Source organism: Sorex fumeus, unplaced genomic scaffold (genome assembly GCF_029834395.1).
Source record: "Sorex fumeus unplaced genomic scaffold, SorFum_2.1 ptg000014l, whole genome shotgun sequence".
Taxonomy (NCBI): domain Eukaryota; kingdom Metazoa; phylum Chordata; class Mammalia; order Eulipotyphla; family Soricidae; genus Sorex; species Sorex fumeus.
Window position 1 is genome coordinate 36,803,729 of NW_026606071.1, and position 60,933 is coordinate 36,864,661.

The window sequence follows — 60,933 nt, forward strand, 5'->3', positions numbered from 1 at the left end:
GCATGAGCTATATATAAGACAGCGGGTAAGGTGTTTGCTTTGCAAGAAGCCAAAGGGATTCTACCCCCAGCACCCCATAGAATCCCCCAAGACCCGCTAAGAGTAATTCATGAATGCAAAGCCAAGGGTGAGCCCTGAGCACCCCTGGATGTGGTCAAAACAAGAATCCCATGCTCTGTGCTCTCCCGTTCACAAGTGGCGCCTAAGGAAACCGAGCAAGGGGCCTAGACACAGTGCAAAGGTTGAAGCCTGGGGCATTCTCCTCCACCAGAAAGAGAAGCCAGCCCCAGCTCCTGGGGTTAGGAGGTAACAGTGAGACACCCCCGCTTCCCCCCCCTCCACTCCAGCAAGCGTGTGCTAGAGGGCTCTCACCACTGCTGTTGAACCGGGAGAATCCCAACTTGTAGGTACCTACCAGGGGTCCCCAAATGCCCGCCCCCACCCCAGTCTGGCCCAGGGTCACCTCTTCCAAGGACATACTAATGACCCCTCTGCCCTCTCTGGCCAATGCTCAGGGTTGGGTCTAATTAATAGCAAATATTAAATAATAACCTCAGGGGTGGGTCTAATTCCCTGCCCAGACCCCTGAGGTCTGGATGACAGGTGAAGTGTGCCCATGGCCCTTTAAGAGAAGGAAGCTTGCTCCCTGTTGCCATGGAGACGGCTGGATACACAGCGGGGAGCTGCAGCCCCGCAGCATGTCCCAGAAACTCCAGTTCTCAGGTGGGAGAAGTCTACAGGGGCTTCGAGACTTTGAGAGGGGGCGAGGGGGCAGGGGGAGGGGGGCAGTCGGTGGGTGGCCTTTGAGGCTCTACTTCGTGGGGGGGTGGGGAAGCCCTGTGCTCCCCGGGCTCCTTCTCCCCCTGGGGTCCCAACTCAGCCTCTGCTCCTTCCATAGACTTCAAAACCAGCAGCCCAGAGGAGGAGCCTGACCGTGTGCAGCACCTCAAGGCCAATGCTGAAGCCATCCTCTTCCTCAGTTCCCTCCGTGAGCCTGGATGCCCGGGGAGGTGGGGGGGGGGTGCCAGTCTCGCAGCGAGACTCCTGGAGCACCGGCTTTTATTTATTTATTTATTTTCATAGCCCCATATGGGTAGCACTGTAGCACTATCCTCCCTTTGTTCATCAATTTGCTCCGGCGGGGCCCAGTAACGTCTCCATTGTGAGACTTGTTACTGTGTTTGGCATATCGAATACATCACGGGGAGTTTGCCAGGCTTTGCCTTGCTGGCGAGATACTCTCAGTATCTACTCTCAGTAGCTTGCCGGGCTCTCTGAGAGGGGCAGAGGCATCGAACCGGCTCTGCTGGGCCGTGCACAAGGCAAACGCCCTACCACACTGTGCTATCGCTCCATCCGCTCAGGATATGAAACCCATAACTCAGAATTATGAGACCCATCTGTGATGCAGAGTCTTCAAGGAAAGACTCCCATATAGGGGCTGGGGGTGGGGGTGGGGGTGGTAAGGGTATTTTTAGGGGAAGTTCTCATCTGTGGGGGGTGCACGAAGGCTGGGGCAGCTTGGGAGTGGGGATAAGAAGTGGCTCAAAAACAAAACAAAAAAGAAGGGGTAAGTGGAGGCTGGGGGCCCCCTGGAGCGCCAGGGCTCAGAATGGAGCCTGGGAAGAAAGGCGCTGCTCTGACTGTGCCCCCCCCCGCCCCCCAGAGGAGGAGGAGCTGCAGCTGCTGCTCTTCTCGGAGACTCTGGTCATGGTCTCGGACTCCGGGGAGCCGCAGGGAGAGCTGAGCATCCAAATGCAGAAAGGGAGCCACCAGGATGAGTTTGGGATCTTCACCCACTGCCTCTTCGTGCACGCGGCTAGCCAGGGCTTCGTCAACAAGACCGCGTGTGGCAACACACTCCAGGGTAGTGTGCATGCTCCTCGCTCCCCCGCGCCTCCTCCCCAGGTCCTCTGTTCCCCACTAGCCCTGTGACCTTCCCTTGGGAGTGGAATGAGGTGAAGGACTGGGGTATGGCTGGGTGAGGGTGACAGGGACATCGCAGCTAGAGAACCCGGGTATGAGCTGAGTGTGAGAGAACAGGAAACGGGCTGAGGCACGTGCCTTGCATGGGCTAACTTTTTTTTTTTTTTTTTTTTTTTTGCTCTTTGGGTCACACCCAGAGATGCTCAGGGATTACTTTGCACTCAGGCATTACTCCTAGCGGTGCTCAGGGGACCATATGGGATGCTGGGAATTGAACCCGGGTTGGCTGCTGCGTGCAAAGCAAAAGCCTTACCCGCTGTGCTATCACTCCAGCCCCGCATATGGCTAACTCTGGTCCTGTGTCATGCTTCCCCGAGCCTGGCCAGGAGCGATTCTTGAGCACAAGACCCTTTGAGCACCAAGAGCCATGACCCAACCCCACCTCAAAAATCAGGAGCCCAGGGGCTGGAGCGATAGCACAATGGGTAGGGTGTTTGCCTTGCACACGGTCCTACCCTGGTTCGATCCCCAGCATCCCATATGGTCCCCTGAGCACGGCCAGGAGGAATTCCTGAGTGCATGAGGCAGGAATAATTCCTGTGTGTCGCCAGGTGTGGCTCAAAAAGAAAAAAAAATCAGGAGCCCAGTGACCCTATCCTGTGACCCTGTTGTGCCACACCCCAGCCTCCTGCTCCCCTACTCTGGAGCCACCCACCAACCTCCCCTCCCCCCACCCCCCAGGGTATCTCACATGGAAAATGGAGGTCCTGGAAGAACAGAGTCAGGAATTCATCAAGGTACCTCTCTCCGGGAGCCTCCAGCTTGGCCCTCAATGATGGACGAGACAACAGACATCCTGGGAGGGATGGGGGGATGGTGAAAGGGAAGGAAGGGTCTTGGGGAAATGCACCCCAACCTCCTCCTCAACTACCCCGTGATTCCCATCACACTCAAGGCCCGATCGTTGCTGCTCTTTTTTTTTTTTCTTTTCATGGTTCTTGGGATCGAATCCGGGCTCTTGCGTACAATGCCTGTGTTCTTGAGCTATATCCCAGCTTCTTTATTGTTTGGGGGTGACAACCAGCAGTGCTCAGGGCTTTCTCCTGGCTCTGCATTCAGAAATCACTCGGGACCATATGGGAGGCCAAGGATAGAACCTGGGTCTGCCACATGCAAGAGCCCTCCCTGCTGTGCATTGCTCTGGCCCCAGAGGGTACTTCTTGCCGCCCTTCTCCTGAAACATAATCCCTGGCCCACCCTGGACCCCCTGGGGGATGATGTGTGCTGGCTTTTCCCAAAGGCCTGTCACCACCACGCCTTCAATTTCTGCGCTGAGTCCTTCAAACCCAGCCCCGTGACTTCATGAACTTTCGGAATACTTCACATCAGAAACAACACCCCCCACCCCTCCCGGGGCTGGAGAGAGAGCACTGCGGGTAGGGCGTTTGCCTTGCACGAGTTCGATTCCCAGCATCCCATATGGTCCCCTGAGCACCGCCAGGAGTAACTCCTGAGTGCAGAGCCGGGAGTAATCCCATGCATCACCGGGTGTGACCCAAAAAGAAAAAAAAAAAAAACCCCTAAGACCCTCCCCGCAGAAACCACGTCTGGCTCTGCAATTGCATTGCTTTGTCCTTTCCCTCCTTCCACTCCTTCTGCGTTTAGGTACAATTTCTTCCACAATTGGAGGGTGTGTATGTGCACACTTGGTCAACATGTTTGCACGTGTGTAATGGAACAAACACATGATACTTTGCTGTGGGCTGGATAGAGTCACACAGTTCGATGCTGGGCCCAAGATGCCAGGCCACAGAAACCTCTGGGATTGTGCTGCGACGAAATCTGGCTCATCACTGACCTCACACCTGCAAGGCAGGGGGTCATCCCCTGAGCTAGCTCTGGGTCCCAAGAACATTTGCTTCTTCGCTTTATATTACACCGTAATATGACTTGTATGCCCACACTTCACTACACTTGGGCGCTTTTATTTTGGGGGTGGTGGCACACCCAGCAATGTTCAGGGATTACACCTGACTCTTAACTCAGGAACCACTTTTGGCAGTGCTCGGGGGACCATGTGGGGTGCCGGGGATTGAACTCAGATCAGCCGCGGGCAAGGAAAATGCCCTCCCAGACACACCATCACTCTGGCCCAACATGGACACTTTTCTTTTTTTTATAAAAAAAAAATCTTCTAGGAATTCTAAAATTTTAATAATTAGGGTCTGAAGAAATCGCTGCAGCACCTTGCTCAAGTCTGAGATTTGTTTGTGTATCTCTGGATCATGGCCATGTGGGAGCTTAAGTGGCCGGTAGCCGGATGTGACATCATCTCAGAGTCCCATGGGGTGGAGGGAAGGAGAAGGGCCCACTCCTCCCCTGTCTCGTGAGACCTGGCGTTTGCTGCCACCAACACTCATACCTGGAGCTTGTCGCTGAGTTCCAGAAAATGGTGGCCGCTGGAGCTCCTAGAGGGCAGGGGGAGTGACAGCACCTGCCCCCGTCTGAAGCAGCCCAGTGGAAACGGACTGTTGCAAAGTCCCGGGCCATCTCTGCAACAAGTTGCTCGGGTCCAAAATTTGTTTGTTTCTACCCAAGCCTCCAGCCAGAGGAAATGGACAAGGTGATCTTTGTTTTTTGTTGTTGTTGTTGTTTCTTTTTGGGTCACAACCGGCGATGCACAGGGGATTACTCCTGGCTCTGCACTCAGGAGTTACTCCTGGTGGTGCTCAGGGGACCATATGGGATGCTGAGAATCGAACCCGGGTCGGCCACATGCAAGGCAAACGCCCTACCCGCTGTGTTATCGCTCCAGCCTCTGGACGAGGTGATCTTGAGTATGCCACCGGGTGGGTCCCCGATTCTCCCCTCCATGTCTGACCCTTAGTTACAAAACTTCCCCATGGAACGGAAGCTGAGCCTGGTGAGGAAGGATGACCAGCTGATTATAAACAGGCGTACCAAGGAGGGTGAGGTGAGGAGGGGAGGGGGGCTGGTGGGAACCGGATGCCACATCCTCTGGGGGGCCCCAGCAGAGGCACATCCTCGGGACCCCATCACGCCATCTGCCTCTCGCACCTGCCTGCCCACCCTCCCTCCCGCTTCCTGGCTCCCTGGCTCTGACCCAGACTACCCCGCCCCCCCCCCCCCACCTCGAGCAACAGGATGTGAAGAAGGAAAGGACTGCCAAGCCCAGCAGCTCACTCGAGGGCTTTATCTCCGAGGCTGCCAACTTGATGCTGCTGCGGGTGATGGCCTGGCGAAAGATGGTGCCCAGCAATGCCCGCTTCCTGGCCTTGGACACACAGGGCAAAATCTGCCATTCCACCTATGTGAGGAATCCCCCAGGGAGGGCAGGGACAGGTTGGGGGCCACTAGAAGAAACAGGGAGGTCTCACACCCGCTTTTCATTGATCTTGGTGAAAATTTCATAAGCAATATCTCATGGCGGCAAATTTCAAAGCCCCCTAGGACTCTGAATAGGCTGGGGTTATTTTTATTTGGGGGCTACACCGAACAGTGCTCAGGGCTTGCTCCTGGGTCTGTACTTAGGGATTACTACTGGCGTGGCATGGGGGTGGGAACCACATGGGGTTGCCAGAGATTGAACCTGGGTCCGCCATAGCAAGGCCAATGCCCTACTTGCTGTACCATCACTTGTACCATCACTCTGGCCCCTGAACATGCTGTTTCTCACGAGATGCTGTGGGAGCTGATTTGATCAACTTTGTAAAAGAGATGTGGTGGTGTGTTCCGTCCAAGTCAGGACAAAGAGGGCCGAGGATGTGTCTAGCATATCCCAGCACAAACACGACAAAAACTGTCACAAGCAGCAATGTGGGTTCGATCCCCAGCACCACATATAAACCCCCCTTCACCCTCCACACCTACCCCCGCCTAGGAGTGATCCCTGAGCACAGAACCAGGAGTAAACCCTGAGCACTTCAGGATGCAGTCATGTGGCCCCAGAGCTACTTCTCAGATCTTCACCGGTCTCTCTGCGTCCGCTCCATACTCTGCCCTGATTGGTTGATTTCAGAGGGCCTAGGGAGGGGTTGGAGCAGGAGTAGAACAGAGCTGGCCTTCTAGGAAGAGATTTCCCCTTATACCACCTAAACGTGAGGGTGCAACTCCAATCTGCAGCGCAGGGTCAAGGATGACTTGTCACTGGAGAACAAGGAAGGAGGTTGCAAGGAGAAAGGGTTAGTTTCAGGGGGAGACCCCGGTGGGCATCCACCTCACCTGTTGCCCTCCTTTCTGGGTGCATCCAGGAATCCCTGGGCTCCCAAATGATCCAGATCAACCAGCAGCAGGTGAAAGTGTTCATCGTGGAGCAGAATATCCACTCCCAGGAGGGCATCCCGTTATCTTGCCAGTTCTACCTGCTCTCCGATGGGTGAGCTACTGGGAGAGGGCTCCAGGGGGCAGTGTTGAGCTCGGTGCTGGAACGCAATGGGGCTAAGGCCTGGAGCCTGGGCCAGGAATAGATGTGGAGATCCTGCACACCTTGCTTTCGCCACATCACTCTACTTTTCTTCATTTCGTCCCTCTGATCCTCACAGAGCCTCTCACACCTTACCAAGGCGCCTTGAATAGCTAAGGTCGCCCATGCTGTGCCCATAGGCCCTAAGACAGGGCTAAAAGCAGCTGGGGCTGGGATGGGTGCTCATAATATCCACAACCACCAGTCACAGTCACTGTCACTGTCTTCCCATTGTTCATCGATTTGCTCGAACGGGCCCAGTAACGTCTCCATTGTGAGACTTGTTGTTACTGTGTCTGGCATATCGAATACGTCACGGGGAGCTTGCCAGGCTTTGCTGTTTCGGGCGAGATACTCTCGGTAGCTTTCTGGGCTCTCCGAGAGGGGTGGAGGAATTGAACCCAGGTCAATCGGGTCGGCTGCATGCAAGGCAAACGCCCTACCTGCTGTGCTATCGCTCCAGCCAGTATTGTATTATTATTTGGCGGGGGGGGGGGGGGGGGGAGGTAGGGGCCAGGTGGTGCTCAGGGCTTACTCCTAGCTCTGCATTCAGAGATCATTTTAAAATTATTATTTGGTTTTGCTTTTGTTTTAGGGCCACACCCCGCTATGCTCAGGGGTTAATTTCAACTTTGCCCTCAGGAGTTACTCCTGGCAGTGCTTGGGGGGGACCATATGGGATTCCGAGGATCAATGGTTCAGCTCAGCTGCATGCAAGGCAAACACCCTACCTGCTGTATTATCTCTCTAGTCCCCTCAGGGATCACTTCCAGTGGGGCTCAGGGGACTAAAGGTAGTGTTCAGGATGGAACTTGAGTCAGCTGTATGCAGGCAAGCACTTTGCCCACTGTCACTGTGCTAGCTCTCCAGCCCCGGCACTTTTTATCATTAATTTCACTTCCGGTGGTGCTCAGAGCATTATCATTATTCATTTCATTCCGGTGGTGATAAATGTAGTTTCAGAGAGTAAATAAAAGTCCGCTGCCTACAAATCACGTGCTTTCTTGCTTTTCTTTTTTTTTTTTTAATTAATGAATCACCAGGAGATACAGTTACAGACGTACAAACTTGAAATCACTGCTTTTATAGGGGCTGAAGTGATAGTACAGCAGGGAGGATGTTTGCCTTGCACCTGGTCGACCTGGGTTCAATTTCCAGCATCCCATATGATCCCCCGAGCACTGCCAGGAGTAACCCCTGAGCCGTCACCCCTGAGCATCACCAGGTGTGACCCAAGAAGCAAAAAAGAAAGAAAGAAAGAAAGAAAGAAAGAAAGAAAGAAAGAAAGAAAGCAAGCACGTAGGGGGCTGGAGCAATAGCACAGCGAGTAGGGCATTTGCCTTGCACGCGGCCAACCCGGGTTCGATTCCCAGCATCCCATATGGTCCCCTGAGCACCGCCAGGGGTAGTTCCTGAGCGCAGAGCCAGGAGGAACCCCTATGCATTGCTGGATGTGACCCAGAAAGAAAAAAAAAAGAAAGCACATGCTTTCACCCCTGTACTCTTTCAACCCCAGCCGCCACCAAACTTTAAACAACTTGGCATGTGGAAAAAATGAAGGGGCTGGAGCTGGAAGGAACATCACTGTGCACTGCCAGGCTGCCCCCAGCAAAGGGTTAACACCAAATTATGAGGAAATGAGGGAAGACAAGAAGAAGGGAGGACAAGAAGAGCTAGTTTCTCAAGTGTCCCAAGAGACCTAGGGGCTGGGGAGATAAAAGGGCAGGGCACTTGCCTTGCATTCAGCCCTCCTGGGTTTGATTCCCAGAGCCCCATATGGTTTGCTGAGCTTGTCATAAGTGATCCCTGAATGCAGAGCCAGGAGTAAGTCCAGAGCACTCCGGATGTGGTTCAAAAACCAAAAAAAAAATAATAAAAAATACAAAGGGGAAAATAAAAGTTAATCAGGAGACTGGAGGTACCCAGAGTCTTGTTGGCTTTCCTTATTCCATAATGAGGGTTGTTTCTTTTTTTTTCTTTTTTTTTTTTTGAGGGGGCAGGATCACACCTGTTGATGCTCAGGGGTTACTCCTGACTCTGCACTTGGGAATTACTTCTGGGGGTCATATGGGATGCCGGGGATTGAACCCGGGTCAGTTACATGCAAGGCAAACAAATGCCCTACCAGCTGTGTTATCCTTCTGGCCTTGGGAGAGTGTCATTTCTATTTGGAATGTCTCAGAGCGGGTGGCTTTTTTCATTTTAGTGCCCATACCTGTAGCAGGCTGGGTCCAGCCGTGTCCACTAACGTATATCGATACCCAGAGGCAATAGCAGTCCCAATCTAAAACACAGAGACACTGAGCAGGAGCGATTGCTGAAAGGCCTGAGTGCTGCCTGGCATGTGGGAGGCCCGCATCTAACTAACCTCAGTACCACGTGGTACCATGAGCACCACCAAAGCAGCCCAGAGTAGCCAGGGAGCACTGCCAGGGTTCAAGAGCCATTATCTGAGCATCTCAGATGAACTGGAGGTAGAAACTCAGACAGACAGGACGTAGCAGGCCAAGGAAGCCCAAAGGAGGTTCCGGAGGAAGCGAGATGTTTCCAGGAAGCCCCAACCTCACCCCTACCCGCTTCTCTGCTGTACCCAGGCACCTGGCCAAGAGGTTCCAGGTGGGCTCCCCGGGATGCTGTATGATCTTCAAGGTGCCCAACGTGAGGAAGGAGGGTGAGTGAAACCTCGGGCTGTGCAGAGAGGGAAGGGTGGGGCTGGGGGTAGAGGCAGGGCTGGACTTCGTACCCTGGGTGGGATTCCAGGGAGAGAGATGCCATGAAGCTTTACTCTCCAGCCTGACTCTGGGGGTGGGCGGTGTCTTTTCATTGCACTCCCCCATCAGATGATTTGGCCCAGGAAGGCTTGGTCTAGCCTGGGCATCTGGAGTCTGGTGGGCAACCTTGCTCCCTCTCCATCCAGATGAAATTGAGCCTCCCCCAGTATTTGGGAAGAAAGACCTGGTGTGGGAAGAAGACCCTGAGCTCTATTCCAAATTCACAGAACGGAAGGTGAGGAGGCTGCCGCCAGCCAGGCGTCCCCAACTGCATCCCCATACCTCCATACACTCACAGACATTGAAAAGTTGTTGGGTTTTTTTTTTAATTGAATCACTGTGAGATACAGTTACAAAGCTTTCATGTTTGAGTTTCAGTCATACAAGGATCAAACACCCATCCCTCCACATTTTCCACCACCAATGTCCCCAGAATACACACACACACACACACACACACACACACACACACACACACACACACACATCCCAACCCTCCCCCTGCCTCTGTGGCAGACAGTTTCTCCCATACTCTCTACTTTGGGGCATTATGGCTTGCAATACAGATACTGAGAGGCTATCACGTTTGGTCCTTTATCTACTTTCAGCACAGATCTTCCCATCCCCAACGATCCCTCCAACCATCATTGACTTAATGATCCCTTCTCTATTCCAGTTGCCTTCTCCCCCAGATGTTTTGTTTTATTTTGGGAGGGCCACACCTGGCAGTGCTCAAGGCTTCTTCCTGGCTCTGTGCTCACTCTTTGGTGGGGCTGGGGAGGGGGGGAAACCACTTGGGGTGGCGGGGGACCAAACTCAGGTCAGCATCGTGCAAGGCAAGGGCCCGCCCACGGTGCCATCTCCCTGAACACCGCTGCACGGTGAAGTTCTCCTGCGCTTTTTCCTGGTGCCTGGGAAATGCACACTCCGGGGAGCTGAGCGACCCGTGAGCCCCGACGTCCTCCCTGGAGTGCGGCAGGGAGGCGTCCTGGAGCTCAGGGCTCGCGTATCCATCGGTCTGCGAGGACACGAGGGGCTCGGGGTCTCTCTCCGCCCCCATTCCCAGGAGGAGCTTCGTCTCAGCCACAGAAGGTACCTGGGGCAGCACCCCGAGGCCAAAGCGCTCATCTCCGACTTCCTGCTCTTCGTGCTGCTGCGCCAGCCGGACGACGTGATCACCTTCGCAGCCGAGCACTTCGGCTCAGACTAGCCATTCGAGCCGCTGACCCTATCCTTGGACCCTTTCCACCAGCGGCTCGCGTTCTGCAAGCTGGAGCCCAAACGGAAAGAAACCGAGCGCGGAGGCGCGGGTCGCGCGTGCGCACTGGCGGCGTGGGCGGGACCAGGCCGGGTATGGGCGGGGCCTGATGGGACGTGGGCGGGGCATGGGCGGGGCATGGGCGAGGCGTAGGCGAGGTCGGGGCTGCAGCTCGGACCCGTCAGAAGCCCCGCAGCTTTTTTTTTTTTAATTTTTTTTTTTTTGGTTTGTGGATTTTTTTTAAAGGGGAATAAACGGGCTCTCCCCGTCTCTCGGCTGTGGGAACCACAACTTTACCCCGCCCCGCCCACGTGTGGTGTCTTTGGTTAAAAGTAGGGACCGAGGGGACTGAGCGATCGTCCAGCAGCAGGGAAGGGCGCTTACCTTGCACCCTAGGCAGACCGGTCTTCGACATCCCAAATGGTTCCCCGAGCACCGCAAGGAATGATCTCTGAGCTCAGAGCCAGGAGTAACCTCTGAGCATAGCCGGGTGTGGCCCGTTCCTCCCCTCACCCCCACCCCCCCAAAAAAAAAGTAGGGACCAAGGGACTGGGGCGATAATGCTGAGGGTCAGGGAGCTTGCCTGCATGTCGCTGAACTGGATTTATGGTTTCCCAGCACCATCCCAGGGGACATCCCTGGTGCATTCCAAGGTTATCGCGGAGATTCAGGTGCCCTTGGTAGCTCTTGTTCTCTGGTCTTAGCCTGTTTCAAAGGGGACAGGGGCCTATTTTCCTCATCAAAACAACGGAGGGCTTGGAGCGATAGTGCTTGCTTTGTACATGGGAGACCAGTGTTCGATCCTGGGCACCCTTTATGGTCCCCTAAGCTCTGCCAGGAGTGATTCCTGAGTGCAGAGCTAGGAATAACCCCTGAGCATCACCACGTGTGGCTCTCCCTCCAACCCCCTCCCCCAAATTCCCCTCGATGTTCAGGAAGCACTCCTGGTTCACTATTCTGAGGGTGAGGGAGGGTGTCTCTCCTAATGGTGCTCAGGGAACCATGTAGAACCAGGGATAGAGCCTTTCCTTGCCAAGTACATGCTCTCGACCATTCCAGCCATCCCTCCTGCTTAATTTCAATCCCAGTAGTTCCAGTGGCTCCCTGTCACACAGCCCAGCTCAAGCCTGTAAATGAGCTCAGCAAACAGAGCTTCCTTCCATATACCAGGATTGTTCTTGGCATCCGAACAGAGGCAGTGACAAGGCAAAGTGACTGTTCCCGTAACCCTTCCAGGAAGGATGGGGAATGAGAACATAAATACATGAGTTCCGTCCATATAGAACACCTCAGAGGTTTCTTGAGGAAAGACGGTGATGCCAAACTGGGGAATGGGAGATGGAGAAAGAGACTCAGGTTGAAGGGATGAAGACAAAGATCCCCCAGTGGATGTCTCTGGGGTCTCAGGGACCCCAATAAGGAGACGTTGGATCTGAAAGAGAAAATGGGAAAGCCCTGGGTGGATGGGAGGAGGGGAGGCTGGTGTTGCCAAAGAAGGCTAGACCAGTCACGGGCCTCAGACCTCCGTTCGATGGAGAATTGAAACCCATCCATGGAGAACTGACTCAGCTTTCTGGCCCAGAACATTCCCAGGGAGCTCCTGGGATCCGAGAGCCCTTTCACCCACATTCAGTGGGGAGAATGGGCCGGAAGTCCTTCTTTGGCTTCTCTTGGCCCTTCTGTCTCTGTCTCTCTGTCTCTGTCTCTTTTTTAATTTTTCCAGTGAGGCCATGCCTAGTGGTGCTCAGGTCTTACTCTTGGCTCTGTGCTCAGGGTTCACTCCTGATGGGGCTCTCAGGGGACCATATGGGCAGCCGGGAATCAAACCCATGTCAGTAGCTTGCATGGCAAATACCCTACTCACTGTACTATCACTCCGATACCTTGTTGTTTTGTTTTGTTTTGTGGCATACTGGTCAGGCTTACTCTTGGCTTACTCTTGCCTCTGATCTCAGGGATCACTCCCAGTGGGTTCAGGGACCATATGTGGTGCCAGGGACCACACCTGGGTCAGCTGTGTGCAAGGCAATTTCCTTGCCCGCCCTCCTGTTGCTCCTGTCCAAAGGTCAGGGCTTTTGGAAGCATGAAGTACTGAGCCAGGGTTGAGAGTTCTATGGAGACCAAGAGGCCCACAGTTTGCAGGCACCAGCCGAGAAGGGAGGAGACTCCTGTCAGTCCCCACCTGCCCCACTCCTAGCATCCCCCTGCAATGCAGGATGTGAAATATCATGTGGTGTTAGAGTGTTTTTTTTCTGGGCTGGGGAATGGGGTGTTTTTTGGGGAGGGGGGGCCACACCTGGCTTTGGGGCTATTCCTGGGTCAGTGCTCATGAGTGGCCCCTGGTGGTGCGTGAGGGACCAATCACAGAGCCAGGGATGGAATCAGGGTTGGCTGCATGCAGAGTTCCAGATCTCCTGCATTATTTCTCTTGCCTCGGTGTTAGCGGGTTTGCTGCAACGCTGACCTGGTCCAGGGAGCCCAGGGCGTCAGAGGACAATGAATAGGAATAAAAAGAACAACGTTCTTGGCACAGCTCTTCCAAGTCCATGCACCCCTGGTGTGATGCCCACTGCACCACTAGCAGGTGGTAACATCCCCATCTGACAGACGAGGAAAAGGTTAAGGCCAAGGGCACACCGCCGGTTAGGGGCAGAACCCAGTTTGAACACAGTGTGTCTGGTTCCACAGCTATGTCTGAGTCTACCCTTCTAAACCGATCAAGTTCACAGACAGCAAAGAAGCCCCTTTCTGCTTTGGGTACACCCAGAAAAAAAAATGATAATACCCTAGGCGAATGCAGATGGTCCCACCAATTATACGTCATTTGGTAACACTTGTCGGGTCCCTGAATCGGCCTTCTTTTTTTTTTTTTTTCTTTTTGGGTCACACCCGGCGATGCTCGAGGATTACTCCTGGCTCTGCACTCAGGAATTACTCCTGGCGGTGCTTGGGGGACCATATGGCATGCCGGGGATCGAACCTGGGTCGGCCACATGCAAGGCAAACACCCTCACCACTGTGCTATCGCTCTAGCCCCGAATCTGCGTTCTTGATAAGCCCCATCCTGCCTGACTTGTGGCTTCTGCCCCTGTTTAGATCACATACTCCGCTGTCCTCTTCTCTGCAGTCCTCCCATGATCTAGTGTGGAGCTTCACCACCCACCCGAGTGCTGCAGGCAGCCTGAGAATGGGACCCTGCACATCACTGTGTGTAGTTGGTTAAAGCATGGTTTCCCAAACAGCACCACAGCATGACTCAGGGGGAGCGCCCTCAAAATAAAAAAATGAAAAGAGACTAGAGAGATCCGGTGGTCCAATCGCTCACTTTCCTCCCTTCGTAACATGTTACAAAACTCTAATCTGGTGCAGGATTTTAAAGAGGACCAGATTTCCCTCCCCCCACCCCATGGTAAACTATAAAAATTTGCCCTTTTTGGAGGCTGAAGAGATGGGACAGTGGGTAGGGCATTTATCTTGCTGACAGCCACAACCACGCTGAGACCACTCTCCACACGCATGAAGGTACCGGCAGAGGAACACAGGCATGCGGGTCCTGGGGCTGAGATCTCCAAGGCTACTCGGATCGGGGTTGAGCATCCTCCACCCAGATTCTCCGTCTTCCAGTAGGCAGGGGTCACACCCACCAACTGCCCCTCTTCCCCCCACCCGGCGCTGTGTAATCCCATCAATGGCCAAGACCCAGAGACTATAAAACCCAGCTGCGCAAAATCTTAATACCTCATTCTTACTTTGGACAACCTGGCAGGCTACCGAATGTAACCTGCCCACACGGCAGAGACTGGCAAACTCCTCGTGGCATACCCAATATGCCAAATACCAGTAACAATGATGGGCCTCATTCTCCTAACCCTGAAAGAGCCTTGAATATAGGACTTTTTAAAACCTCAGAGCTAGGGCGAAGGAGATGTTACTGGTGCCTGCTCGAGGCAATCGACAAACAATAGGATGATCGTGATCGTGATCAACCCGGGTTTGATCCCTGGCACCATACACGGTCCCCTGAGCCCTGCCAGAAGGGATTCCTGAGCTCAGAGCCAGGAGTAAACCCTGGGCATTGCCAGGCATGGCCCCAAACCCAACCAATCAAACAAAAAAAGGCAAAAACATTTGCCCTTTTAAACATACTGAACTGAACAATTCAATGGCATTAAGTGCATTCACATTGTGGGTCAATCAACGCACCCATTTGTCTCCATAACCTTTTGCCCCACAGACAAAGATTGCAGCATTAAACTCTGTTCCCTGTGCTGAAGGCCTGGTCGCAGGCGATTCTCATCCCACACCCCTTTTATGAAGGGCTGCCTGGAGCGGGGTTCCTACAATAGTTGTCCTTTAAGGTCTGACTATTTCACTTTTTTCAGATTCGCCTCTATTCTAACTTGGGTGAGAAGTTCATGAGCCAAAGAAATAGCACGGGACTATTGCATTTGCCTTGCATGTGACCAGCCCTCAATCAATCCCCCATACCCCATATGGTCCCTTGAGCCCCACCAGGACTCCTCCCTGAGCAAAAGCCAAGAGTAAGCCTTGAGCAGCACTGGGTGCGACTCCAAATCACACAAACAAAATCCAGGGCCAAAGTGACATTACAGCGGGCAGCATGCTTGACTTGCACACAGCTGACCAGGGTTTGATCCTCAGCATCCCACATGATCCCCCAAGCCTACCAGGAGTGATCCCTGAGCACAGAGCTAAGAGTCAGCTATGAGCACTGCTGTGTGTGGCCCCCAAACAGACCAACAAAAACCAGGTTCACAAAAACAAAAAGAACTTTATTCTAGCTTGCCACAAAAAGTAAGGGGGAGGGGCAGTTAGGATGGAGGACTACTATGACAATGATAAAGTAAGTAAAAGTAAAGGCCCTCCCGTTGATCATCGATTTGCTCGAGCGGGCCCAGTAACGTCTCCATTGGAGACTTTGTTGTTACTGTGTTTGGCATATCGAATACGTCACAGGGAGCTTGCCAGGCTCTGACAATGATAGTTGGAAATAATTACTCTGGACAATAACTGCATGCTGAAAGGAGGGAAGGGGGATGTAATGATGCCCTTTACCTTTCATTACCTGTATTGCAAACCATAATGCCCAAAAGGAGAGAGAGAAAGAGAGAGAGAGAGAGAGAGAGAGAGAGAGAGAGAGAGAGAGAGAGAGAAGAGGAGAGAAGAAAAATGCAAAAGTGCTTGCCATAGAGACAGATTTGGTAACAAAATATGAGATTAATACCCAAGAATAGCTGAGATCAGCACCAGGAGGATTACTCCATAGCTTAGTGGCCAGTCGGGCATTCTAGAGGAAAGGGCAGCTCAGATAGAGAAGGGAACACCAAATAAAGGGTGTTTGGAGGATCCTCCCAGGAGGGGAGATGCATGTCGAAAGTGGACTATGGACTGAACATGTTTGCTGCTCAATGCCTCTTTTGCAGACCACAACACCCAAAAGGAGAGAGAGAACACAGGGGATTGCCCTGCACAGAGGCAGGGGGGGATGGGGGGATGGGGGTGGGGGGGATATTATCCATGGTGGTGGAAAATGGGCACTGGTGGAGGGATGGGTATCTGATCATTGTATAATCAAACCCAAGCACAAAAAATTGTAAATCTACAACTGTACCTCATGGTGTTTCACTAATAAAAAAAAAAATTAAAAAAAAGACAGATTTGGGGGAAGTGGCAGGAGGGAATGAAGAATATTGGTGGTGGGAACTGTCCACTGGTGAAGGGACAGGTGCTGGAACATTGTGTGACTGCAACCCAATCATGGACAACTTAGTAACTGTGTATATCACCGTGATTCAATTAAAAAGAGAAGATCTAGGGGCTGGAGCAATAGCACAGCGGGTAGGGCGTTTGCCTTGCACGCGGTCGACCTGGGTTCAATCCCCGACATCCCATATGGTCCCTCAAGCACCGTCAGGAGTAATTCCTGAGTGCAGAGCCAAGAGTAACCCCTGTGCATTGCTGGGTGTGACCCAAAAAGAAGAAAAAAAAAAAGAGAGAAGATATAAAAGTAATTCACTTGGTCACTTGACTTCCCTCGTTGTGGCAGCCTAGTTCGGCCTTGAGATTTTATCGGCCTCTCTTTTCTCATCCTTCTCAGTGCTGCCATGTCGGTGAAGCCTTCAGGGTCAGGTGAATGAGACCCATTGTAGTTACTGGTTTTGGCATATCGAATACACAGCGGATAGCTTGCCAGGCTCTTCTGTGTGGGCGGAATACTCTCGGTAGCTTGCCAGTCTTTCCGAGAGGGATAGAGGCTTTTGGGGTGACCTCTAATCACCCTAAAAGTAATTGAAAAACAAAAGAGAGAACATTCTTTTTAAAGATGGAATCCTAGTCACTATATGTCTGTACCTCAGTACACTCATGCTCTGTGATGGATATAGAACATTTTCTACCTTTTAGCTACTAGGGAAAACGTGACATTGGATATGGGCGTACGAAGTCTGTCTGATCCCTGCTATCTTTTATTGTTTGTTGGTTTGGGGGCCACACTCAGGGGTGCTCAGGACTTACTCCTGGCTCTGTGCTCAGCAATCACTCTAGGCGGTGCTCAGGAGACCATATGGGATGCTGGGGGTGAACTCAGGACTGCCGCTTGAGGGCTGGTACCCTCCCCACTGTACTATGGCTCTGGTCCATGATCCTTCTTCAATACAGTTGGAATGTTGACAACATTGCTATAACTCACAGAGGCTTTTCAAACTTTCCCTTGTGTGTGTGGGGGGGGGGGGCGGGGGGGGGCGGGGAGGACACATGAGGCTCTGTACTATTTAGCATGTTCTTGGTTTCTGCATCCATCCATCTATCATGGTTCAGAAGAGGCTTTGAACAGCCCCCACCCGTCCAGAATCCTTTCACGATCACACCCATCTCCCTCTTCACCCCAGACTCCTCTGCCTCCCGTTCCTGGCAGACACAAATCTGACTTCCCTATCCACAGTGTTGTCGCTTGCAAAACTATTCGGTGAACGTTCAAGTCTGTGTGGAACTGAGGTGCCTTTTCCGGGCAGCATATGAGAGAGACATCGGTGGTACCTCCTGTCTCGAGCTTGTTCCTTTCTTGGCGGTTTGGGAGGACAACTCCCAGTTAAGGGTTGTTAAGGGAGGTGCCTCCTGAAGGCATAGCATGGGATCAGCCAGGTGCGTGCTATCTCCTTATCTATAAGGAAACTCTGGCTTGTGTTGTTGTCTGGGGGCCGCACCCAGCAGCGCTCAGGGCTTCCTCCTGGCTCTGTGCTTAGGGATCTCTCCTGGAGGGAGAAAGGGGAACATAGGTTGTTATGGATTGAACCCAGATCAGCTGTGTGCCAGGCAAGTGCCTTACCCGCTGTACTATTGTTCCAGTCTCTGCCCTCCTACATTGGACTTTTTTTTTTTTTTTTGCTTTGTTTTTGGTTCTGGGGAATCACACTTGCTGGTGCTCAAGGAACCATGGAGTGCAAAAAATAAAATCAATCCATAAACTCCCTATGCAAAGCATGCACTTCTGCCCTTTGAGCTCTCTCTAAGCCCCAGTTTATTCCTTTGTGTGAAGTATTAATTCCTGTCTGTCCTGTAGTAGTTTATTTATTTGGTTTTGGAGGGGTCACACCTAACTATGCAGAGGAATTACTTCTGGCTCTCTGCTTAGTGATCACCCCTGGCAGTGCTTGGGGAGGGGAAACTATGTGGGGTCAGGGATGAAACTGGGGTTGGCTGCATGCAAAAACCCCTCCCTGTACTATTTCTCCTGCCCCTGCATTGCAGTACTAGCTTAACTGAGTCTCTGCTGAAGGATGTTCGGGTTCACTCCAGGTTGGAGCTATTGCTAATAAAGGTGCTATAAAGCTTCACCTCCAGGATTTTACGGGAGTGTAAGTTTTCTTTTCTCCGGGAGGAACATCAGAGGAAAATTCTGCGGGCTGCTTCTGCCCTCAATGGCCCCGCATTCACCTGTTGAAGTCAAGCTGGGTGGTTTCCAGTTCGACGATGGTAAATAAAGCAGCTATAAAAATTCAGGTACAGATTTTTATGTGGACAGAAACCATCATGTGGTCGGGAAAAATGCCCAGGTGTGCAGTTGCTGGAGCTCATGGTGGTTGTGTGGGAGATTTTGTTTTGTTTTGTGTAGTGCAATGCCAGGGATCAAAATCAGGGGTTATTGGGGCTGGAGCAATAGCACAGCGGGTAGGGCATTTGCCTTGCACGCGGCCGACCCAGGTTCGATTCTCAGCATCCCATATGGTCCTCTGAGCACCTCCAGGGATAATTCCTGAGTGCAGAGCCAAAAGTAATCCCTGTGCATCGCCGGATGTGACCCCCCCCAAAAAATGGAAAAACAAAATCAGGGGTTATCATATGCCAAGGGTGTCTCCTCTTCTGATTGCTTCCTTTATCATGTTTGTTTTATTTGGGGACCGCATCTGGAGGTGCTTAGGGATTACTCCTAGCATTGTGCTCAGGAATCACTTCTGGTGGTACTTAGGAGATGAAACTCAGGTCAGCCATGTGCCAGGCAAAAACCCTCACCCCTGGACTAATCTCTCTGGCACTGCAAATATTTCTTGTGGTTTTTAGATGGTCTTTTCATTCTTAGCAAGTTTCTTCACAAAGATTTTACTGTTTGTTTGTTTGTTTGTTTGGGCTGTCCAGGGCTTAGTCACTCTTTGCTCTGTGCTAAGGGATCATTCCTGGCAGGCTTGGGAGACCATATGGGGTGCTGGGGATTTAACCCAAGTTGGTTGCGTACGAGGCAAGCGCCCAGCCCACTATACTATTGTCCTGGCTCTGAACTTTTGATTGAAGTCCAATTTATCTATTTTTCACTTTATAGATTATGCTTTCGATCTCAAATTTAACACGTATCGCCTAATCCTGCATCTTGAAGATTTGCCTATAGATTTTTTTTCTGGAAACTTTTATACTTTGTTATTTTCATATTCTGTGAGTCTCTGTAAAATTTTGGCTAATTTAATTTTTCGCCACATCCAGTCCTGCTCAGACTATTCCTGCCTCTCTGCTCAGGAGTGACCCCGGGCAATGCTTAGAGGAGCTGATGTGATATGGAGAATTTGTGGAGAATTTGAACCAGGGTCATGGTCGCTGCAAATACAAGCAAGTTAATGCCTTCCCTCCCGTACCGTATCTTTCCAATGACCTACAAAGTGGATTTGCACGTCTTCTCTGATAAGGTAAAGGCTTATCAGCCGAGAGAGAGAGAGAGAGAGAGAGAGAGAGAGAGAGAGAGAGAGAGAGAGAGAGAGAGCGCTCAACAAGCTGGACCACATGCTTCATATGTAAGAGCCCCAGATTCCGTTCCTTGCACCATTGGTTTCCAGGTACCCCCAGGAGTGAACTCTGAGAAGCCCCCACACATTGCCAGGTGTGGCAAAACTCTCTCTTCCCCAAACCAAACATGGGAAGGAAGTAGATGAGAGGGGTGGATGGGCTGTTGGTGAACGGAAGCAGACACTATGAGTCCGTATGTGTGTGTGTGTTGGGGGGGGGGGGGTTAGAACACTATACATGAAACTCTATTATTGGTAAAAAAAAAAAAAAGTATTGTGAATCAATTAAAACAGAGGCTGGAGAGACAGTCCTGTAGGTAAGACATGCAACTTACTGGGTCCGATCCCCGGCACCACAATGTGCCCAGAATCAAACCACGTATGGTCCCTTAAACCCAACCAGAATTTTGACTACCTTCCCATGGCCCCATCCTGGGGTCCAGAGTTTGGGCTCAACAATTTCGGCTTTTTTTTTTCTCCTGTGACTTACCTGGTGGTGCTCAAGGATTATTCCCAGCTGTTTGCTCAGGTGTCACTCCTGGTATTTTTGGGCGTTGGAGATCAAACATGAATCAACTACATCTAAGGCAAGCACCTCATCCGCTGTACTATCTCTGCAGCCCTTTAGCTCAATTTTTTTTTTCTTTTTGGGTCACAACCAGTGATGCACAGGGGTTACTCTTGGCTCATGCACTCAGGAGTTACTCCTGGCGGCCATATAGGATGCTGGGAATAGAACTCAGGTTGGCTGCGTGCAAGGCAAACGCCCTACTCACTGTACTATTGCTCCAGCCCCATAGCTCAACTTTTTGACTAACACTGAGATACATTCTGTCCCAAATCTGGACCTAAGAACCATCTCCTACTTTCTTTTTCTTTTCCTTCCTTATTCCTCTTCTTTCTTTCCTTCCTACATTCCTTCCTTCCTTCCTTCCTTCCTCTTTCTTTTTCTTTCCTTCTTTCTTTTTCCTTCCCTCCTCTTTCCCATCCTGGCAGTGCTTAGAGACTATATCAGTGCTGGGATTCGAACCAGGGTCGCAGCCACAGACACATGCTAACAAGCACCTAAACCTTTGTACTATCTCTTTAGTCCCCTCAGTTCCTATTTTCTTTGGATTCTGAGTTGGAAACCCATGAAAATTCAGGTTTGGGATCTTGGCAGAGAAAGAAAGCTATAGAATAGTGCCTTCTGTAGGGGAAAGGCCCCAAGGGAGGTAAGTGGGTGTATAAGGGAGCTGGTCAGAAGAAATAAGGAACAGGAAGGGTGTTGGTCCCTCATTTGGGGGAGAGGGGTGTGGGCCATGCACCACAATACTCAGGGACTTTTCGAAGTTCATTTTTTGTTTTGTTTTTTTTTGGGGGGGGGGTCATACCAAGCGATGCTCAGGGGTTACTCCTGGCTCTGCACTCAGGAATTACTCCTGGCGGTGCTCGGGGGACCATATGGGATGCCAGGGATTGAACCCGGGTCGAGTGCGTGCAAGGCAAATGCCTTACCATAGTACTATTGCTCCAGCCCCTTTTCGCAAGTTCTTTGCTCAGAAATGATCCCTGGTGGTGCTTGGGTGATTCTATGTGGTGCTGGGGATGGAACTGGGGTCAGTGCACACGAGGCAAGTGCCTTCACCCCTATACCCATAAGGCAAGATCCTTCATCCGAGTATCTCCAAGGTATTTGCCCCCAACCTCTGTCCAGAGGTTTCTGGCTCTAACTTTCAATGGGATCCAACCCATTAGGCTGGCTTGTTTAGCTCACAGAATATTTCCAATTTGGGGGGACTTTTGGGCCACACTCCGTGATGCTCAAGGGTTACTATTGGCTCTGCACTCAGAGATCACTGCTGCTGGTGCTTGGGGGACCAAATGGGATGCTCGGGATCGAACCCAGATCGGCCGTGTGCAAGGCAAATAAATGCCCTACCCGCTGCACTATTGCTCCAGTCCCAATTTTCCATTTTTTGAGCCTTGTATTCACAAAGTTTGGTTGCCTGCCATTCCCAGTCGCCTGGTACCCTTGACAAATCAGAAGACGGGGTTGGGAGATGGGGGAGCCAACTAATGGGAGCTCTGCGGGGCGCTGCCCTCTTCAGTCTATAGTTGTAGCACTGTAACACTGTCCTCCCGTTGTTCATTGATTTGCTCGAACGGGCACCAGTAACGTCTCCATCGTGAGACTTGTTACTGTTTTTGGCATATTGAATACGCCATGGGGAGCTTGTCAGGCTCTGCCGCGCGGGCGGGATACTTTCGGTAGCTTTCCGGGCTCTCTGAGAGGGACGGAGGGATGGAACCCGGGTCAGCTATGTGCAAGGCAAACGTCCTATCCACTGTGCTATCACTCCATCCCTCAGTCTATAGTGAGTGATTTATTTTTGGTTTGGGGGCCACACCTGGTGGTGCTCAGGTATAACTGTTGGCTCTGTACTCAAGGGATCACTCCTGGAGGGACTCAGAGAACCATATGGGATGCCAGGGATCGAACCCGAAACAGCCTCATGCACGGCAAGCACCTTACCCACTGTACTATCAGCCCTACATTCAATGATGCTCAGTCCCCAGTGGCATGCAGAGATATGGTGGTCCCCATCTTGGTGTGGTGTGCTAGGCCACCTCGGTGAGCGGGATGACACTCAGAGATCTCTCCTAAGGACAATGTCTCACAGAGACAATTTCCCAGAAGTCCTCCCCAGGGCTCAAGGCACAGGTATGTGTGTGACCTTCACATAGCCCCACTCTCCACCACTCCCTATTGTTCCCCACACTGAGCTTCAGTCTCACTGATGACCCAGCACTGTTTTCTGCTCTGTTTCTCTTACCCACCTGGCCTCCTTGGGCTCCTGTGTCTGTCTCTGCTTACCTAGTGAGAGTTCGTTTTACTTTAGAAAGGAGCTCAGAGAGAGGACCTAATTGGTGATAGAATTCCAGAGTAGAATTCCAGCACCTTCTCTTTGTTTGAGGAACGGGAGTGAATTTGGGCTGCACCCATGTTGGATAACATTGGTCGGTCCTTTCTCCACTGCCTGCAAGGTTTATTGAGTAATACCCATCACAGTGCTCCCGAGGCACTCCCGTTCATCTTTTTTTTTTTTAAATCGAATCACTGTGAGATTCAGTTATAAGCTTTCATGTTTGAGTTTCAACCATACAATGATCAAATACCCATCCCTCCACCAGTGCACATTCTCCACCACTAATGTCCCAGTATACTCCCCTTTCCCACCCTCCCCCTGCCACCATGGCAGACAATTTCCCCTATACTCTCTCTCTCCTTTTCCCATTCATCTTTAACTTCTCTTTTGTGTTCCACTTCCCCTATCTGTTAATTGCTCATTTCCCCTAATCAGAACCTGTGACTTGTAAAGTCAGATTCTTCAGAGATCTCTGGATTTTATATTTGTAAGTGAGATGTCGCTTTTCTCTTTCCTGTATGTCCTTTGCAGTTTCCACTAGAGCAATGTCCTTTTTGTATAGACACAGGAAGAAACTTGATGCTATGCTCTTGCTACTTGAGAGTTAATGGATTCCAAATAATATTTAGTCCTGGGCATCTGTCACATTTACTTGGCTTAAGCCTCAAGTTGCCCCTAGTTCCTAGCACCCCAAAAGGAGGGTCCCAACGAAGGGACTTGGATGGACCTAGGGTAAGCTATGCTACCCTGTCATGAAAAGGGAAAAGAAACAGGCCAATCATCATAAAACTTATAATAAATTAAGAGCATGGTCATGGACAAACTCTATCATGACCCAAAAATAAATAACTGGCTAAGGACACTGCTGGGGTTAGGAAGGATTAATCTGGCCTGAGGGCTGTAGTCTGGGATCTATAGTGAGATGTTCCCAGGAGAGCCACCCTTTAAGCTTAATATATCTCTTACTTGTCCATTGAAAATGACTAGAAAGATTATTAAGAAGTAAATTTAAGATGACTGTTTAAATAGATTTGGAACTAAGGAAAGGAGAAGGAGAAATATGCCCTAGATGAAATTCCGCCCTTGGATTTCCTAGATGATTTCTTCCTAGTTTCCCCAGAAGGAAAGACTTTCATATGTTGGCTGACCTACCTCACCTATGTATAATTTCTACTTCCAATCCTTATTGATTTTTTTCTCTATAACTAAGCCTGTGAGATGGGACTCAGAAGGAGATGGGAATATAGATAATGGGTGACTGGAATGAGGGGCAGAGAGTGAGGCTAGGATAGGACATAGATTGAAAAAAATGGCAACTAAACACCAACCAGCCCCTGTTTCATGTGGAGGTGGGGAGAAAGGGACGCTCTTTCATTGTAGGTGGGAATGCCGATTGGTCCAGCCTTTCTGGAAAACAATATGGGCATTCCTCAAAAAACTAGAAATTGAGCCTCCACATGACCCTGCAATACCACTTCTGGGAATATATCCCAGGGTTGCAAAAACGCACCATAGAAATGACATTTGCATTGTCATTGCAGTATTGCTTGCAATAGCCAGAATCTGGAAACAATCTGAGTGTCTGAGAACAGATGACTGGTTAAGAAACTTTGGTACAGCTACATAATGGAATACTATGCAGCTATTAGGAAAGAGGAAGTCATGAAATTTGCTTATAAGTGAATGGACATGGAGAGTATCATGCTAAGTGAAATGAGTCAGATAGAGAAACAGAAATAGAATGACTGCACTTGTTTGTGGAATATAAAATAACATAATATGAGACTAACACCCAAGGACAGTAGATACAAGGGCCAACAAGATTGCTACACAGGGGGCTAGAGCGATAGTACAGCGAGTAGGGCTTTTGCCTTGCATGCGACTGACCCAGGTTCGATTCCCAGCATCCCATATGGTCCCCCGAGCATTGCCAGGAGTAATTCCTGAGTTCAAAGCCAAGAGTAACCCCTGTGCATCACCAGGCATGACCCAAAAAGCCAAAAAAAATAAAAGGTTGCTACATAGTTGGAAGCCTGCCTCATGAGCTGGGGGAGAAGGCAGCTGGAATAGAGAAGGGATCACTAAGTCAATGATGGTTGGAGGAATCATTCGGGATGGGAGATGTGTGCTGAAAGTAGATAAAGGACCAAACGTAATAGCCGCTCAGTATCTGTATTGCAAACCATAACGCCCAAAAGTAGAGAGAGAATAAGAGGGAAATTGTCTTCCATAGAGGCGGGGGGGGGGGGGGGTAGGATGGGGTGGGGGAGGGGAGGGATACTGGGGACATTGGTGGTGGAAAATATACACTGGTGGAGGGATGGGTGTTAAATCATTGTATGACTGGAACTTAAACATGAAAGCTTTGTAACTGTATCTCACAGTGATTCAATTATTAAAAAAAAAAAAAAGACCAATGCCTTTGGGCAGAGTGATAGTATAATAGGTAGGGTGTTTACTTGGCACACGGCCGACCCAGGTTTGATCTTTGACATCCCATCTGGTTCCCTAAGCATCACCAGGAGTAACTCCTGAGTGCAGAGCCAGGAGTAACTCCAGAGCATCACTGAAGTCTGGCCCAAAAAGAAAGAAAGAAAAAAAAAAAAGACCAGCACCCCTGCCTCTGCCCCTCTTCTTAGGGTCACTCTTGGGATTCAAGGTCTGGCCTCCTGGCAGTGCCTAGGAGATCTTTTCCTCTGACTGCTCTAAGTGGCCATCAGGACTCCGTTCCCTTCCCCCAGGCCAACCAGTGGCCACAAGGACTCAAAATAGATGAGAGGGCCTGGCTGAAAGGCGGGAAGTGACTGGAATCAGGGCTTGCTTGGGGGACGTAGAGCATGAGGTGTCTGGAAGGAAGCCAGAGATGTGGGGCTCAGCCTAGCCCCAGAGGGGAACAAAAGTCCAGGCTGCGGCCAACCAGACTCTTCCGCCAGAGCAGGTCACATCTGCCCTAGGGAAGTTTCGCAACCCCAGCGTCATCCGAGGATGGGTGAGAGCATGTGGACTGGCACAGTCCAAGCGCAGCACCCAGAGGAGAGAGCGGGAGCCAGCGCATCCCTCCTGCTTGGCCCAACCTGCCGTCTGCATGCTGGGTGAGTAACCCCTGCAGGGGTACAGCCAGAGTCAGGGGGCAAAGGGAGCCGAGGGACCCACATCGTTCTGGACATCAGCTTGGGTTGGGCTCTTGTAGCCCGAAGTCCCAGTAGCCCCCAGTAGAGTCCCTGAGGAATTGGGGTTTCTGGGGCTTCCTTGGCTCTGGAAGGCACAGTGGCAGGCCTAGGGTGGGATCAACTGGCCCTCTCAGAATCCCTCCGCTCATCCTCTGTAGTGAAAAGGTCTCTATTAACCTCAAAGAAAAGTCTTCCAGAAGGTTTCACTACCCTTGTTGCTGCTTATGGAGCATTTGCTTTATTTTGGTTTGGGTTTGGGGGTCATATCCCAGCGACGCTCAGAGGTTATTCCTGGTTCTGCACTCAGGAATTACTCCTGGCAGTACTTGGGAATTCATATGGGATGCCAGGGATTGAACCCAGGTTGGCCTAACACAAGGCAAACAACCTACTCTCTGTAGTATTGTTGTTTCAGTCCCATGTTTTGATTGTTGTTGTTTTGAGGGAGCACTCCTGGTGGTACTCAGGGGACCAACTGGTGCCAGGGACTAAACCCTGGTGAGCTATGTGCAAAGCCAATGCCCTCCCCACTGTACTAACTCTTTGGCACAGGCTTCTGGAACATTTGGTCAAAAAGATGAAGGGATGGGCTGGAGCAATAGTACAGTGGGTAGGGCGCTTGCCTTCACACAGACAACCTGGTTTTGATCCCTAGCATCCCTTATGGTCTCCAGGAGTGATTCCTGAGTGCAGAATCAGGAGTAATCCCTGAGCATCATTGGGTGTGCCCCTTCCCAAAAAAAAAAAAAAACTACTCCACCTCAATCAGTTGACCTTTGTGCCATCTTTCTGCCAGGCAGGGAACAGAGATGTTTTTGTCTCTGGACTTCACAGAAAATGGGTCCCTCACCATACCTCCTGTGGCTCTTCACAGGTGACAGAGGCCCCCAGAGTCGGAGTAGGCCCAGTTATGGCTCCATCTCCAGCCCACCAAACCTGGGGTCCCAGCAAGCACATCCTGGAGGTGCCCCCCTGAGTGAGAAGGTCCCCATCCCAGACACGGAACCGGTAAGGATGCTGAGAACATCTGAGCAATGTTTCAGGAGACCCAGGGCAGAAAGGTCACACCAAACAGGTACCTTCCTGCTCGTAGCTGCGCCCCCCGCCCCCACACTACCCCACCCATGGCTCCTGTTGACCCGGAAGCACCTAGCACCCAGGCTCAGCATTGGTCTAAACAGGATGGCTGTTTCTTCTGCATCTCGGCTTTTCTATGGAGGGGAGAGTCCTGAGAGGCTGGAGTTTCAAGAACATGAAGGGAAAAGACAGGGGACAAGGATATAGAAGAGGTGACAGCTGTGGGCTGGCTTCTAGAAAGAGTCTCCGACTTTCAGAATCTTCCCTTAAGAATGGGGACTGGGGGCGGGGGGGGGTGGCTAGCCTCAGTAGATTCTGCAAGAGAAGGTGGGAGAGGTAGCTCGGTGGTCTGTGAAGGACTGGGGTGGGAGGACCTCCATCAGGGGGGCTTAACCCCAGGAAAGATTACCCACCCCCCGACCCCGGATTTTGGATTCTGAGGATCTGCTGAGTCAGGCTGCCCAAGTGGCCCCTGCAGAAGGGGTGTTCCCTGTGACTCAGCAAGTCCCGTCTCTCCCTGGGGGTGGCGGCTCTAGGGATGAGAAAGGCAGAGAAGCCTGTTAGGGCTCCACTGGGCTCGGACCCCCAAATCAGGCCCCTCTCCTGCCACTCTCCCCACAGGGCACCTTCAGCCTGCGGAAGCTCTGGGCCTTCACGGGGCCCGGCTTCCTCATGAGCATCGCCTTCCTGGACCCTGGCAACATTGAGTCGGACCTTCAGGCTGGCGCCGTGGCTGGATTCAAAGTGACCAAGGGGCCGGGGAGCTGGCTCCAAGGGCTGGAGCACAGGCTTTGCACATGGGAGGCCTGGGTCTAGTCCTCGGGACCCCCAAGATCCTCCCCAAGCACCCGCCAGGAGCAACCCCTGAGCACTGACCCAAGAGCAATCCCTGAGCACTGACCCAGGAGTAATCCCTGAGCACCACCCAGTGTGGTTCTCAAATCAATCAAACCAACAAAACAACGATGTCCAGGCCACCATGGGGAAGGGGAGTGACCAGGCTAAAAGAGTGGAGACACCCCCTCCCGCCCCCCCTCCCCCAATCTTGCCACTCCTCCCCAAGGTGGCCACCCGGGCTGGTCTTCCTGGGAGTAGGTTTCAAGTAGATGATCCAGGAAAGGGTCTCCCCAGGGGGCAGTCATGCCACAACGTGGGGGTGGGGGTACATCTTCTCTGCATCTCCTCCTTCCCCCCAAGGAGCGGGTGGTTATGGGAGATGCACCCCCCCCTCCCCTGCTGGCTAAGTCCTCTTCCTGCCTTTCCCAGCTGCTTTGGGTGCTGCTGTGGGCCACGGTGCTGGGGTTACTCTGCCAGAGACTGGCTGCTCGGCTGGGCGTGGTGACAGGCAAGGACCTGGGGGAGATCTGCCATCTCTACTACCCAAAGGTGAGCGTGGTGGGAGTGGAGGAGGCAAGGGGGGGGGGGGGGGACTTGCCAGCTGCTTGCAACATCCACGATCCAATGCATACATCAACCCAGACGTCCGTAGTCTAGCGCAGTGAGGCCCCAACTGCTAACACAGAACAGGAAGGATGTGAGACGCACGGCCACCCTACTCGCTGTACACAAGGGGAAACTGAAAACTGGAGAAGCCACTTGGCCAAGATGGAAATGGGCCAAGGGTCAGTTAGGCTGCTCATTGGTGGGGTGGCTGGCCTCACGGTCCAGCAGGCACACGGAAAGGACGCCGTGAGATGGTCCCAGGTAGGTAGTGGAGAGACAGTAGCACAGGTGTGGAGAAGGCCCGAGGAGCGTGGGAAGGGCGTGCTCTCTGGGGTAGCTCAGAAACTTCTGGAAACAGTCCACTCTGCAGACATGGCCATCGGAGCTTCTAGGTGTCCTGGTGTCCTGGTAGGTGCCACTGCCAGCAAGACTACAAGAAGGGGAGAGCTGGGAAGATTTTACTTTTTGTTTGGGGGCCGCACCGGCTGTGCTCAAGGCTGATTCCTGACTCTGCACTCAGGGATCATTCCTGGTGGTGCTTGGGGACTCATTTGAGGTGCCGGGGATTGAACCTGGGTTGACTGCATGCAAAGCAAGTGCCTATGGGCTGTACTATTGCTCTGGCCCCTACAGATTATTTATAGGAGGAGCCCTGGGTTTGATCCCCAGCCCTATATAGTCCCCTGAGCACTGCTAGGAGCACTCCCTAAGCACTCCCTGTTGTGTCCCAGAAAAAAAGAGTGAGAAGGAAGGGGGGGGGGCAGAGAGAGAGAGAGGGAGAGAGAGTGGGAGAGGGAGAGGGAGAGAGGGAAAGAGCGGGAGAGGGAGAGAGAGAGTGGAGAAAGGAAGGAGAGGTAGGGAGGAGGAAGGAAGGAAGGAAGAAATAGAGGAAGGGAGGAAGAAAGGAAGGAAGGAAGGAAGGAAGGAAGGAAGGAAGGAAGGAAGGAAAGCAGGCAGGCAGGCAGGCATGGGTAAAGGGGAAAATAATGTTTCCCTGCCCTTCCAATTTCCCCTTAGTGTTTTCTGCAAAACATACTATTTTGCCGCTGTCGTTCTTGGGTTTCCAGCCCTGCAGCCTAGAGCCCCGTTATGGGGAGGGCCACTGGGGCAGACTCAGCAAACTCACGCTTCAGCCCTGGCTGAAGGCTAAACCCTGCCCCTAGGTGCCGCGCATCTTGCTCTGGCTGACCATCGAGCTGGCCATCATGGGCTCGGACATGCAGGAGGTCATTGGCACGGCCATCGCGCTCAATCTGCTGTCTGCTGGACGGTGCGGCTCAGGGGCCCCAGCACTTCCACCCAAGACCGGAAACGGTGGCTTCTCCTTCCCCAGGCCTTGCCCTCTCGGCAGCCCTCTCGGTTTCACCCTGCAGCCTCACCACGCAGAGCTGTTGCCCAACTGCCCGATGGGGCAACAGAATGCAGGAACGTAAAATGGCTTGTAGAAAGTCACACTGGTGGCTGGAGCAATAGCACAGCGAGTAGGGCCTTTTGCCTTGCACACGGCTGACCCACCTTCGATTCCCAGCATCCCATATGGTCCCCTGAGCATCACCAGGAGTAATTCCTGAGTGCATGAGCCAGGAGTAACCCCTGTGCACCGCTGGGTGTGACCCAAAAGCCAAAAAAAAAAAAAAGTCACACTGGATACAGGACAGTGGCCCTGAGCTTACGAATGCCATGGTCACTGGCTTGCCTGGTCCCTCCCTGCACCCCCTATCTCCCAGCTCCCCTCTTCCAGAGCTTTCCAGAGCTGCCCAGGGCCACGAGGATCTGCTCCCTCCAGACAGAATCCTAGTCCCCGGGGGCCCAGGGTGGATTGACCCAGGCTCTCTGCTTTCAGGATCCCACTGTGGGGCGGGGTGCTCATCACCGTGGTGGACACCCTCTTCTTCCTCTTCCTCGATAACTATGGTGCGTGTGCCTACACCTCTGAGCAGGTGGGGGGTGGCTGGGGGCGTCTCTGTTGATTCCTGCGAGGATATGGCTCTGCGCTCTGCTCTCTGCTGGCTTTTTTTTGGGGGGGGGGTCACACCCTGTGATGCACACCCTGCGATGCACAGGAGTTACTCCTAGCTCATGCACTCAGGAATTACTCCTGGCAGTACTCAGGGGACCATACGGGATGCTGGGAATCGAACCCTGGTTCAATTCCCAGCATGCAAGTCAAACGCCCTACCCCTACCTGCTGTGCTATCGCTCCAGCCCCTCTACTGGCTTCTGAGCAAGCCGGACTGCTGCTTCTTCTGTAACTCGGGGGGCAGTTATAACACAGAGATCGATCGTGGGGCTCTAGGGAGGCCCCCTGGGGCCATCTGTACATTGCTCAGGGGATGAGCCATTGATGGGCGCAAGCTCGGGGTCAGTGTGGGAAGTTCCCTGCTCCCACCTTTGCTCTTTCACTAGGGCTGCGGAAGCTGGAAGCCTTTTTCGGATTCCTTATTACCATTATGGCCTTGACCTTCGGCTACGAAGTAAGGAGCGGGAGCAGCATTCGCCTGCTATCCAGGCCAGCTCTGGAGGGGCGGGGCCAGCGCCTTGGCCACGCCCCCAGCGCAGAGGAGGGCGGGGTGGAATCCGGGAAAGGCCAGCAGGACCAGGGCGGGCCTGACCCGGCCGGCTCTCCCGTTATCTCCCCAAATCAGTATGTGGTGGCTCGACCATCTCAAGCTGCAGTGCTTCGGGGCCTCTTCCTGCCCTCGTGCCCGGGATGTGGGCAGTCGGAGCTGCTGCAGGCTGTGGGCATCATTGGAGCCATCATCATGCCCCATAATATCTACCTGCACTCGGCCCTGGTCAAGGTGAGCGGAGCGGAGAGACAGCGACAGAGACAGAGACAGAGAGACACACAGAGAGAGACACAGAGAGACAGAGACCTGCCAGCTCTATGGAGCCCTACCTCCAAGACTACAGACCCATCCCCTTGGTTCCACTTTCAAGAATTTAGGTGGGATGTGTGAGGACCCTCAGCCCTCAATCAATACATAATAATAACAGGCCAGTGATAAAACAGGGGGCAGGGCACTTGCCTTGCATTCGGCTGAATGGGGTTTGACCCCCAGCATCCCATATAGTGCCCTGAGCACCATCAGGAGTGATCCCAGAGTGCAGAGCCAGGAGTCAGCCATGTGCACAGTTAGGTGTGACCCCCAAACCAACAAAATCTCTATCTAATAACAGGCTCTACTGTATGTGTGGAGTGAGGGACGAGTGGATAGCAGAGGTAAACTGTAAGACAGACAAGTAGGGCAGAACCACAATACATTGGGCTGGGTGCTTGCCTTGCATGTGTCTGACGGGGCTCAGTTCCCAGCATCCTATATGATTTCCTGAACCTTGCCAGGAGTGGCCTCTGAGTGCAGAGCCAGGAGTAAGCCCTGAGCACCACCAGGTGTGACTTCCCTTCCACTCTTCCCCCCCCCCCCCACAAAAAAAAAGGAAAGAAAGAAAGAAAGAAAGAAAAGATAGACAAGAGTTCGGGAGATAGTCAAAGGGTTGGAGCACATATGTTGCTTGCAGGACACCCAGGTTTGGTCTTCTGAGTACCACTGGGGGCAAACCACAGGTGAGCCCAAGAGAATATTAAAAAAAAAAAAAAAAGACCAGCAGGTTCCTTGTCTTCCAAGCTTGCACTCGAGATGCTAGCCAGACTTTGAGCAAGATACATGCACAAATTATGACACATGAGCGGCTCTGAGAGGAAAAAGAGAGCACTGACATAGAGAGCTGAGGAGACGTGGCTTCGAAGACGGAGCTCTGAAAGGCCTTTTTAAGGGGTGATCTTTAAGATGGATCAAAGCAAGATCAGGGGTTGGAGCAGGGAGGGTACTTGCCTTGCATGCAGTGGACCTGGGTTCGATCCCCAGCATCTGTATGGTTCCCTGAGCATCACCAGGAGTGATTCCTGAGTTCAGAGTCTGGAAGAACCCCTGAGCATCACCAGATGTGCTCAAGCACCCCCCCCCAAAAAAAACCATGCAAGATCAGATAAAATTTTCCTTTATTTTGCTTTTGGGGCTGCAGCCCTTGGGACTCACAGGTCACTCCTGGCGTGCTTGGGGACCATACAGTGTGAAGGGTTGAACCAAGATCTACCTGCAGAACATGTGCTCAGTCCCTGTAGTTCTCTCCGACTCCCTGGGGACCTGGTATTCTAAACAAGGGAGCAGTAAGCACAAAGGCCCTGTGGCAGAACTCAAGTGAGCAAGTCTGAGGGCATGTGAGTCAGGGGTAACATAGAGAGGGCAGGAGTCAGGTCACTCTGGGCCTCCAGGATCACCTCTGTTACCTGGTCAGTGAGGAATGGGTCTCTGTGACAAGAGAAGAGACAGAAGAAGGGGATTGGCTGACCAGGCCAGTAGGGACGCTGAAGAGATCTGAGGTTTGCAGGGACATTGAAAAGTGTGAGGGGCCAGAGGGACAGTACAGTGGGTCGGGCACTTGCCTAGTACACACCCGACCTGGATTCGACCCCTGGCATCCCATATGGTCCCTTGAGGACCACCAGGAGTAACCAGGAGTAATTTTTTTTTTTTTGGCGTCACACCTGGCGATGCTCAGGGGTTACTCCTGGCTCTGCACTCAGGAATCATTCCTGGCGGTACTCGGGGGACCATATGGGATGCTGGGAATTGAACCCCGGTTGGCCGTGTGAAAGGCAAACGCCCTACCTGCTGTACTACCGCTCCAGCTCCCAGGAGTAATTCTTGAGGGCATAACCAGGAGTAACCCCTGAGCACTGTTGGTGTGACCCAAAAAACCAAAATAAAGAAAAAAAAAAGGTGTGAGGGGCCAGGAAGAGGGCTCTAAGGGCTGGAGCACAGATGGGAGGGCCAGTCCAGTCTCTGGCGACACAGGGTCCCCAGGACCACAGAGAACAGACAGAGCACTGTCAGATGTGGCTCAAGCACCTGGGTTTCCCCCCTCCCCTTTGATCTCCTCAGTCTCGCGAGATTGACCGGACCCGCCGGACGAACATCCGAGAGGCGAACATGTACTTCCTGATTGAGGCCTCCATCGCCCTGTGTGTCTCCTTCTTCATCAACCTCTTTGTTGTGGCCGTCTTCGGTCAGGCCTTCTACCAGCAAACCAACCAGGCCGCGGTGAGGAGCGCCCCCTCCCCCTGCCTCCCCCTTCTCCTGTGCCCTGCAGACTTGGCTGGGGTCTCCAGGCATTGCAGCTCCACCCCAGAGTGCCCTAGGGGAGGGGATTTCCGGACAAGGAGCCCCTTCCCTTGCCCTACAGCTCTCCATCCCACACCTGGGCTGGACAGCACCAACGGGGAGGGGGGAGCCTCGCCTCGCAGGACACACGTGCCAACCACGCTTTGTGGGGAAAACAGAGCTGGGCCCAGCAGAGCATTCTGGGAAGGAGGTGGCCCCCTGAGCTTGAGTACGGCAAGACGTGGGCTGTCATCTTCTGAATCCTCCATGTGGGTTACACACCATCACCCAGACAGCGGGTATGACTGAGCCCTCATTCTGTACCAGCCAGGGTCTCAGTCCCAAGGATCACCCGCACTCACTCCCAAATCCTGACCCTCCTGCAGTGAGCAGACAGGAAAACAAGTCAGACAAGGAGGGGAAAGACTGAGAACAACTTGGGGCTGGAGCGATAGCACAGTAGGGACAGCATTTGCCTTGCACCCGGCCGACCCAGGTTCAATCCCCTGCGTCCCATATGGTCCCCCAAGCACCGCCAGGAGTAATTCCTGAGTGCATGAGCCAGGAGTAACCCCTGTGCATCGCCGGGTGTGACCAAAAAATAAAACTGAAGAGTGAGAACAACAGTGTGGAGAAAAGAATGATGATGGGGGAAAAAGGATGATGAGGGCCAGAGAGATAGTCCGGGGGGGGGGGGGGGGAAGGTGGTTGCCTTGAACACAATCCACCCTAGCTCCATCCCATATGGTTCCCCCGGCCCAGACAGGAGTAATTCCCGAATGCAGAGCCAGGAATAACCACTGAGCATCACAGGGTATGCCCCACCCTGCCAGAAAGAAAGAAAGAAAGGGGGTGATGAGACATAATTGGGGGTGCCATAATGGAGGGGGATTTCCATCAGCCTCCTGGAAAGCAAAGGAGCCCCTAGTTCCACCTGATTCTCTGGGACTCAGGATCTGTTCCCGTTTCTGCATGAATCCTGACAAGATTCCAATAACTGCTTGTATTAAACAGTGTTGCGCTCGGCCCTGGCTGTATGCTGAGAACTGGGCAGGGTGTGCAGGGGAGAAGGGTTGGCCAGGCCTGTGGACCTAGGCGCTGCCCCACACCCCTGCCTCGCCATGTGCCCCGGTCAGCCGTGGCACTTGCTGACCTCCCTCTCTGCTCCCTGGAACAAGAAGAGAGACCTAAATAGAGTCCATGGCTTCCACACTGAGCTTGCAGCAAGACCCTGGAAGTGTCCTTTCCCGGGAAAAGGGGCCTGTGGCCAGTTATCACACTGTGATGTCAGCACCTCAAATCCAAGAGACGCTCCAAGCTGGTTCCTCAGGCAACTTGCACCGCCAACTTTAAAAGTTGGCAAATTGGGGATAGACAGAGCAATAGTACGGAGGGTAGGGCACTGGCCCTGCATGTGGGCACACTCCCGCCCCTATGTGGTTCCCCAAGCACTGCCAGGAATAATTCCTCAGTGCAGAGCTAGGAGCAACCCCTTGAGCATCACCAGATGTGGCCCAAAGACTAAAAAAAAAAAAAAAAAAAAGTTGACAGCAAATCAAAGCCACATGAAAGGAAAAAAATTGTTTTGTTAGTCCAACAAAATAAAAAAGTCTGGCCGGATTCCGGCCACCAGCTTTCTATCTGCCCCCGGCCAAGGCCTGGCGGGCGGTCTTTGCAAGACTGAGCGTGTGCTCCTCCTTCCTCTTGCCCCGGTACCCGCAGTTCAACGTCTGTGCCAACAGCAGCCTCCGTGACTACGCCAAGATCTTCCCTGAGAACAACCTGACCGTGGCGGTGGATATTTACCAAGGAGTAAGGGGTTGCACAGCTGGGGGCCGCGGCCCGCCCACGCCCATGGGGCGGGGCCTGGGAGTGGGCGTGGAGACTGGGCGGGGTCAGATCTGCCTGACCACGCCCCTCCCCGCAGGGCGTCATGCTGGGCTGCGTTTTCGGCCCTGCAGCTCTTTACATCTGGGCGGTGGGTCTCTTGGCGGCCGGGCAGAGCTCCACCATGACTGGCACCTACGCGGGACAGTTCGTGATGGAGGTGGGACTTGAAGGCAGCGGAGGGTCGCAGGCCATAAGCGTTGTCCCCACCCCAACCCCCCGGGGGCGTCTCGCTGCCCAAGGATGCGCCCCACTTTACAGATGAGAAAACCGAGGCTGACCGGTTAGGGCATTTCCCCGAGACTGCAGACAGACTTAGGATTCATAGGAGCCTTTTCCCCAGAATTAGACTCTGTCAAGCCACGGTGGACGGGGCACTCTCCCTGCGTCAACCTACACGACTAGGCACAGATATGCCACCTCCCCCCACCCATGCCCCACTTCAGAGAAGGGAACACCGAGGGGCATGGGATGGGACGACAAATGGGTCCCTCAGACCCGCCTTCAGCCAGGGGTTCGCAGGGGTTCCTGAGGCTGCGATGGTCGCGTTTTGCCCGCCTGCTACTCACTCGCTCCTGCGCCATCCTGCCCACCGTGCTGGTGGCCGTGTTCAGGGACCTCCGAGACCTGTCCGGTCTCAACGACCTCCTCAACGTGCTGCAGAGCCTGCTGGTGAGCGTCCACCTCCCCCCACCCGCCAGCTATCCAGGACTACTGCAGCCCCACAGAAAGTTCCCCGTGGGGGTCAGGAGGAACTATATATAGTACAAGCAGGGGAGGGTGCCTGCCTCGCACGTGGCTGACCTGGGGGGGGGGGGTGTCCAGCCCCTGCCTCCCATGGGGTCCCTTGAAATCCCCAATTCCTGACTATAGCGGGCGTGACACCCGAACAGAACAAAAGCACCAGGCTCTCCTCATCCCTTGCAGCCTGCCTGGGGTAGAACCACACTGTTCTCCCATTTTGTAGATGGGAAAGCTGAGGTCTGCACTGGGAAGCCAAGCTGAGATTCAGACTCACCATTGGGGCTGGAGACCCCTCTCTCCCTTGCCTCGGAAGGCTGAGAAACCGGGGTTCAGTTATGATTAGGGGTACACAGGCAGAGGCCTCCTCCCGGCTGTGTTCAGAGGTTGGGGGTCCCTGAGCGCCCCCCTCTCCTTCCCCGACTGTCCCCAGCTTCCCTTTGCGGTGCTGCCCATCCTGACTTTCACCAGCATGCCCACCCTCATGCAGGAGTTTGCCAGCGGCCTGTGAGTACACCCCCCCCCCCCCCCCAAGCACAGGGCTTGTCTCGTCAGGTCCTTTATTCAGGGACGCTCAGAGAAGCGAAGGGAACTTACCCAGAGTCACACAGCTGTGCGGGGTGGAGTGGGGTGGGGGGACCGTTTTTTTGTTTTTTATTTTTTTTTAGAGCCTGGGCCCCAGAGGCAGAAATGGGTCAAGCCCTTAAAGCCCAGGGAAGCTGGCTTTGTGAACCCCTATTTCCCAGCCCAGAGCCAGGCTGGCTGTGACAGCTGGAGAAGGAGGGACCACCTGGCTCTCTGGGCTGGGACAGACAGCCAGTCCTGTCCCCACCTGCCTCCCCCAGGCTGAGCAAAGCCGTCACCTTCGCCATCATGGTCCTCATCTGCGCCGTCAACCTCTACTTTGTGGCCACCTTTGTGCAAAGCATCCCTCACCCTGCTTACCTGGGCCTCGTGGCAGTGCTAGCGGCCGCCTACCTGGGCCTCACCGCCTACCTGGTACGAGGGGCGTGGCTTTGGGAGGAGGGAGACCCGAACTGCACGCCCCCCTCCCCCACTCCATCCCCACTCATGGCCGCGCTCTCTGCTAGGTCTGGACCTGTTGCATCGCCCACGGAGCATCCAGGCTGGCACACAGCTCCCACCAGCACTTCCTGTACGGGCTTCCCGAGGAGAAGCCAGAGAAGGGGGAGCCGGCTGGCTGAGCTCGCCTGACTGGGGCGCACAGGGGGCTGGACAGGGGGAGTCCTCGTGGAGGCAGCAATGTGGAGCCTTTGAGAGGCAAACCCAGCTGGGTTCCTTAGGGACCTGTTTCCTAGCTCGGACTCACAACAGACACCACCTCCCCTCCTCCATCCCAGATGTCAATGACCTCATCTGTAAAATGGGGACAAGCCCAACCCTGCAATGGCAGGGGGAGCACTTTACTACAGAATGTGATACTGGGAACAAAAATAATTACTCGGAAAGTATTAATAAGGAACTGCCCCTTTGGGGCTGGGACACAGGCTCCAAATTGAGAGTTTATTTGGGGTATTTTTTGGAGGGGGGAGGAGGAGGAGGAGGCATGCCTGGCGGTGCTCAGTGGCAGTCTGGGGGGGTCTCCCGAATGGTACCTGGGCCTCTGGCATGCAGAGGCTGTGCTCTGCTCGGCGCCAGCGAAGCGCTCCAGCCCCAAACGGACGCTTTCCAGTCTGATGCCCGCTACAGACACGTCTGTTCTCTCCTCTCTCCAAACAGAACAGGGGAGGGGGGCGGGGGGCTGGGTGACTTGGCCAAACTGCACGAAATTGCCGAACCGTCAAGAAGAGCACCCCCTAATCCCACCCCCGCCCCCCTCCAGGCTCTCGCCTACTCGCCTCCTTACTCCCCACGGGTGACTTCAGGCCGTGCAACGGATGCGCGCTTCGATCCGCTCCCGGGGCCCGGTCCCAGGGAGCCCCAGAGTCCGTGCCTCGGAGGCCTAATTCATTTGTCATCTCCCCAGGGGACCGGGCGGCCGAGACTCCCACGCCGCTAGTTAACGTTCCCGGGGCGCGGACTCCCGGGTTCCCTCCAGGGGCGGGGACAGCCGGAGCGCGGCGCCCCCACTCCGCTGCCCCTCCCGGGCGGGCGGGCATGCGTGCGTGTGTGCGTGTCTGTCTGTGTGTTTGTGTGTGTGTGCGCGCGCGCGTTCGGCGAGGGACTGTGGGCGGGGGAACCCCTTCTGACGCCGGGAGCCGCCCCTGCACCCCTTCGCCCGGCGCGGAAGCTGCACTTTAGAGACACTCCCTGGGCTGTTTCTAGGCTCCCCCGCCCCCCCAAGTCCCTCCTCCAGCCTCTGGCTAGTTTCTCGGACCCGGCCCCGGGCCCGCTGCGGCGTAGGACTGGCCGCTGGGCCTGGCCCCTGGGTTTGACGCTGGGGTTGGCGCGGGGCCTTAGACGCGCAGCCCGGTTTTCCCGGGGATCCAGCGGGGGCCGGCGGCCGGGCGCGCGGCGCGCTCGGGTCGGGGCGCTTGTTTATGAGAAGAATTTCCTCTTTCTTAAAAGGGCAACGGGAGTGGGGCCCTCTGGAGGGAGAGGGGAGGGGACGGGGCCAGCCGCCTGGCCAAGCGCGCCAACCGTGGGAGAGGGTGCCGGGAGGACCCTGGACACTGGGACCCACGCAGCAGCGCGTGGGGGCGCGGGTGGGAGGGAGAAAGGCTTCTTGGAGGTGCCCGCAGCTGTGCCCACTCCCCACTCCCCGCCTTACGCGGGGCACGTGTGCTAGACTTGGAGGAGGAAAGGCAAAGTCCCGAATTGAAAAGAAGTCGGTTATTTTTGGGCGGGAGCCAGGGACAAATAGAGGAGGTGAGGTTGGGGGTAGGGGGGGTGGGGTGGGGAGGTGGTGGAGCAGCCAAAGACAGGGGACAGGGCTTGGACTCCGAAAGCTGGGGGAAATGAGCAAGCCCGGGAAGGAGCGGGGGGGGGGGGGCGGGGGGGTTTCCCCTAGGTGCAAAAGGTTGGGCTGACCTGCGAGTGACGGGTCCCGGGAGCAGGATGGGGATCCCAGCAGAAGGGGCAAAATCCGCCAAGGGGCTTAGAACCCAAGGCCAGGGCAAAGGTCAGGCCAAGGTCAGCCCCCCCCCCCCCCGCCGCGGCTGGGGTGTCTCGACCCTCCCTGGAACCTCTCCAAGCGCCGGCCCTCCCAGGCAGCCCCCAGCTCCAAGGGGGCCCGTCTGCCCCAGGCAGCGCCCCGCCTGGCCCCGGCCCCTGCCCCATCCGCAGGCACCTGTCGAGGGCGCCCCCTAGCGCCGTGGCTGGGTTCTGCCAGCCCCGTTTGCGCGCGGCGAGGAAGACCCTCCACCTGCTCTGCTGAGCTGGCCTCCCCTGCGTCATCGCCCCCCCCCCCCCGTCCCGACTCTCGGGAGGAAAGCCCCCAACCCCTTTGCACTTTGGGCATCTCCGGCGGTGCTCGGGGCTTGCTCCTGGCTTTGCGCTCAGGAATTACTCCCGGCAGTGCTCTGCGGGATGCTGAAGCCGGAGTTGGCGGCGTGCGAGGCCAGCGCCCTGGGCCTACGGTACTATCGCTCCGGTACTTGGTCCCTCCTGGGGTGCAGACCCATGAGACGGTTCAAAAACGGTGGAGAGGTGGGCCCCCCTCTTCCCTCCGCTATATCCCCCTTACTCCCACGAGGAGACCCACAAACACTTCCGGCCGCCTCCCGGACCCCCTGCACGGTCTCCAGACCTCGGGCGCCTCTCGGAGTGGGGGAGGAAAGCACCGGCGGGAAAAGGCCTGCTAGGGGCCCCGGGATGCGCTGGGCGAGTGCGCAGCCCTGGGCCCTAGGGGCCGGCCTTTAGACAGGGGAGTGGGGCGGGGCGGGGGGGGATGAGGAGGCCGCTCCACCCTGCCCCACCCGGGGGCTCGCTGGGCACTTAGCCGCACGCTTCCTTTGCGGGAGGGGGGTTCAGCCCAATTTGCGCACCCGGAGATTAAGCGACGGCCCCGCCCCGGCCGGCCCCCAGGGTAGTCCCGCGGCTGCACTTGGTGACCTCAAGTCTGCGGATCTTGAAAATGGGACGAGAAGGGAGGTTTCCACTTCTCCGAGGAGTCCGGGCCTTTAGGGAGCGCTGCAGGAGAGGGTCCCCGATTGCACTTGGCCACGCTGGGCAAATGATGAGGAGCGAAGGCCCGGGGTGGTGGCGGGGCGCGCGCGCCCTGGGCGCACGGCGGGGTGTGGCCGGGGGCGGGGAGGGGGCGTCCAGCTTGGGGCTGGGGGTGGACAGCCGTTCTCTAGACCGCCTCCACCTCCGCCCCGGCTACACTCCTACCGCCTCTCCCGGGCGCTGGGCCTTTCCCCGGGGCGGCTCCCCGTCCCCCCCTCCGCCCCGTCCTGGAGGACGTGCGGGGCGCCTGCACCCGGCGGCTGGACGGGACAGGACGCGCCCGGCCGCCCCGCCCCGCCCCGCCCGCCGCCGGGGCCCGCGGGGGAAGGAAGTGCCGGGGCGTGTTGGTCTGGGCTCGCGTTATTATTTTTTAAACCGTGGACACAGAATTCTGACAACGAATTCTAAGCAACGTCATAGACGGCGTCGGGGTGAAGGCCCTGGGCAGAACGCAGGGTGCCCACCCACGCGCGCTCCCCGCCGGCCAGACCCGGGTGGGAGGTGCACTGAAGACCCCCTCCCCACCTCCCCCCGCGGGCCGTGGAGTCCTCGCCGCCGGGCACTGCGTGCGCCCAAGGCTGAGCGCCCAGAGTTTTTGGGCGCGGCCAGACACCGCCCCCACCCCCCCACCCCCACCGACCCACAGCAGTGGGCGGCCCTGGGAGTAGAGAGAAGAAAGTCTGAGAAGGCTTCTTGGAGGCGGAGACATTTCCTTGAGGTTTGTAGGATTTTGGTCCCAACAAAAAGCCAGTGCAGCCCAAGGCAGAGAGAGGGAGGAGGCCCTGGGGAGGAGCGGGTGGGTGTGTCGGTGGGTGTGTTTTGCAGGTGGCTCTGTGTGTGTGTGTATATGTAGGTGTGTGTAGCCTTAGTGGTTCTGTGGGGGGGGGTGTGTTCCAGGTGGCTGTGTGTGGAAGGTGTGTGTATTCCAGGTGGCTGTGTGTAGGGGTGTGTGTATCCCAGGTGCCTGTGTGTAGGGGTGTGTGTCCCGAGTGGCTGTGTGTAGGTGTGTCCAGGTGGTTCTGTGTGTGTAGGTGTGTGTGTGTCCCAGGTAGCTGTGTGTGTATACATCGGGTAGCTGTGTGTATAGGAGTGGCTGTGTGTTCCGAGTGGCTGTGTGTGTAGGTAGGGTTGTATGTGTCCCAAGTGGCTGTGTTTGTAGGTCCAGGTGCTTCTGTGTGTGTAGGGTTGTGTGTGTCTCAAGTGGCTGTGTGTGTGTACACAGGGTTGTGTGTATAGGTGTGTGTGTGTCCTGAGTGGCTGTGTGTATGAGTGTGTGTCCCAGGTGACTGTATGTAGGGTTGTGAGTGCCGAGTGGCTGTATGTGTAGGGTTGAGTGTGTCCTGAGTGGCTGTGTGTAGGTGTGTGTCTGTTTGTCCTGGGTGGCTGGCTATGTGTGTATGTAGGGTTGTGTGTGTAGGTGTGTGTGTGTCCCAAGTGGCTATGTGTGTATACATAGGGTTGTGTGTATAGGTGTATGTGTGTGTCCTGAGTGGCTGTGCGTGTAGGTGTATGCGTATGCGTCTGTGTGTCCTGGGTGACTCTGTGTGTAGGTGTGTGTCCCAGGTGGTTCTGTGTGTGTAGGGTTGTGTGTATCCCGGGTGGCTGTGTGTGTATCTAGGGGCGTGTGTGTCCCAGGTGGTTCTGTATGTCGGGGTGTGTGTAGGGGGGTATGTGTCCCCGCATCTGGCCAAGAGCCAACGTGCGAGACACCAGTGGGGCAGCCGGGCCAAGTGGGCAGGGAGCTGGGCTTCTCGTGTCCTCCCTCCCTACTCGGGTTCCCCCAGGGAGAGAGGCGGCGACGGGCGGTGACCACTGGGCTCCGGAGCACTGTCGCGCGGCTCTGCAGCCGGAGGGCCGAGCGGAGCGGTGGAGGGGTGGGGGGCTCTCTACCGACGGCCTCATTCATTCCCATTTCCCAGATGAGGAAGCCGAGGAGCAGCTAGTCGGCGGCCCTCGGCGAGTGCGGAGGTGGAGTCGCGCCGCCCCGGGGCGCCGCCTGCGGCCAGCCGGGGCGTGCCCAGGCCCGGGGCTCGGGGCGGCCCAGCACCGGTGGGCAGCGGGCGAGCAGATCCAGCCACACCGCCACGCCGCCGCAGAGGCTCGGCCCGGCCGGCTGAGCGGCGGCAGGAAGGAGGGAGGCCCCCACCCTTCCACCCCCCCCCCCGGAGCGCGGCAGGAACCGGGTTCGGCCCGCCTCCCCGCCCGCCCGCCCGCCGCGCCGCGCCGGCCCCCGGAGTGATGAAAGCCACGGCCGAGTCCGGGTCACGCCGAAGCCGTTGCCCTTTTAAGGGGGAGCCTTGAAACGGCGCCCGGGTTCCATGTTTGCATCCGCCTCGCGGGGAGGAAACTCCATGTTGTAACAAAGTTTCCTCCGCGCCCCCTCCCTTCCCCTCCCCCTCAGAACCTGGCTCCCCTCCCCTCCGGAGCTCGCGGGGATCCCTCCCTCCCACCCCTCCCCTCCCCCCCGCGCCCCGATTCCGGCCCGAGCCGGGGGGGAGGCCGGGCGCCGGGGCCAGAGTCCGGCCGGAGCGGCGCGCGCCCGGCCCCATGGACAGCTCGGCCGTCATCACTCAGATCAGCAAGGAGGAGGCGCGGGGCCCGCTCCGGGGCAAAGGTACCGGGGCCGCGCCGGGGAGGGCGCGGGGTGGGGTCGGGTGGGTGGGGTGGGGAGGGGGGCGCCCGCTTCGGGCCGAGCCCCGAGCGCGCCGCCGGGGAAGGAGCGGGCGAGAGTTTGAACTTGTGGAGGCTCGGGGACAGCGGGGCGGGGCCTCCTGGCGCCTTTTTTTTGGGGGGGGAAACTGAGGCAGGGGCCGAGAGAGGGGGAGTGAGTGCTGCTGCTGGCGACGCGGGCCGGGCGCGGTGCCCGAGTTGGCGCCCCCACCCTCCTCCCCCCGCCCCCGCCTCGGTTGGCGCCAATGGGGCTGGGAGTGGAGAAAGGGGGTGCAGAGGGCGCCGGCGGGCCACCCGCGCAAACTCCGCCCCTCCCCCCGGGGGCCGTGTCGCGGGAGGGGGCGCCGAGGTGACAGCGGGCAGGGGAGGTGGGGGGGAGCTCTCCCGCCAACACACAGCCACGTCCCCCTCCCCCCCCCCGCAAACTTCCGCGTCACGCAGGGAGGCGCCGAACCTTCCAGAGGCACGGCGAGGGGCACCCCCCCAAGCCGGGGCGCCTGGCGGGGGGCACTGCGAGCGCCCCAGCTGCAGGCCCGTGAGTACCGGGCCTGTGCACACACGCACGGGCCTGGAGAGCGCCCGCCAGCTGCAGCCGGGCGCTGGCGGCGGGGGGCCCTGATTAGGGGTCTGCCCCTCCCTGGCCCGGGCTTGACCTCCAGAGCTCGGAAGGTGCGCTCGGTCGGGCCCCCCCAGGCTCCGCCCGGAGCTGGGGGCCAGGGTAGGGGTGGAGGCGGGTCCGTCAATCAGGCGGGCGGAAGCCGCGAGCGGGGTTGAGGTCTGGGCGGGGCGGGAACGAAGGAGGCGGAGCCGGGAGGGGCATGGGGTGGGGGGACACACCCCTGGCCTCTGGGCCCAGCCACAGGGAGGACTTTGGACCCTCCGGGTGGACAGCTTGGGAGGAGGACTGGGGTGCGCTCCCCGCCCCCCACACCTAAGCGGGGTCCCCACTGAGGTGCTCAGGTCAAGCAGGTTTCAGGAGGCACCCGGGGAGGGACTGAGTCCTCAAGAGTGAAGGAGCCCTGGGACCATCCCCATCGTGGGGGTCTGCGTCCCCGGCGCGCTGGAAGGAGGGACCGGGAGGCGGTTGGGGGGAGGGGGTTGTGCTAGGAAGCCAACGCTGTCCTGTGTCCCATCCCCGGGAGGGAGCGTCTCGGACCCGCGTGTGGGGAGTTGCGTGCACGCGCGCTTGCGCGGCACAGTTGACAGCCTCCCCCCGCCCCCCTTTGGCCCCCAACCTCAGGTGACCAGAAGTCGGGGGCTCAGAAGCCACGCAGCCGGGGCATCCTCCACTCCCTCTTCTGCTGTGTGTGCCGGGAAGATGGGGAGACTCTGCCGGCGCACAGTGGGGCCCCCCTGCTCGTGGAGGAGAACGGTGCCGTCCCCAAGGTGTGTGGGGACCTGGGCTACCTGGGCTGGGGGTCTCCAGCTGGCTGCTCAGGGAAGGGACTTTTCAGGAACCGTGGAGGACCCCCTCTTCAAGCCCCATCCCACCCCCTTCCCTCCTGGCCTAACCCAGCCCCCCCCCCCCCCCAGCCAGGGGCTCCCTTAGGCGCTCCCAAGGGCCAGAGCTGCAGGGGTCAGGCCGGGAAGCGGTGGTCTCTCCCCCCCTCCTCATTTTCTCTGCATGAGAGAAAGAGGTGCCCCAGCCAGGCCCAATCCTCCCCCCAACAGACCCCCGTCCAGTACCTGCTCCCGGAGGTCAAAGCTCAGGACTCAGACAAGATCTGCGTGGTCATTGACCTGGATGAGACGCTGGTGCACAGCTCCTTCAAGGTGGGCCCTGCCCAGCGGTCCTCCGCCCTCCAGCCTGGGGGGGTCCTGGGAGGTGGGTCTGAGCCAGCAGGGCCCGACTCCAGCCACTCTTGTCTGCCCCCCGCCCCCCACCTCTACAGCCTGTGAGCAACGCGGACTTCATCATCCCGGTGGAGATTGATGGGGTGGTCCACCAGGTGAGGAGCTGGGAGGTGGGGGGCCAGGGGCCTGTGGACCCCCAGAGCGTTCCCAGAGAGGGTGTGGCCCTTGGCCCAGGCGTGCGGGGCCTGGGGCTTTCTCGCCGGCGCCCCCTTGCCCCCCCAGCCCCTGCCCGGGACCCAGTTCAAGTAATTCAGGATAGGTTGTGTGCTGGCCAGCCTGTTCTCCATTACTTGGCTCGGGGGTCGGTGCCCTGCAGCCTCGGGGTGAGGGGGCTGCCCCAGGCCCCCCTCTTTGGCTGTGGCCAGGATGGGGGAGCAGCGGCTTAGTGACCGAGGGCGAGGGCCTGAAGGCGGGAGGGTGGGGTGGGTGCTGGGCCCCGGGGGGACCAGCCTTCCTCCCCTGCCCTCCTCCCCTCCCCTCCGTCCTCACCCTCAGCTGCCCCCTCACTGAGACCCCCTCCAGGTATACGTGCTCAAGCGGCCCCATGTGGACGAGTTCCTCCAGCGTATGGGTGAGCTCTTCGAGTGTGTGCTGTTCACGGCCAGCCTGGCCAAGGTGAGCCCCCCTGAACCCCGCCCCCCAACCTCCCGTGTGTCTCCTGCCCGTGCCCAGCGAGCCCAGAGTCCCCCTCGGTCCCCCGGCACCAACTGCCGTTCATTCCCCTGCGCCCCCAGTATGCAGACCCCGTTGCTGACCTGCTGGACAAGTGGGGTGCCTTCCGGGCGCGGCTCTTCCGGGAGTCCTGTGTCTTCCACCGGGGGAACTACGTGAAGGACCTGAGCCGGCTGGGCCGGGACCTGCGGCGGGTGCTGATCCTGGACAACTCGCCCGCCTCCTACGTCTTCCATCCTGACAACGCTGTGAGTGCCTGGACTTCCTCTTTCTGGGGGGTGGGGGGGGGTGTGGTGTGTGTGTGTGTGTGTGTGTGTGTGTGTGTGTCTACGTCTTCCATCCCGACAACGCTGTGAGTGCCTGGACTCCCTCTTCCTGGTGTGTGTGTGTGTGTGTGTGTGTGTGTGTGTGTGTGTGTCTACGTCTTCCATCCCGACAACGCTGTGAGTGCCTGGACTCCCTCTTCCTGGTGTGTGTGTGTGTGTGTGTGTGTGTGTGTGTGTGTGTGTTGGGAGGCAGGGACGGGGTGCGTTCCTGCCACACCACTGGAATCCCTTCCTCTGAGGTCCAGGGTCCCCAGAGAGCCAGACCTGTTATTGGGCTACAGAAGTGACTCCATGAGTCCTAATTAGGGTCTTAAAAAACTGAAATGGGGGCTGAAGTGATAGCACAATGGGTAGGGCATTTGCCTTGCACGCGGCTGACCCGGGTTTGATTCCCAGCATCCCATAGGGTCCCCTGAGCACCACCAGGAGTAACCCCTGTGCATCGCCAGGTGTGACCCAAAAAGCAAAAAAAAAAAAAAAAAAACTGAAATGGGGGCTGGGGAGATGGCTCCAAGGGCTGGTAGGATGCTTAGGGGTGCGAAGCCTGGATTGGATCCCCCCCCCAAAATCAAACCAACCCAGGGACTGCAATGAATAGTACAGTGGGGAAGGCATTTGCCTTGCATGTGCCTGACCCCGGTTAGATCCCTGGCATCCCATAGGGTCCCCCGAGCACAGCCAGGAGTGATTCCTAAGTGCAAAGCCAGGAGTAACCCCTGAACATCTCTGGGTGTGACCCCAGAAAAGCCCAAAAAAAAGCCACAAAAAAGCACAAACAACCCCGCCTGAAACGGAAGAGTTGGGCTCCGCCTCCGTGGAGGCTAGCTGGGCCAGGGTCTGCAGCTGCCGGTGAGTGACAGTGGTCGGGCAGGAGCTTCCAGAAGGCGGCCCCGGCCCCCTCACGCCCTCTGCCTCTCTGCTCAGGTGCCTGTGGCCTCGTGGTTTGACAACATGAGTGACACGGAGCTCCAGGACCTCCTGCCGTTCTTTGAGCAGCTCAGCCGGGTGGAGGACGTGTACTCAGTACTCAGGCAGCCGCGGCCTGGCAGCTAGTGAGGTGCAACTGGGGCCAGGACCTGCCCCTGACCAGTGCTCACCCCTGGCCCAAGGACCCTGCCTCAAGAGCTCCCAGCGGCCGCAGCCCACCTCGGTGCCTCGAGGATGACACCCCCCCACCTCCCGGCGAGCAGGCTGCACACGGGGCCACGCGAGTCCCCTGCCCCGGATCAGTGCCTTAGCTTCCTGGGGTCCCTGCGTGCTGCTCCCCCTCTCTGTCCCCTCTGTGCTGCCATGTTTCTCTGCTGCCAAACGGGGCCCCTGGACCTCTTCCAGTTCTGCTTGGAGGGGCGGGGTCCCTGCCGTCCCAGGCCTTGGGGGCCGCCCCCCCCCCAGCCCCGAACGGTGGACACCAAGTGCCTTGCACCCTCATTCCCTGCCACAGTTCCCTACATCTGGGACGGCGCCTGCCTGGAGAGGAGAACCACTCCCTTCCACGCCTCCCTGGGGACTCCTGCCCCCCCCCCCCTCAGAGAACAAGGGGACCGACCGCGGGGCTGGGGGGGTCAGAACTGTTACCACCTGTGAAGGGGTCAGACTCTAGCCTTAACGTCTCTCACCCCCACCCCCTGAGGCCTGACCCCCCCACATCTGACTGCCCTGTGCTCCGGAGAGTGGGCGTACGCAGGCTGGACCTCTCTGTGGTGTCATATAAATATGTATATGTGTATATAGACTTGGGGAAGGGAAGGATCGGGTAGACACCGCCTCCCTCCCCCTGCCCCGGGCCCATAAATTAGGGGAGGGAGGGGGAGGATTTTTACATTTTTTTTAAATGGCTTTTTTCTGACTGAAGGGAACCCCAGACCCAACCCTCAGTCCGTCAGCCCCTCTCTGCGCCATCCATTCATTCAAAAAACACCAGCACTGCTCTGTGCCAGCCCGTCCCGGAGCCCTGCCAACTGGAGGTGGGCCGGGGGCCGCCTCCCCTCCCCACCCCATATCTAACCGGTGCCTTTTGGGGATCTGCGGAAGGTGGGACCCTTCTTGTGTGGGGAGGGGGTTGAGGGTCCAGCCGTCCTCCTATGTGCCAATCCGTCCCCTGCAGCCTCGACCGCGCCCCCTGCTGGCTGGGGGCGGCACCCAGCCCACCCTGCCTCCCCGGAATCTTGGACTCCCTCCCCCCAAATGCTGGGTGTGGGGCCTAACGGTTTAAGGGGACCTGCAAACCAGTGCCAAGGGAGACATTGTCCCCCGCGCCCTCCGCCCTCCCCCCCCCAGATCGGGAGGGAGGCCACAGGTGGGTCTGAATCAGGGGACTTTCCCGTGAAAAGTGCCTTCTCTGTGACTCAGTCCCACTGTGCCATGAGAACTAAAGGAATCAGACTCTCCCTGTCGTCTGGTCTGTGTTCTTGGGGGGTGTCGCGACGCGGCGTGGCGGCGTGGCGTGAGTCCTGGGCACCCCTCGGAGCCTCGGTCTGCAGCCTGCGGGCTGAGTTTCCTGCACCCTGGGCCGAGCTCTGCCCCGGAGCGAAGCTGCCAGGCGTCCCTTGGGGGAGGTCCCGGGGAGGGGCTTGGGGGCGGGGCGGGGCGGGGCCAAGGGCCTGCAAGTTCAAGTTCAGCTGCGAGCGCCCGGGTCTCGGGGGATCTCGGGGCTGGGCCTCGAGCCCGCACTCCCCGCCGCCTCGGGGCGCCCCCTAGCTGCGCCTTTGGCCGCGCCGGCGGCCCATTTCCTGCCACTGTCCCCGAGGCCCCGGCGGGAACTTCCCTCACCCACCGTGGGTGGCCTTGCTTGAACCCGCGGTGGCCACTAGGGGGCGCTCTGCACCCGCCACGCGCACACAGGATTGCGCTCTGGTCGCTGGGAGGGGGTACTTCGGGTGCCCCTCACATGCACAGGGAGGAGGGAGACGTGACCCCACTTACGGTTGCTTCCGTATCCCCATCTCCACCGCCCCTACGTCTGCTTCCCTCGTGGATTCTGCCTCCTGGGGTACCCGAGGTGCTCACCTGTCCTCAGGTCCCTGAGGGTGGGGAGGGTCTTCAGTATGTGCGGTGCCTGCACGCCAAGACCACTTTCCCAGGTCTAAGGGGCGGGGTGGAGGCAGCCTGCAGCGCCCTCGCGGCTCTCCCATAGCTCCCCGGAGGAGCCGGGGCGCCCTTTGGCAGGGCAGGAGCTCAGCGCTGCCGGCCTTTGTCCTCCTCCTTTGGGGGGGGGGGAGCTCCTTAGAAATGTTTCCGCCCTCCATGCAAACTCTGGTCTCCCCAGATTTGCATCCCAGCCACAGAGACTGTGAGAGACCTCCCCACGCTGAATAAGACACTGCCACCCCCCCACACACACACCCTTTAGCCACATGCCATCCCAGGCATGATGCCAGGCCGCCCTGCGGTGACGAGGACAGGCTCTGCTCTCCAGGAACTGACTCCAGAGTGGAGAGAGGCACTTGACCATGCGCTGGAAGACCAGGAAACTGTCACTGGGGGAAGGAGGGGGGGGGGAGCGATCATTAACCACCTTCCTTAGTGCTGCGGGGAGTTTGGGAAGAGCGTGTGAAGATGCTCTGGAAAGGACATGAGACTGCCAGGTCCAGCGGCGGCGACAGTGGGAAATGGCAAAGCGTTTGAGGTTAAGTAAAGGAGGAAGCAAGAGAAACGGGAGGTGGGGCTGGAGCAATAGCACAGAGGGTAGGGCATTTGCCTTGCACATAGCTGACCTAGGTTCGATTCCCAGCATCCCATATGGTCCCCTGAGCACCGTCAGGAGTAATTCCTGAGTGCATGAACCAGGAGTAACCCCTGTGCATCGCCAGGTGTGACCCGAAAAAAAAAAAAAAGAGAGACGGGAGGTGCAGAGAGCAATAGCACCACTGGGCAGTGAATTAGAGGAGACCCCCAGGTGAGCAGCGTAAGGGGTGCTCAAACCTGGCTGCAGAGCGATAAAGCAGGTGGCGGGGGGGGGAGCTGGAGAGATAGCACAGCGGGTAAGGCGTTTGCCTTGTACGCAGCTGACCCGGGTTCGATTCCCAGCATCCCATATGGTCCCCCTGAGCACAACCAGGAGTAACTCCCTAGGGCAGAGCCAGGAGCAACCCCTGTGCATTGCTGGGCGTGACCCAAAAAGCTAAATAAATAAATAAATAAATAAAAGCAGGTGGGTGGAAACTGACGCCTTAGCAGGAGACCCTGGAGACAGACAGGAGAGCTGGAGGCAGTGACAATGAGCCATCCCAGAGAACCTCCTCAGGAAGGTGTCAGCCTAGGGACACACACACACACACACACACACACACACACACACACACATACACACGGACACATGAGTAGCATCCTTGTTTGTAAATGCAAAGCACCTGCAATAACCAAAATGTCCAGCCCGGAATAGGGACTGGTTTAAATCAATGTTGATAGATCTGTATCAGAGAACCCCAGGAAGAACCCCAGGAAGTCAAGGAAAAATACCTTTGACTTGAACCTTTGGCTAGTCTGGAAACAAGACGAGGTTCACGAAAGGGTGATAGGGCCTTTCCAGGAAAGGAAAATGGGGACGTGGCTGGAGAGATAGCACAGTGAGTAGGGCGTTTGCCTTGCACGCAGCCGACCCGGGTTCGATTCCCAGCATCCCATATGGTCCCCTGAGCACCACCAGGAGTAACTGCTGAGTGCAGAGCCAGGAGTGACCCCTGTGCATTGCCGGCTGTGACCCAAAAAGAAAGAAAAAAAAAAAGGGAAGTGGGGACAGAAACTCAGGAACCGAACAGAGCTGGAGGCATGTAGGAGGACCAGGTTCCAGCCCTGGCCCCGCGTGGTTTCCAAGTCCTGCTGGAACTGACCCTGAGCACTGAGTCAGGAGTGGCCCCTGGTCACCACTAGGTGCGGCCCCAAATTTAAAATATTTATTTATTTATTTATTATTATTTTTTTGGCCACAGCCAGTGATGCTCAGGAGTTACTCCTGGCTCTGCACTCAGGAATTACTCCTGGTGGTGTTGGGAGACCATAAGGGATGCCGGGGATCAAACCCGGGTCAGTTGCATGCAAGGCAAGTGCCCTACCTGCTGTTCTATTGCTTTGGCCTCAATAAAAAAAAAATTTTTTTTAAAGACATATCTTTTTATACATCTACTTTTGAGTACTTTGTCCCTCCTTACTTTTTTTTCTTTTTTAAAGAAAAACAACGTAAGCTATCACTCTGAAGAGTGATAGAGTACAGAGGTTAGGGCATTTGCCAGGAGTGATTCTTAAGTGCAGAGCCAGGAATAATTCCTGTGCACTGCTGCGTGTGGCCCCCCCCAAAAAAAAAGAAGAGGGGGAGGATGAAGAAGAAGGAGAAGGAGAAAGAAGGAGGAGAAGAAAAAGAACAAGAACAACCACAAGAACCTCAGGGCCAGAGAGTATAGTGGTAGAGCACTTGCCTTGCACATGACCTACCCAGGTTCGATCCCCCCCCCCCACCGAGCCTGTCAGAAACATCACTGGGGGAGGGGGACGGAGGCGGTCCCAAAACAAAAAGAAAATCAATTTAAAATGAAAACATGATTCACTGTATCACTGTCATCCTGTTGTTCATCAATTTCCTTGAGCAGGCACCAGTAACGTCTCCTTCGTCCTAGCCTTGAGATTTTAGAAAGTGCCACATTCAAGGCTCTTTCAGGGTCAGGAGAATGAGACCCATCATTGTTACTGATTTTTGGCATATTGAATACGACACGGGGAGTTTGCCAGACTCTGCCGTGTGGGCAGGATACTTTTGGTAGCCTGCCAGGTTCTTCAGAGTAAGAATGAGATAATAAGATGTCCGGGAGCTGGGTTTTATAGTCTCTAGGTCTTGGTTGTTGATGGGATTACATGGCGCCGGGGGCAGTTGGTGGGTGTAATGCCTACATACTGGAAGATGGGGGATCTGGGTGAAGGAGGCCCAGTCCCAAGCCCTGGGTCCTGCACATGATTGCTTCCAAAATATATCGAAGACAGAAATAAGTTCCATTTCTTTTTGTTTTGGGGTCACACTTGGCAGTTCTCACGAATTGCTATTGGCTTGGTCCTCGGGGGTCACTCTGGGTGGTGCTCATGGGACCAGGTAGTGGCTGGCATAAAACCTGGGCCCCAAGCATACACAGGTGAGCTCAGCCTTTTGAGACATTTCTTTGGTCTTAAGTTCCCTCCCCCCAATTTTATTTATTTATTATTTAAGAAATATGTTATTAGGGGCTGGAGTGATAGTACAGCGGGGAGGGAGTTTGCCTTGCATGCAGCCAACCCAGTTCAATTCCCAGCATCCCATACGTCCCCCGAGCACCGCCAGGAGTAATTCCTGAGTGCAAAACCAGGAGGTAACCCCTGTGAGTTGCCGAGTGTGACCCCAAAAGAGCAAAAAAAATGTTATTAAAGAGCCATGATTTGCAAAGTTACTGATAGTTGCATTTTAGGCATATGATAATTCAACACCAATCCCTCCACCAGTGTCAACTTCCTACCACCAGTGCTCACAGATTCCCTCCCACCAACCCTCATTCCACCCCCGCCTGTCACCTAGACAGGCACATTGCAAAGTTTCAGTGGTTGCCGCTTAGCTCTCACATTTTTCAGCTTGTTGAGTCTTTGTTTTGGGTCTGTGGCTGTTCCCCTCATTCATATCATCGGAATTACTGAAGCCCTGATGCCTGTTCACCCCTTACTTCTTGTTCTTTGCTTCCCCCCTTGATTACTTCCCTTTTCTGTCTGTCTCCTCTCTGAATTCCCTTTCTTTCCTCCAGACATTCATTATAGTCATTAGTGTATAGTCTGGAGCCCAATACATGGTGTGGGAACAGTTTGTTAAGAAAGGTTGTAGAGGGGCTGGAGCGATAGCACAGCGGGTAGGGCATTTGCCTTGTATGCGGCCGACCTGGGTTTGATTCCCAGCATCCCATATGGTCCCCTGAGCACATCGCCAGGAGTGATTCCTGAGTGCAGAGATCGGAGTAACCCCTGAGCATTGCCGGGTGTGACCCAAAATGCAAAAGAAGGGAAAAAAAGAAAAAGGAAGAAAGAAAGAAAGAAAGAAAGAAAGAAAGAAAGAAAGAAAGAAAGAAAGAAAGAAAAAAGAAAAGACATGTAAGTTGCCAGGGCTGGAGAGAGTACAGCGGGTAAGGTGCTTACCTTGTACATGCCCAACCCAGGTTTGATACCTGGCACTGTATATGCTTCCCTGAGTACCGCCCAGCATGAATCCTGAACACAGAGCCAGGGAGAATCCCTGAGCATCTCTGAGTCGACATGCTCTCCCCGGCAAGAAAAAAAAATAAATAAAAGGGAAAGTTCATAGATCATTGCTAAGTGAATATTACAAATGGAGAAGTAGACTGTAAAAGACATCTCGTGCTATCAGCTAGCCCAGCTGTCAGCCCAAGAGGACTTATCATTGCAAGGGGTGGGGGGCTGCCTTTACAACAGGGCTATTTGGCTGTGGTCAGTAGAGCCACCCATACTCGCACGGGGTCAAACTTCACATCCCTGGGCCCAGGATGACTGGCACCAGTACCAGCACCTCCCTGATGAGAAGCAAAGTCAACAGAGCGCCTTTGACCCGGTTACTCAGAGTTGGTCTCTGGACCCGCAAATCAGCATCGCTGCGCCAACCCCCCACTAGCACCGGAAGCTCAATGTGCACTTTGTCTTCTGGAAGCTCAAGTTCGAGCCCCCTCACGGCCAGGAGTGACTCCTGAGCCCAGAGCCAGAAGTAGCCCCTGAGCACTGCCAGGGGTAGCCCCCAAACCAACACACACACACACACACACACACACACACACACACACACACACAGGAACAATGAAAATTTTATAGATGGAGAAATGCTGAATTTTTTTTAAAGCATAACCTTTAATCAGAATCTAATTAGACCTTGGGCCAGAGTGACAGTGTGGCAGAAACTGGCCCTTGGGTGCCACTGACCCAGGTTCAATCCTCAGCACCCTGTATGGTTCCCCAAGCTTTGCCAGCGTGATCCTTGAGTGCAGAGTCAGGAGTAAGCCCTGAGCACAGCTAGTGTGACCTCAGAACAAAACAAAGCAAAAGGTGGGCCGGAGTGATAGAAAAGAGGGAGGTGCAGATTTTTCCAGGTTTGATTCCTGGCACCCCATATGGTCCCCTGAACCCCAACAGGAGCAATCTCTGAGCACAGAGTTAGGAGTAAGCCCTGAACATCATCAGGTGTGGCCCAGAAACTAAAACCAAAAAACTAAACCAAATACATTCTGCAAAAGAGCTAGTGTAGCAGGTAAGTCAATCACCTTGTAGGCAGGCAAGCCAGGTTTGATCCCCAGTGCTCCAGATGCTTCCCAGTTATAGTAGTCTAACTGAGAAGCAGATTGTGAGAAGCAGATTGGCACTTGGAGAAGTACGAGGGAGCCCTCTGTTTTTTTTTTTTTCTTTTTGGGTCACACCTGGCGATGCACAGGGGTTACTCCTGGCTCTGCACTCAGGAGTTACTCCTGGTGGTGCTCAGGGGACCATATGGGATGCTGGGAATCGAACCCGGGTTGACCGTGTGCAAGGCAAACGCCCTACCCGCTGTGCTATCTCTCCAGCCCCAAGGGGGAGCTCTCTGTTTATTGGCATATTTGACCTGGGCTCAAGTACAGCCCACCCAGAGCTTCCATCGCTAGTTACAAGTTGCATTGCTTCGAAGGAGAATCACTTTTCATATAACATAAACAGTAATTGCTAACATTTGTATAAGAAATGGTATAATCAGTGATTAATGCAACTTCAATTTTCTATAAACATTTACTAACTGTTTCTGAGACCTTGTTCCTGTTAAAGCGGTCTCATCAGACTTGTCCCCTTGCTCTGTTCCAGGTGTAACTTGGTGATTTATGACCTTATTCATCTTTGCCCAGCACCTTCAATGGGTCACTCAGAAGTTTTGCCTATAGTTTTCCCCTTCATTCCTGCTTCAGCCAGAGCCCACCAGGAGTGGTCCCTGAGTACAGAGCCAGGAGTAAGCCCTGAGCACCTCTGAGTGTGGTTCAAGCTGCCTGCCCCTCCCAACCAAAACAAAACAATATTCCACAAAAATTTTTAAAGGCTTGGTGCTAAAAACGGCTCAGTGGTATAGCATTTGCTTTGCACATAGGAGGATCTGGGCCCACTTCCTGGTGCCACAAAATACCAAAAGTTCTAGGCAGGACCCATAGTACAGTGGGTAGTATGTTTGCCTTGCATGCAGCCACACGGGTTGAATCCCTGGCACCCCATATGGCCCCCTGAGCACTGCCAGAAGTTAATTCCTGAGTACAGCGCCAGGAGTGAGCCTGGAACAATGCTAAATGTGGCTCAAAACAACAATAACAATAATAAAATAAATAAAAAGGCAACCAAGATGAACAGACACTTCCCTTAAGATGTATGGATGGGGCTGGAGTGATACCACAGCGGGTAGGGCGTTTGCCTTGCATGCGGCTGACCTGGGTTCGATTCCCAGCATCACCTATGGTCCCCCGAGCAATGCCAGGAGTAATTCCTGAGTGCAGAGATAGGAGTAACTCCCGTGCATCGCCGGGTGTGAGCCAAAAAGCAAAAAGCAAAAAAAAAAAAGATGTATGAATGGCTTATAGGGTGTGGAATTATCACTTATATCATTATCACTTATCGGAACAAGGCAAATCAACATGGCAATGTGATGTCTCATGCCAGTGAGAATGGAGCTTATCAGAAAGATTGGAAACAAGCAGTGTTGTTGGGGATGTGGGGAAAAAGGAAGCCTCCCCCGCTCTCGGTGGGAATGTCTGATTTAGCCCCTGTGGGAAACAGTGTGGAGACTTCTTTAAAAAATAATATTGGTAGAATGGGCACCGGTGAAGGTACGGGTGTTTCATTGTAGGACCGAGACTTAGACCCGAAAGCTTTGTAACTGCTCTCACAGTGATTCAATAAATACAATTATAAAAAATGAAAAAAAAGTAAGGTGGAGTTCATGCCCAATTCAATCAGCTATTCAGTGGCTGAATAAATAGTAGTACTCTTACATAAAAAAAAAAAATAGTGGGCCGGGGAGATAGTACAACAGGTAGGAGTTTTGCACACTGCTGACCAGGTCCAATCCCTGGCATTCCACATGGTTCCCAGGACCCACCAGGAGTGATTCCTGTGTGCAAAAGCCAGTAGCTACCCTTGAGCACTACCGGGTGTTGGCCTCCGGCACACCCGGCAAAACAGTCATGATAGAGGGGCTGGAGCCGTAGTACAGTGTGTAGTGTAGTGTGTTTGCCTTGCAGGCGGCAGAGCATCCCATATGGTCCCCTGAGCAACCCTAGGAGTAAGCCATGAGCGCTGCTGGATGTGGCCTGCCCACCAACCAAAAAAAAAATTGTAATAGAGCTTCTATATGATCCAGAGATTCTACTTGGCACCTATTTCCAAACCATAAAAACCTGAACTCGAAAAAGATCTATTCATCTCCCAGTGATTCAATTAAAAAGTTTATTTATTTATTTATTTATTGTGAATAGCTTTGCGATAGTCTATTTCACAGTGATTCAATTAAAAAAATTAAAAAGAAGTGGTGATGAGCGCGTGAGATAGCACAGCAGATAAGGCATTTGCCCTTCATATGGCTGACCTGGGTTTGAGTCCCAGTCTCCCGTTGGTCCCCCTAGCCCTGCAGTGATCCCTGAGCCCCGAGCACCGCTTGGGTATGGCCCAAAAACAATAACAAAAAAATAAATTGTAGTATAGAATAAAATATTACACCATTATAAGGAAATATGAAATCTCCGAGTTTGCTGCCACTTGGAGGGCTCATCTTAGGTGGAAGAAGTCAACGATCTCATTCCTGCCCTTTACAGAGAAACAAAACAAGGGCACAGACTGTATCAAATGATGACAAACCCTTGACCTTGATGACAAAACTGAGATTATTGAGCATTGGGGGAGTGGAGGGTGGGGGGTGGATGAAGGAAGAGAAACACTAGAAATGACAAAAAAAAAAAGGACAATGTGTGTGGGGGGTGGGGGCGTGGCCTGGTACTTAGTAGTGGTGAGGGTGTAGAAACTTTGTACATCAAAACCATAAACATTGGGGCTGGAGCAATAGCACAGCAGGTAGGGCGTTTGCCTTGCACGCGGCCGACCCGGGTTCGATTCCCAGCATCCCATATGGTCCCCTGAGCACTGCCAGGGGTGATTTCTGAGTGCAGAACCAGGAGTAACCCCTGTGCATCGCCGGGTGTGACCCAAAAAGCAAATAAATAAGTAAATAAATAAATAAAAACATAACAAAACCATAAACATTAACACTATTGTAATCACGTTACCTGAATGACCATAGAACTTTCTGAAAAAGACAGATCCAAGAAATATTTCTCTGAGCGGGAGGGGGCTGGAAAGAGTAAGACACCTGCCTTGCACACTACTGACCCAGGTTTAAACCCTGGCATTCCATGTTTGCCACCCCCTACCTCCCAGACCCTGCCAGGAGTGATCCCTGAGCACAGAGCCAGGAGTTAAGCCCTGAGCACGGCTGGTTGCGGGACAAAAACAGTAAATACATGTTTGTTTTTTTTTTTATAGGAGTCACATCGAGGGGAGCTTGGGGATTATGTGGTGCCAGGGATCAAACTCAGGGCCTGCCACATGCTGGGTGTGAACTTCACCATTCAAGAACTCCCTCCCCTGCCCCTCACTGGCTGGGGTGGGAGCCTCCCAAGTGTGCTGTGGGTTGCGGGGGTCAGTGGAAGCTCCTGGTGGCGCTTGGCCAACCAGGCTAGTGTCAGTGTTGGGTCAATACAAGCGTACAAGGACTCAGTGTGACTTGGCCCGTCCCCCTCTCTATCTATTAATCTCTCTCTCTCTCTCTCTCTCTCTCTCTCTCTCTCCCATCCCTCCTTCTTCCTTTTCTAGTCTTGGGCCACACCTGGCAGTGCTCAGGGCTTACTCCTGCCTCTGTGCTCAAGGGTCACCCTTCGTGCGACTTGGGGACCTGTGAGGTATAAGGGGGATCGGACCAGAATGGACTGCATGCAAGGCCAGTTCCTGAACCCCCATATCATTCCTTCCAGTCCCCATAATTGCTTTTTTTTTTTTTGCTTTTTGGGTCACACCCAGCAATGCTCAGGGGTTCTTCTTGGCTCTGCACTCAGGAATCACTCCTGGCAGTGCTTTGTAGGACCATATGGGACGCTGGGAATCGAACCCGGGTCTGCCATGTGCAAGGCAAATGCCCTACCCGCTGTGCTATCGCTCCCGCCCCCATCATTGTTTTTTATGCCTTTTTCCTTCCGGTGGCTATAAGTCATCATGCCTGGGGGTCACACCCAGTAGCCAGGGCACTCACTTAGGGTGTGCACACTTGGCCGCCTTTAGCTATGCTGCTGCTCACAGGCTTGCCACGGGTCCCACTCCTCTGGGCTACACCTGGCGCTTCTCAGGAGGCCCTGGGGTGCTGAGGATTGAACCTGGGGTTCTGTACGTGTCAAGAATGTGCTCCTCGTGGCCGGAGCAATAGTACAGAGGGTAGGGGGGTTGCTTTGCATATGGCTGGTCTAGGTTCAACCCTCACACCACAGAGAGCTGAGCTCCTGTGCTCCTCCAGGAGTGATCCCTGAGAGCAGAGTCAGGCCCTGAGCATGGCCACGGTTGACTCCGCCCCCACCTCACCCCACAAAGAAATGAATATGCTTCGGACCTTTAAACTGTCTCCCCTGAGGCCGGCGCCATAGTACAGCAGGAAGGGTGTTTGCCTTGCACATGGCCGACCGGGGTTTGATCCCCAGCATCCCCTACGGTACCCTAAGCACTGCCAGGACTTATTCCTGAGTGCAGAGCCAGGAGTAACCCCTGAGCATTGCAGCGTGACCCAAACATTTAAAAAAAATACATAAACTCTCTCTAGTTCCTTACATTTTTGCATTATTGTTATTACGATTTTGCAGTGCTGGGGGTCAATCCAGGGCTTCACATGTGTAAGACAAATGCTCTGCCACTGAGTCACAGCCACACCCCGCTGGTTGTGGTTGCTTTCTTTTCTCTCTCTCTCCCCTCCTCCTCCCCCCTCCCGCCCCTCTTTCACAAGAGGAGGCATATTTAGTAGTGCTCAGGGTTTACTTCTGGAGGTGGTTGGGGACCATATGGAATGTCAGGGATCAAACCCAGGTCAGTCATGTGCAAAACAAACAGGCTACCCGCTGTAGCATCGCTCCGGCCCTGGAGCGCATTCTTAACCTGTGTGGGCCAAGGCGTGCGACGTGAGAGCCCTGCCCACAGCACCATCACTCTGGCCCCCGGGGCTTTGCATTCTTTGGTGCTCACAGGAAGTTGTGGGATTTCTGGTAAGCACTTACATGGTTTTTTTTCCCTCTTTCTTTCTTTCTTTCTTTCTTTCTTTCTTTCTTTCTTTCTTTCTTTCTTTCTTTCCCTCTTTCTTTCCCTCTTTCTTTCTTTCTTTCTTTCTTTCTTTCTTTCTTTCTTTCTTTCTTTTTCTTTCTTTCTTCGTTTAGGTGTGGTGTGGTGCTTACACCCTCCTGAAGACTATGTGCCCAGAACTTGCTCACAGCTCCACTGGGATCAACTAGCAGAGCTTCTGGGATCTCACTCAGGACACATGGGGCACTAAAGAGTTGAACTCGTGACCGTATGCTTGCAAGGCCGACCTCAGCCACCTAGCTACTCCTCCAGGCCATAACTATATATACGTGGGTGGCAGGGGCTCATATCCACAGTGCTCAGGGATTACTCCTGGCTTTGGGCACAGGGATCGTTTTTGGTGGGGTTCGGGGGACTACATGCAGTGCAGACCTCAGGAAAAGCACGTTCTAAACCACTGAATTAATTTTCTTCTATGGAACTAAGTTTTTGATCATTCTGTTAGCCATTTTTTTTTTAATTTTTAAAATTTTGGGGGGTCACACCTGGCAATGCACAGGGGTTACTCCTGGCTCTGCACTTAGGAATTACCCCTAGCAGTGCTCAGGGAACGATATGGGATGGTGGGAATAGAACCCGGGTAGGCCGCATGCAAGGCAAACACCCTACCCGCTGTGCTATTGCTCCAGCCCCTCTGTTAGCCATTTAATGGCAAGAGGCCATAAAATAAATTATTGTGGGCCTGGTGGGGGGCAGACTTGAGAGGTGGCTGAGGAAATGGACTATGGTGGAGAAAAGGTGACAGTGGTAGTGGGGTTGGGGTTGGGATATTGAATGCCTGGAACAAATCATCATGAGCAACTATATTTAAATAAAGTGGGAGGAAAGAAATATTAACACCAGCGGTTCTAATTATTTTTTCTTTTTGGGTCACACCCGGTGATGCACAGGGGTTACTTCTGGCTCTTCACTCAGGAATTACTCCTGGCGGTGCTCGGGGGACCATGTGGGATGCTGGGAATTGAACCTGGGTCAACCGCATGCAAGGCAAACACCCTACCCACTGTTCTATCACTCCAGCCCCAGAAGTTCTAAATTTTTAAAAAATTGTTAAAAAAAAAAAACCACTTATCTTTTCAACCCAAAGGAATTTTCTGTACCTACTGTACTCGGGCCCAAAGGGATTTTATTTTTATTTTTTTGGAGGGGAGGCGGGTTTGGTGTTTGGATCACACCTTTCACTGTTCAGGGGTTATTCCTAGCTCTTTGTTTAGGAATTACTCCTGGCAGGGCTTGAAGGACCATATGGGACACTGGGACAGGAATCCAGGTTGGCCGCATGCAAGGCAAGCACCGTACCCACTATAATATCTCTCCCACACCTCCCACTTTTTCTTTCTTTCTTTCTTTCTTTCTTTCTTTCTTTCTTTCTTTCTTTCTTTTCTTTCTTTCTTTCTTTCCAAAATAGGTAACTCTGAGTTGGAGAGCATTTACCTTGTACCTGGCCAGCAGATAGGAGTTCAATCCTCGGCATCCCATATGGTCCCCAGAGTACCACCAGGAGTAATTCCTGGGTGAAGAGCCAGGAGTAAGTCCTGAGCATGGTCGGGTGTCGCCCAAAAACGCAAAAAAAGGGGGGGGGCTGGAGAGATAGCACAGTGGGTAGGGCATTTGCCTTGCACGCGGCGGACCCAGGTTCGATTCACAGCATCCCATATGGTCCCTGAGCACTGCCAGGAGTAACTCCTGAGTGCAGAGCTAGGAGTAACCGCTGTGCATCTCCGGGTGTGACCCCCTCCCCAAAAAAAGCCTAAAAATCCCACAAAATAGG

At 54.9% G+C, this 60,933-nt stretch overlaps 3 protein-coding genes across 3 annotated transcripts; all 3 read left to right on the forward strand.

Moving 5' to 3' along the window:
- Positions 1-662: 662 nt before the first annotated feature.
- CATIP (ciliogenesis associated TTC17 interacting protein) lies at positions 663-10,435 on the forward strand. The gene is made up of 10 exons (XM_056111628.1): positions 663-723; positions 899-988; positions 1,667-1,867; positions 2,668-2,723; positions 4,814-4,900; positions 5,091-5,258; positions 6,198-6,322; positions 9,004-9,080; positions 9,327-9,415; positions 10,247-10,435. The coding sequence occupies exons 1-10, from the start codon at positions 699-701 to the stop codon at positions 10,388-10,390; spliced, it is 1,062 nt and encodes a 353-aa protein (XP_055967603.1). The 5' UTR covers positions 663-698; the 3' UTR covers positions 10,391-10,435.
- A 15,224-nt stretch (positions 10,436-25,659) lies between these two features.
- On the forward strand, positions 25,660-37,339 carry SLC11A1 (solute carrier family 11 member 1). Its single transcript, XM_056111621.1, has 15 exons — positions 25,660-25,726; positions 26,679-26,812; positions 27,503-27,625; positions 28,148-28,267; positions 29,488-29,594; positions 30,168-30,238; positions 30,731-30,798; positions 30,970-31,125; positions 33,268-33,426; positions 35,209-35,298; positions 35,414-35,533; positions 35,896-36,045; positions 36,548-36,621; positions 36,960-37,113; positions 37,206-37,339. Exons 1-15 carry the CDS (start codon positions 25,720-25,722, stop codon positions 37,317-37,319), a joined length of 1,647 nt encoding a protein of 548 aa, XP_055967596.1. The 5' UTR covers positions 25,660-25,719; the 3' UTR covers positions 37,320-37,339.
- Positions 37,340-42,397: 5,058 nt separating this feature from the next.
- On the forward strand, positions 42,398-48,140 carry CTDSP1 (CTD small phosphatase 1). Its single transcript, XM_056111631.1, has 7 exons — positions 42,398-42,856; positions 44,153-44,298; positions 44,584-44,685; positions 44,805-44,861; positions 45,289-45,381; positions 45,501-45,686; positions 46,689-48,140. Exons 1-7 carry the CDS (start codon positions 42,790-42,792, stop codon positions 46,815-46,817), a joined length of 780 nt encoding a protein of 259 aa, XP_055967606.1. The 5' UTR covers positions 42,398-42,789; the 3' UTR covers positions 46,818-48,140.
- The last annotated feature ends 12,793 nt before the right edge of the window (positions 48,141-60,933 follow it).

Excerpts from the sequence above, each read along its gene's own strand:
- CATIP (XM_056111628.1), top strand. The coding sequence starts at position 699 with ATGTCCCAGAAACTCCAGTTCTCAG. Across the intron at positions 2,724-4,813 it reads AGAGTCAGGAATTCATCAAG|TTACAAAACTTCCCCATGGA; the intron begins GTACCTCTCTCC and ends TCTGACCCTTAG. Across the intron at positions 9,081-9,326 it reads GCCCAACGTGAGGAAGGAGG|ATGAAATTGAGCCTCCCCCA; the intron begins GTGAGTGAAACC and ends CTCTCCATCCAG.
- SLC11A1 (XM_056111621.1), top strand. Across the intron at positions 30,239-30,730 it reads CCTCTTCCTCGATAACTATG|GGCTGCGGAAGCTGGAAGCC; the intron begins GTGCGTGTGCCT and ends CTCTTTCACTAG. Across the intron at positions 30,799-30,969 it reads CCTTGACCTTCGGCTACGAA|TATGTGGTGGCTCGACCATC; the intron begins GTAAGGAGCGGG and ends TCCCCAAATCAG.
- CTDSP1 (XM_056111631.1), top strand. The coding sequence starts at position 42,790 with ATGGACAGCTCGGCCGTCATCACTCAGATCAGCAAGGAGGAGGCGCGG. Across the intron at positions 42,857-44,152 it reads GGGCCCGCTCCGGGGCAAAG|GTGACCAGAAGTCGGGGGCT; the intron begins GTACCGGGGCCG and ends CCCCAACCTCAG. Across the intron at positions 45,687-46,688 it reads TCTTCCATCCTGACAACGCT|GTGCCTGTGGCCTCGTGGTT; the intron begins GTGAGTGCCTGG and ends CTCTCTGCTCAG.